Source organism: Suncus etruscus, chromosome 14, assembly GCF_024139225.1.
Source record: "Suncus etruscus isolate mSunEtr1 chromosome 14, mSunEtr1.pri.cur, whole genome shotgun sequence".
Taxonomy (NCBI): domain Eukaryota; kingdom Metazoa; phylum Chordata; class Mammalia; order Eulipotyphla; family Soricidae; genus Suncus; species Suncus etruscus.
In genome coordinates, this window is record NC_064861.1 from 67,616,192 (window position 1) to 67,678,170 (window position 61,979).

The 61,979-nt window shown below is 49.6% G+C and overlaps 2 protein-coding genes across 2 annotated transcripts; one reads left to right on the forward strand and one right to left on the reverse strand.

Moving 5' to 3' along the window:
• The first annotated feature begins 540 nt into the window (after positions 1–540).
• On the forward strand, positions 541–31,192 carry COG4 (component of oligomeric golgi complex 4). The gene is made up of 19 exons (XM_049786489.1): positions 541–729; positions 2,891–2,973; positions 5,564–5,678; positions 10,525–10,699; positions 13,877–14,070; positions 15,571–15,676; positions 17,225–17,382; positions 19,055–19,113; positions 20,476–20,609; positions 21,634–21,752; positions 23,285–23,451; positions 24,028–24,193; positions 26,067–26,129; positions 28,255–28,371; positions 28,888–28,980; positions 29,153–29,236; positions 29,346–29,447; positions 29,546–29,674; positions 29,842–31,192. The coding sequence occupies exons 1-19, from the start codon at positions 541–543 to the stop codon at positions 29,974–29,976; spliced, it is 2,388 nt and encodes a 795-aa protein (XP_049642446.1). The 3' UTR covers positions 29,977–31,192.
• On the reverse strand, positions 30,555–47,988 carry FCSK (fucose kinase). Its single transcript, XM_049786487.1, has 23 exons — positions 47,877–47,988; positions 47,393–47,544; positions 44,160–44,210; positions 41,934–42,059; positions 41,574–41,646; positions 41,153–41,250; positions 40,638–40,718; positions 39,043–39,162; positions 38,759–38,915; positions 38,358–38,470; positions 37,997–38,098; positions 37,694–37,864; positions 37,303–37,367; positions 36,649–37,019; positions 35,481–35,691; positions 35,208–35,374; positions 34,906–35,127; positions 34,339–34,482; positions 34,110–34,229; positions 32,284–32,471; positions 32,109–32,208; positions 31,518–31,741; positions 30,555–31,444 (listed from the first exon to the last, which is right to left on the reverse strand). Exons 1-23 carry the CDS (start codon positions 47,956–47,958, stop codon positions 31,358–31,360), a joined length of 3,225 nt encoding a protein of 1,074 aa, XP_049642444.1. The 5' UTR covers positions 47,959–47,988; the 3' UTR covers positions 30,555–31,357.
• Between the last annotated feature and the right edge of the window lie 13,991 nt (positions 47,989–61,979).

Consider the following 61,979-nt stretch of genomic DNA (forward strand, 5'->3'; position numbering starts at 1 on the left):
GCCGTTTCCGAGCCCCATGCGTTCACCCCGCACCACCTCTCCGTTCCTAATCAGGCCCAAACGGCCTAAATCCCCCCTTACCAAATGCTCGATCCCCCCACCTACAAGGTTACTCTCCGCCTCCCGACCCCGAGGAAGTCGGAGGAATGCGGTTTTACCCCGAAGCGGAGAGGATGGCGCCGATATCCGACGGATACTGAATCTTTCCCGAGGCCTAAGCCACAGGTAAGGCCGACCTACCGGCGTCCGCCATTAGCTCCGAGATAAGGACCCGCTGGTTGGCGCGTAGAAGAAAAAGGTCCCCTTATAGGTGCCTGAAGAATAGGTATATCCCAAAAAAAGTTTTGCTCGCGTTTATATAGCATTCCAAAGTTTAGAATAGACCCTCTCAATCATGTTTTTTGCAAGAAAACACACAATAAATAGGTTTTTGGAATTAGATTAGGAAAACAAAAACTCAGTTCATCAGGCATATCCTCGGGCAGCCCCGACGACGCGGCGCGCCAACGGGGAGGGAGCCTTGAGGAACCGGAAGTCGGAATGAGGACCAAGATGGCGGACCTCGAGACCCAGACGAAGCTGTCAGTGGCTCCTCCGCCGCCGGACGGTGGCGGAGGAGGAGGCGGAGGAGGAGGAAGCCGCTGCTCGGAAATATCCACCGAGCACATTCGCTCCCTGACGGAGCTGCAGGAGCTGGAGGCTGTGTACGAGCGACTGTGCGGAGAGGAGGTGGGGCGGGCTGAGCCTCTTTCTCCAAGAAGGATCTAGGGGCAGTGAAATGTACAAGTTGTCAGTTTGGGGGAAATGCGGGTTTTAGGAAAGTCTCTCCTGGCGAGGGACACCAAAGCGCTTACTCGATCCTCACAAGTGTCGACGGAGACCCGCCGTCTCCCTCCTCTCAGCCTGATGTTCTCCTCTGATGGGTGGCCCCACCCCCCCAGTTGACAGCTCTGATCCTGAACCCCACCCCCGGGTTTCTCCACTGGAAGAGATGATGGCCTATATACATCGGCTCACCTGGTTCTCAAAATAGGAATAAAGACGGCCTTGCGTTAGTTTAGCAATTTAAAAATTAGCAGAAGCTGTCTCCTTGTAGTCACACTTAAGCAAGATGTAATGGCAGCAAGCAGTGGGTTTTGTTTTCCTTGCACGCTACAGAACCGGGTTCTCTCCAGGCATCCCATATGATGATCCCCAGAGCCTGTCATGAGTTATTCCTGAGCATGTCAACTAAATTTGATGCATTTTAATGATTTATCCTGGGAAATGACTGGCGGCTATCTTTTTAGCCTGTTGATTTAAAACACAACTTCCTAGACACTGCCCCCCCCCCCCAGGTTTTACGACCTCAGGCACAATTTTCTAATCTTGGAGAAATCACCTAATCTCTTGTAGCCTGCAGGTTGTGTCCAGTGATGGATGTGGACTATGTTCTCCAAGATTCCTTTCATTTTTAATGTTCCTTTCTAACCCCTTTACTATTTTCTTGGCTCTCAATATAGTTTTTGAATATTAGTATCATTGATTCCAAGCCAATCAGAAGAAAGAGAGCTAAGCTCTGCTCTCAACATTTAGTGCTTGTTCTTTAAAGTCTTAAAGATTTAGACTGAGCACAAAAAGCAGTTTTAGCCGGCGTGGTGGCACTAGAGGTAAGGTGTCTGCCTTGCCAGCGCTAGCCTAGGACAGACCGTGGTTCAATCCCCCAGCGTCCCATATGGTCCCTCAAGCCAGGAGCGACTTGTGAGTGCATAGCCAGGAGTAACCCCTGAGTATTACCGGGTGTGCCCCCCCAAAAAAAAGCAGTTTTAGCTTGGGGGGTGCTGAATCACTGATAGCTTTGATTTGCACAAGTTAACTTATACCAACTCTAGCGATTAGATGGATTTGCCAGTGAAATATGTGTTATAAAATCTATTACCCACCCCAAGTCCATATAGATAGGATATGCCAGGGATCAACCTTGGTTGTCAGCTTGCAAAATAACCACCTTACCCACTGTACTATCTCACTGCCTCAAAGTATGGTACCTCGGGGTTAGCACAGTGATAGGGCGTTTGCCTTGCATGAAGCTGATTCAAACAGATGGTGTTCGAATCCTGGCATCCTATATGAAACAAAAAAAAAAAAGTACAGTACCTATGCTCAAATTTATAGATTAAATCAAATTTGGGAAAGACTGGAAATTAAGTGATTTTACTGTTGAAGCCAAGTTAATTCTGTATTTATAGTGTATAATTTTCATAAGGGAAGGATTCCTTCAGTTGTGCTGAATTATTTTAATAAAAATTTTACCAAAGACTACTATTAATTAGTTTAACCACATACTGTGTGTTAAGTACATTATGTTTATGATTCCATTTTGCTCACCCAACAGCCTTAGGGGTATATATTACCCTATTTTTAGAAATGATAAATTTATCTTGGTACTGACTTTTAAGAAAATTTGTTTTGAAAAGACTTTGTAATTGCTACTTAAGGAAGCTTCAGTTGCTTAGCTGTCCAGTATTAATCATTATGCTAATTACATTGAATAAAGGCTTACTTATCACAATTATAGTGTTCATCTGCTAACTAAAATATTTTTATAAATTCATAATCACTGCAGTATGATAAGTGCAAAAATGAAATTACTCAAATCCTAGAGGATCACAGTGAAAGAAGAGACTATTGAAATAGGAATTATTCTTTAGTTGGTTCAGATCAAATTTGGGTTTTATTTTAGGACCACACTCAGTGCTGTTCAGTGGATCAGATAGTGCCTGTGCCAGGGATAACCTGGGCTCCTACATGTAAAGCTCCAACCCTTTGATCCAGCATCCCCACCTGGGCTTATTCTTTCTTAGAGTTTACTCTGACCATTCTGATGACAGAATGTTTCTTTGTGTTCCAGAAAGTTGTTGAGAGAGAGCTGGATGCTCTTTTGGAACAGCAAAATACCATTGAAAGTAAGATGGTCGCTCTTCATCGAATGGGGTGAGTCTCTTCCTCTCAGCAACATCCACTATAAATTCTACACACTTTTTTTTGTGGGGGAGTGAGAGGAGGAAGGCCGACACCTAGCTCTATTCTCAAGAAACACTTCTGGGGGCCGAGCGGTGGCGCTGGAGGTAAGGTGCCTGCCTTGCCTGCGCTAGCCTAGGACGGACCGCGGTTCGATCCCCCGGCATCCCATATGGTCCCCCAAGCCAGGAGTGACTTCTGAGCGCATAGCCAGGAGTAACCCCTGAGCGTCACCAGGTGTGGCCCAAAAACCAAAAAAAAAAAAAAAGAAACACTTCTGGCAGGCTTGGGGGACCATGTGGGATGCCAGGGTTTGAACCAAGATCAGCTATGTACAAGGCAAGGGCTCTATTTACTATACTATCACTCCAGTCGAACTTTTATTTTTGGTTTTGGGCTACATCCTATGGCACTTATGAGTTACTCCTGGCTCTGCACTAAGAAATCAGTCCTGGCAGGCTCCAGGGACCATATGGGATGCCAGGGATCAAACCTGGGTCCGTCCTGGGTTGGCCACGTGCAAGACAAATGCCCTGCCACTGTGCAGTCTCTCCAGGCCTTTATTTATTTTTCCCCTCCCCTTCCCCCTTCCTATATATTTATTTTTAAAAAAGAATTTATTAACTTGGGTCACACCTGGCTGCACTCAGGGGTTACTCTGACTCTGTGCTCAGAAATCACTCCTGGCAGTCACAGAGGACCCTATGGGATACTGGGATTCAAACCACCATCCGTCCTGAATTGGCTGCATGCAAGGCAAAATCCTTACCATTAGCTACTATAAATTTTAACAGGTTCCATGGGATATGTTACTCTGCTTCCTTTCTTCTTTTTTGTGGGGGGGGCAGTTTGAGCCATAACTGATGGTGCTCAGGGTTCATTCCAGACCTATTTCTAGAATGGCTCCATGGATTTCTGGAATAGGTTCCAAGAATCAAACCCCAAGGAACAAGCCCGTAAGCCACATTCCTCACTCTACTTATTTTTTATACTTAATGTTCCTGCCATTGCTAGTGCTCACGTTTTTAGTTGTAGTACTTGCCAGGGGTTACACACTTGCTTGTGGTACACTAAAGATTGCATTTGTTATTGTTGTTGCTTTGGAATTGCACACTTTTTGATGGCACTGGTGACCCCAAACAGCAGAGCTTCTGACATCACTCAGTGGCTGTGGACAGAATTGGGAATTGGATTCTTGGCCTTACACTTGCCAGGTATATGCTTTGCAACTGAGCTGTCTATTCTCACTCGCCCAGACTGTTTAGTTTTATATGTGAAAGTGTGTTACTGAAAATAAACACCTGGGGCCGGCAAGGTGGCGCTAGAGGTAAGGTGTCTGCCTTGCAAGCGCTAGCCAAGGAAGGACCGTGGTTTGATTCCCCGGTGTCCCATATGGTCCCCCCAAGCCAGGGGCGATTTCTGAGTGCTTAACCAGGAGTAACCCCTGAGCATCAAATGGGTGTGGCTCAAAAAAACAAAAAAAGAAAGAAAAGAAACACCTAAGGGTATATAAACTCACCAACTCAGAAACTCTGTGGATCGAGCCTCAAAATCTGTATTTGGTTTTGTTTTGGTTGGTTTTTTTGGGTGCCACAGTTGGTGGCACTAAGGGGTTTCTCCTGGCTCTGTGCTCACAAGTTGCACTTGGTGTCTTGGGACCATATGGAATAGCACGGATTGAATCTAGGTTGGCCATGTGCAAGGCAAATACCTTACGCACTGTGCTATCACTCCTGCTCCCAAAATCTGTATTTTATTAACACAATGCAATTCAGATATATTTTGAGGACCAAGTTTAAGAGCCAGTATATTATATACTGCAGAGTTACAGAAGTTACTCTTTAATTTTATCTAGAAGTAAGCCCTAGGACCAGAGTGATAGCATAGCAGGGAGGGCATTTGCCTTGCACATGACTGACCCAGGTTTAATTTTGGTATCCCATATGGTCTCCTGAGCCTGCCAGAAGTAATTTCTGAGTGCAGAACCAAGAATAACCCCTGAGTGCTGCTCAGTATCCCCCCCCCCCAAAAAAAAAGAAGCCCTTTGCACCATCTGGTGTGACACAAAAACAGAAGAAACAAGAGGTCACCAGAGCAATAGCACAGCAGGTGGGACATTTGCCTTAGAAGTGGCCATCCTCGGGTTTGATTTCCCAATAACACATAATTACCATAAATCCTTGAGCATAACCAGGAGTGAACACTAATTGGAAGCCCATGATCACTGTGAGGTGTAAAAACAAAAGCAAAATTAAAAAAAAAAAAAAAAGACTCTCCATTTGGCAAAAATAAAATTATCTCTTTTTTTTTTTTCCCTTTAGGCAGCGGGGCATGGACTTCTGGGCCACACACAGCTATGTTCAGGGCTTACTCCTGGTTCTGTGTAGAGGGGTAATTCCTGGTAGTACTCAAAGGGCCATATGTAGTGATAGGGAATAAACCAGGGTTGCCACATGCAAGGCAAACTCCTTACCTGCTGTACTCTCTCTAGTCCAATAAAAGCATTTCATATTCTTTTTATCTGTCCTTATGGATAATGTGTCCTGACATTGTATATCTCCAGACCCAACCTGCAGTTAATTGAAGAAGACGCAAAGCAACTTGCTGGAATGATTACCTTTACCTGCAATTTAGCGGAGAATGTGTCCAGCAAAGTCCGCCAGCTTGACCTGGCTAAGGTAATCTCATGAGATTTTAATGTTTAAATTTCTAGAAGTCAGTGGAGAATGTGCCATGTTCAAGTTAGGAACAGCATCAATACAAATCTAACGAACATGCAAACCAAGCTACCTTAAATAAAAATTCCAAACCAGGGCCCAGAAATAGTACATCAGGGAGAGCACTTAACTTCCACATGGCTGATCTAGGTTAGTCCCCAAAGGTCAATAAGGAATGATTGATCCCTGAGTGCAGAGCTAGGATTAAGCCCTGAGTACTGCCAGGTATGGTTCAAAAACGAACAATAACAACAAAGAAATTCCAAATCAGTAACATTTATGGCTATAGATAATAAAAATCCTTGACAATACTAGCAAATCAATAATTTATTAAAAGAACCTAACTATGACCAAGTAGAATTTGTCCCAGAAATATAAGTTTCGTTTAACATCTGAAAAAATCAATCAGTATGTGTCATGTTGGAAGAAGAAAAGTACAAAATCACATGCCATATTTTTTGCTCTATATGACGCACATAGATTTTAGATGCTCTCCTTCCCTGCACTCAGGCTTCAGTTCCAGGCAGCATTTCCTCCATAAGACGCATCACTTTCTAGCACTGGTTTTTTGTTTGTTTGTTTGTTTTGTTTTTGTTTTGTTTTGTTTTTTTTTTGTGGTTTTGGGTCACACCCGGCAGTGCTCAGGGGTTATTCCTCGCTCCAGGCTCAGAAATTGCTCCTGGCAGGCACAGGGGACCATATGAGACTCCGGGATTCGAACCGATGACCTCCTGCATGAAAGGCAAACGCTTTACCCCCATGCTTTCTCTCCGGCCCCTCTAGCACTGGTTTATGTTGGAAGAGTCACTGGAAATTTTTTCTCCTTGGTTTCCTATTGATAGTATTGTATTCATAGAGTTTATATATGCATAATATCCATCTTGTATTGTGACTTGATACTGCCCTACAAAGCTCATTTCTAATCTTTTACTGCCTCAGTTCCAACCCTTATTTCCCCCCATCTACCTATGTAGATGCAGCTCATGACATGAAGCTCACCACATAGAGTGATGAGTGCAGTAAGAGAAATAACGACACTGAAAACTATGATAACAATGTGAATGAATGTCTCATATACAGATGTGGATGAAGTGGGGAGGAGGGAGATCTGGGAAATTGGTGGTGGAAATCTTGCACTGGTGAAGGGGAGTGTTCTTTACATGACTGTAATCATACAACTACAATCATATTTGTAATCACAGTGTTTAAAGATAATTTAAAACAATGAAAAAAAAAAGACACACCACTTTTTTTTTTAGGTCATACCTGGCAGCGTTCAGGGGTTACTCCTGGCTCTATGCTCAGAAATCGCTCCTGGCAGGCTCAGGGGACTATATGGGATGCTGGGATTCGAACCACCGTCCTTCTGCATGCAAGGCAAACTCCCTTCCTCCATGCTATCTCTCTGGCCTCAATATATACTTTTTTGGGGTGTAAAGTGCATCTTATGATACAAAAAATATGGTAATCATTTTATAGACTCAAAACATAACCTGGGGCCAGAGAGATAGCATGAGGTAAGGCATTTGCCTTTCATGCAGAAGGTCATCGGTTTGAATCCCGGCGTTCCATATGGTCCCCCGTGCCTGCCAGGAGTAATTTCTGAGCATGGAGCCAGGAGTAACCCTGAGCAGAGAGAGAGAGAGAGAGAGAGAGAGAGAGAGAGAGAGAGAGAGAGAGAGAGAGAGAGAGAGAGAGAGAGAGAGAGGGAGGGAGGGAGGGAGGGAGGGAGAGGGAGAGGGAGAGGGAGGGAGGGAAGGAGGGAAGGGAGGGAGGGAGGGAAGGAAGGAAGGAAGGAAGGAGGGAAGGGAGGGGAGGAGGAAGGAAGGAAGGAAGGAAGGAAGGAAGGAAGGAAGGAAGGAAGGAAGGAAGGAAGGAAGGAAGGAAGGAAGGAAGGAAGGAAGGAAGGAGGGGGAGGGAGGGAGGAAGGAAGGAGGGGGAGGGAGGGAGGAGGGAAGGAAGGAAGGAGGGGGAGGGAGGGAGGGAGGGAGGGAGGGAGGGAGGAAGGAAGGAAGGAAGGAAGGAAGGAAGGAAGGAAGGAAGGAAGGAAGGAAGGAAGGAAGGAAGGAAGGAAGGAAGGAAGGAAGGAAGGAAGGAAGGAAGGAAGGAAGATAAGGTGTCTGCCTTGCAAGCACTAGCATAGGATGGACCGGGGTTAGATCCCCGGCGTCCCATATGGTACCCCCAAGCCAGGAGCGATTTCTGAGCTCATAGCCAGGAGTAACCCCTGAGTGTCAAATGGGAGTGGCCCGAAAACCAATAATGAAATAAAATAACCAAAAACCCAAAAACTTTTAACCAAATTCAATGCCTCTTATGATAAAAAGCAAACAAATTTGGAAGGGAACTTCCTTTATCTCAGAAAGGGCATAATTTTAAATTTCACACAAATAACACTATATTTATTGGTGAAAAACTGACCAAGAACAATATATCAAATGTCAACACTTATGGTGCTTCTCTTCAATGTTGTACTTGAAGGTTCTAGCCAGGGCAATCAAGCAAAAAAATCCAGAAATGTCCAGATTTGAAAATATATCTATAATGCATACCATATTTTTACATTTTCTAAGTAGTCATTAAAAGTTTTTGTCTTATGAGCAACCAACCAGGCTGTGGAAATTCCCGAGACCAGGAAGTGACCCTCTGAAATAAGGATACAGACAGTTTTCTGTCATGCAAATGACAAATCTTTATTGGGAAGAAAGCTTCTCTTATACTACTCAGAATAAAGGCTATGCATGGCAGAGCAGGGAATGTGTTTATCCTTAGTTAAACATTACTTAGATTAAAGAAAGTACCTCTAACTAAACAGGCTCAGTAGAACAAATGGGGGACAATTGGTATAGTGTGTGTCGGTAAATCAGATAAATTTAATAAAACAAGGGTGGGGGTCGGAGAAATAGCATGGAGGTAGGGCGTTTGCCTTGCATGCGGAAGGTCGATGATTTGAATCCCGGCATTTCATATTGTCCCCCGAGCCTGCCAGGAGCGATTTCTGAGCATAGAGCCAGGAGTAACCCCTGAATGCTGCCAGGTATGACCTGAAAACCAAACAAAACAAAAAACAAGGGGCCAAAGCAATAGCACAGTGGTAGGGTGTTTGCCTTGCACACGGCTGACCTGGATCAGACCCAGGTTCGATTCCCAGCATCCCATGTGGACTCTTGAGCCTGCCAGAAGCGATTTCTGATTGCTTGCTTGCTTGCTTGCTTGCTTTCTTTCTTTCTTTCTTTCTTTCTTTCTTTCTTTCTTTCTTTCTTTCTTTCTTTCCTTCTTTCCTTCTTTCCTTCTTTCCTTCTTTCTTTCTTTCTTTCTTTCTTTTTCTTCTTTTTTTTGTTTTTGTTTTTTGTTTTTGGGTCACACCCAGCAGCACTCAGGGGTTACTCCTGGTTACTCCTGGCTCTATGCTCAGAAGTCACCCCTGGCAGGCACAGGGGACCATATGGGATGCCAGGATTTGAACCACCGTCCTTCTGCATGAAAGGCAAATGCCTTACCTCTATGCTATCTCTCTGGTCCTTCCTTCCTTCCTTCCTTCCTTCCTTCCTTCCTTCCTTCCTTCCTTCCTTCCTTCCTTCCTTCCTTCCTTCCTTCCTTTCTGTTGTTGTTCTTTTGGGCCACACCCAGCAGTGCTCTGGAGTTACTCCTGGCTCTTCTTTCAGAAATCCTCCTGGCAGGCTCAGAGGACCATATGGGATGCCAGGAATTTAACCCTGGTCCATCCCAGATCAACCGCATGCAAGACAAATGCCCTACTGCTGTGCTGTCACTTGGACTCCAAGAGCAATTTCTTAGTACAGAGCCAGGAGTAACCCCTGAGTGCTGCTGGGTATGGTCCAAAAACAAACAAACAAAAATAAACCCACCTAGGCTAGGGGGCTGCAATTATGCAGGCTCCAGAAGGAATACATTGACATAGCCTTCTACTACATCTCTTTTTTTTTTTTTTTGGTTTTTGGGCCACACCTGGCATTGCTCAGGGCTTACTCCTGGCTGTCTGCTCAGAAATAGCTCCTGGCAAGCACGGGGGACCATATGGGACACCAGGATTCGAACCAACCACCTTTGGTCCTGGATTGGCTGCTTGCAAGGCAAACGCCGCTGTGCTATCTCTCCGGGCCCCTCTACTCCATCTCTTATAGAATTTCCTTCTCCTTCCCGCTTTTGCTATCCCCCAACACCCTCCTCTTATGACTGTAATCACACACTGGGTTTGCTCGTGCACAGTGCTTATGGTATACTGAGCCCTCCCAGGGTGATCCCTTAGCTGAGCTGGTTGTAACTCTAAACATTAAAAGTAGGGGCGGGAGTTTGCCTTGCATGTGACCAACCTGGGTTCTATCCTCAGCATCTCTCATGGTCCCCCCGCCCACTAGGAGTGATTCCTGAGTGTAGAGCCAGGAGTAACCCCTGAGCATTGCCAGGTATGGCCCACAACTCCCCCCGCCCCCCAAAAAAAAAAACCCAACAACAATAAAAGTAAAACAGAGGGCCAGAAGATAGCTCAATGGATTGAGTACATGTTTTGCAAGTCTGAGGCCTGGGTTCAACCCCCAGCTCTACATAATTCCCTGCCACATGAGGCCAAAAAATAGAACAGAAATAGGGGGAAATAATTTTGGATCTCTTGGGGGTTTTTCAGTTGTTTGCAGATCTGGGGATTAAGCAAAGGACTTCATATATGACTAAGCTACCTTCCCAGCCATTAATGCATGATTTTGTCCTTAATATCAAAAATATTAAGACATTATCTCTTGAACATTAAGACTAAGACATTATCTCTAAGCATCAAGTCTTTCTGCAGAACCGTCTCTACCAAGCCATCCAGAGAGCAGATGACATCTTGGACCTGAAGTTCTGCATGGATGGAGTCCAGACTGCTCTAAGGAATGAAGATTATGAGCAGGCTGCCGCCCACATTCATCGGTACTTGTGCCTGGACAAGTCAGTCATTGAGCTTAGCCGCCAGGGCAAAGAAGGTAACTTCCAACTGTTGATACCAGCCTGAGGTCTAAGCATTTGTCCTTGAGAAGTTTCCTTTTCTGGTAGAAGACCTGACACAGGCCCTAGACCAGGACTTTGTAAACTTTCCACTCACAACTTCTTTTCACCTGAGAAATACAACATAGACAAGCCCTGCTAGAAATAACTCTTGATGGAGGCCAGAGTGATAGCAGTAGAGCATTTGCCTTGTACACTGCCGACCTGGGACAGACCCAGCTTTGATACCTGGCATCCATATGGTCCCCCAAGCCTACCAGGAGAGATTTCTGAGTGAAGAACCAGGAGTAACCCCTGAATGCTGCTGAGTGTGGCCCCAAAACCAAAGATAAAAAAAAAAGAAATACTGGGCCCGGAGAGATAGCACAGCGGTGTTTGCCTTGCAAGCAGCTGATCCAGGACCTAAGGTGGTTGGTTCGAATCCCGGTGTCCCATATGGTCCCCTGTGCCTGCCAGGAGCTATTTCTGAGCAGACAGCCAGGAGGCCAGGAGTAACCCCTGAGCACCGCCGGGCGTGGCCCAAAAACCAAAAAAAAGAAATACTTGGGGCAGGAAGATAGCATGGAGGTAAGGTGATTGCCTTTCATGCAGAAGGATGGTGGTTCAAATCCCGGCATCCCATATGGTCTCCCAAGCCTGCCAAGATCTATTTCTGAGCATAGAGCCAGGAGTAACCCCTGAGCACTGCTGAGTATGACCCAAAAATAACAACAAAAAGGAAATACTTCTAATTCATTAAGTATAATTTGAAATTTACTTGTTATGTATTTCATAACCAAATTTTTTGCTATTGCCAAATTTTTTGGGTTTTTTTTTTTTTTTTTTTTTTTTTTTGTGGTTTTTGGGTCACACCCAGCAGTGCTCAGGGGTTACTCCTGGCTCTATGCTCAGAAATTGCTCCTGGCAGGCACAGGGGACCATATGGGACACTGGGATTCAAACCGATGACCTCTTGCATGAAAGGCAAACGCCTTACCTCCATGCTATCTCTCCAGCCCCGGGTTTTTTATTTTTTTTACTTTTATTGTTTTGTTTGTTTTTGAACCACACTTGGTGGTGCTCAGGGGTTACTCCTGGATATGCACTCAGAAATCACTCCTAGCTTGAGGGACCATATGGGACATCAGAGGATTGAACTGCGATCAGTTCCTAGGTCAGCCACATACAAGGCAAATGCCCTACCACTGCACCACTGCTGTGGCCCCTATTGCCAAATTTTTCACAACTCCCACCTTCAGTTGCATGATACCTAGCTGGTGGTGGTAGTCAGAACCAGAGAAAAAGAGAGAGCTCAGTGGATGAGTGCATAAAAGAAACCTGGGTTCTGTCGCTGGTTCCCTTAACACAACACCAGGAATGGCCCTTGAGTAACAGCCAAAACTAGCCAAAGTGCAGCCCTAAAACAAACAAACCATAAAAAGCAGCATTTAGGTCATCTCAGGAGAGCAATAAAGAAAAGGCAACTAACTCCAGAGCTACTGTTGCCTCTTAAAGTATGAACTTCTGCCACTCTTTCTTTTCTCTCTGGCCTTCTCTGATGCTGTTTAAACACATACATACATATTTATTGTGCATATATTTATTGAGTTCCTCCCCTGTGAATCATAGTACTAATACTTATCATATCAAGGTAACTTGTCAGTATTGATCAGTATTAATAATTAGTATTGAAAGAAGCAATAACTACTTATCAGTATTATTACAGTATCACAGCAATACTGTGAGGTAAATTTTCTTTTTCTCTATTATTGTTATTTGCCTTCATTTACTCCCTTTCTCTAGACTACATGTTCCTTCTTTTTAGGTTTCAAAATTCTGTCCATATCTCAAAAAGGAAATGTGGCCTTCTCTAACAAACTTTTTCTGGAGCCTGAGCAATAATACAGTGGATAGGCTGCTTGCCTTGCACATAACCAATCTGGATTCAATTCCCAGCATTCCAAGTGGACCCCAGAGTGATCCCTGATTGCAGAGTCAGGAGTCAGCCTGATCACTGCCAGGCATGATGCAAAAACAAGGCAAACAAACAGAACCCAATATATTTTAATGAAATAAATTACCTTTTCTAGTTTTTCAGAAATCTTGATTCTTTTTTTGTTTGTTTGTTTTTTGGGTCACCCTCAGCAGTGCTCAGGGGTTACTTCTGGCTCTATGCTCAGAAATCACTCCCTGGCAGCTTGGGAGACCATATGGGATGCCGGGATTCGAACCACTGTCCTTCTGCATGAAAGGCAAATGCTCTATCTCCATGCCATCTCACCAACCCGAGAAATCTTGATTCTTTTTTTTGTTTTTGGTTTTTGGTTTTTGAGTCACACCCGGCAGCGCTCAGGGATTACTTCTGGCTCTATGCTCAGAAATCGCCCCTGCCAGGCACAGGGGACCATATGGGATGCTGGGATTCGAACCACCATGCTTCTGCATGAAAGGCAAATGCCTTACCTCCATGCTATCTTTCCAGCCCCGAAATCTTGATTCTTAAAGGCACATTTCTTTTTCCTTTTTGGTCATACCCTGCTGCTCTGGGGGACCCATATGGGATAATGCATATCAAACCCAGATCAGCTGAGTGCCAGCCTTATAGGGCACATTTCTTGCCCAAAAGTGATCTTTTTCATTTGATTCTCTGCTGTGAGATTATAGATGGTTTGTATTTTAATCATGGATATTGCTATATTGCTAATTCTGTGTCTCACGGAGCTTATTACATATACATACAATGTATATTCCTATGGGCTGGGGTGGATAAGCCACACCTAATACTCCGCAGGAACTGCTCCTATCTCACTGATCTAGAGTTCCTTCTGAAGCTACTTCTGGCAGTGCTGGAGAGACCATGTGAGGTGCCAAGCATCCAATCCAGGCCTGCAGGATGCGCACAGGCATGCATCTCTCTAGCCCTTTTTTTAATGAATAGTAGTAAACAGATGTGTTCTGTGTATACACTTTATAAGAAGCCTTTCTCTTTTTTTGAGTTTGGTTTAGTTTAGGGGCCACACCCTTACTCCTGAATCTGCTCTAAGGGAATAGCTCCTGGGACTTCTATAGCTGGTGCCAGGGATCAAACCTGGTTAGGTTGCATGCCAGGCAAGTATACTACCCATTGTACCATATATCTGGCCCCACATTATTCTCATTGTATCCCCATTGTTCAGGGAGCATGATTGATGCCAACCTGAAACTGCTGCAGGAAGCGGAGCAGCGTCTCCGAGCCATCGTGACAGAGAAGTTTGCAGCTGCCACTGAGGCAGGCGACCTCCCGCAGGTGGAACGCTTCTTCAAGATCTTCCCGCTGCTCGGTCTGCATGAGGATGGTTTGAGCAAGTTCTCGGAATACCTTTGCAAGCAGGTACGACCCCGGTTGTTTGGTGGGACCGTGCTTCCTCACTGCACACAGAATGCTCCAATTTTTGTGGATGCCTCTAGCCTTTGTATTGGACGACCTTTTTCATACCATACCTGATGGCAGAACGAGGTGCATGCATACAGCACTTGTCCACTCTCGCCTGGTGACTGTGTGCCTACTCACCTGCCGATGCACAATGACTTCCAGCAGACCCAGTGAAGTCCAGGGAAATTAAAATGCAAACTATCTGAGAAGCCAAATAACACTTTTCTATTTTTTTTTTCGAATCACACTTTTTTTGGGGTGGGTGGGTCACACCCGGCGGTGCTCAGGGGTTACTCCTGGCTGTCTTCTCAGAAATAGCTTCTGGCAGGCACAGGGGACCATATGGGACACCCGGATTCGAACCAACCACCTTTGGTCCTGGATTGGCTGCTTGCAAGGCAAACGCTGCTGTGCTATCTCTCCGGGCCCATACTGTTTTTAAGCCATCTGAAGCTGGCTTCTTTTTTTTTTTTAATTTTTTTTTTTAACTTTTGTTTTTTGTTTTGTTTTGTTTTGGTTTGGTTTTGGTTTTTGGGCCACACCCGGAGTTGCTCAGGGGTTACTCCTGGCTGTCTGCTCAGAAATAGCTCCTGGCAGGCACGGGGGACCATATGGGACACTGGAATTCGAACCAACCGCCTTTGGTCCTAGATCGGCTGCTTGCAAGGCAAATGCCGCTGTGCTATCTCTCCGGGCCCTGGAGCTGGCTTCTTTGAAGATCATTCGAAGTTGTTTTAAGTGGTTTGGCTAAACATAAATTTTAAATTAAGCCACACTGATGTAAAGGAGATGAAGTCACTTACAAGTTAAATTCTGCGGTTGGAGCAATAATACAGCAGGCAGGATGCTTACCTTCCATGCAGCTGACCCAGATTCTTTCTGGAGCACCTTATATGGAGCCCCCACCCCACCAAGCCCTGCGGGGAGTAAGCCCTGAGCACTGGCAGTTGTGGCTCCCTGCAACAAAAACAAAGTTAATTCTGACAAAGAAACGGTATTCTTTTTTTGGTGGGGGGCGGTTTAGGTTTTGGGTCACATCTGGCAGCACTAAGGTGTTACTCCTGGCTCTATGTTCAGAAATCGCCCCTGGCAGGCACAAGGGACCATATGGGATGCCGGGATTTGAACCAGTGACCTTCTGCATGAAAGGCAAACGCTTACCTCCATGCCCCAAGAAACAGTCTTGACTTCAGTTAGTCTCATCCTCCAGCCCCAGTTCACCAATATGTATCCATTATTAGGTAACCATTATTCTTTGCCTTTTACTGTCCAGGTTTTTCTCTGGTCTGACACCCTGGCTTCTCTGGACACTTCCCTCCCCCAAATGTCCCTCTGTGCTTCCCAAGCTTTCAGGCTTCGAGAGAAACTTGGGGAGAAGAACACCTGCAGGAAGCCAGGAATGAAAAGCAGGGCTGCCTCCTGGTCTGAGAAACTTATCTGGCTCTTCCCATCTTCCAGGTGGCCAGTAAAGCCGAGGAGAATCTGCTACTGGTGCTCGGGACAGATGGGAGTGACCGAAGAGCAGCCGTCATCTTCGCAGACACACTGACCCTCCTGTTTGAAGGCAGGTCTCCAGACTCCAGTTTCCCTTCCAGCCACCTCTGTCCCCTCCAGCACAGTGCCTTTAACTCAGTCCTAGAGTTTCTACTATTTACTTATGGAGAATTACTTTCCCAGTTCAAGATTAGTAGTCACGATTAATCTTTCATAGGGACCAGAGTAAAGAGTATAGTGGATAAGGTGTTTGCCTTGCATGCAGCCAACCAAGGTTCAAACTTTGACACCCCATATGGCCCCCTAAGCCTAAGTAAATCCTGAGTGCAGAGCCTGGAGTAACCCCTGAGAACCACCAGGTGTGGCCAAAAAAGAACTAGTCTCTCAGGGTTTTCTTTTTTTTCTGTTTTTGCTTTTGGGCCACACCTAACAGCGCTCAGGGGTTACTCCTGGCCCTGCACTCAGAAATCACTCCTGGTCTTGGGGACCATATGGGATGGTGGGGATTAAACCCGGGTTGGCCACATGCAAGGCAAACACCCCCACCTCTACCACTTTGATATCACTCCAGCGTCTTTCGGGTTTTTTTGATCCTCACCTTCAAGACCTAAATTCCTCTTTTTTTTTTTATTTTGGTTTTTGGTTCATACCCAGCAGCAATCGGGTTACTCCTGGCTCTGCTCTCAGAAATCGCCCCTGGAAGGATCGGGGACCATATGGGATCCTGGGAATTGAACTGGGATCTGTCCGGGGTTGGCCTTGTGCAAAGCAAACACCCTACCACTGTGCTATTGCTTGGGCCCAAAGACCCAACCTGTTAAGAGTAAGTTTAGGGGCCAAAGTGCTAGGACAGTTGGGAGGGCACTCGCCTTGCATGTAGCCAACCTGAGTCCGACCCACAAAATTATCAGAATAAGCCCTGAGAGGAGCCAGGAAAAAGTGTTGAGCACATTGAATGTGATCTAAAAATTTAAAAAAAAAAAAAAAAAAAAAAAAAGAACGCAAAAACAAACAAAAAACAATAAATTTAGCCCAAAAACCATTGGATAGAGAGTGATGTTGATTGCCAAAAGCATTCCTGTAAAGCCTAACCATATAATTTCTTCAATACCTGCTGATATATGAAGCCTTGTTAACAAGGTTAACAGATTAGGATCTGATAAGATCCAGCACTGATAAGAACCACTTTTCTTCAGGGCCGAAGCAATAGAGAGGGTTAGTAGGGCACTTGCCTTCTTGCATATGGCTAGGCCCAGTTCAATCCCAGCAACTCATATGGTCCCTGAGCCTGTCAGGAATGTCTCCTGAGTGCAGAGCCAGGAGTAACCCCTGAGCATTGCCAGGTGTGGCCCAAAAACCAAAAGAAGGTGGGAAGAGTTTTTGGGATCCCACCCTCTCTTCCTTCTTTTTTTTTTTTTTTTTTTTTTGTTTTGTTTTTGTTTTTGGGTCACACCCGGCAGCGCTCAGGGGTTACTCCTGGCTCCACGCTCAGAAATCATTCCTGGCAAGCTCGGGGAACCATATGGGATGCTGGGATTCGAACCACCGTCCTTCTGCATAGAAGGCAAACACCTTACCTTCATGCTATCTCTCCGACCCCTCTCTTCCTTTTTTCTAGGGATTGCCCGCATTGTGGAGACCCACCAGCCCATAGTGGAGACATACTATGGGCCAGGGAAGCTTTATACCATGATCAAATACCTGCAGGTTGAGTGTGACCGACAGGTGGAGAAGGTGGTCGACAAGTTCGTCAAACAGAGAGACTATCACCAGCAGGTGAGCACAGGGACAGGGTGAGTGGGAAGCAGCCACAGGGCACTGAAGAGAATGACTTGGGGGTGGGAAATGATGCAGATGGGAGAGAATTAGACTCTGAAGACAGATAGACCAACCTGTACCCTACCTGTCACAGCTTCCTTGGGACTTGTAATTATGTCAGGATGATGCCGGGCTCAGTTGCAGACTAAGGCGGACCTAGAGAGGGGCTTTCACGGCACATCACACAGGACATTGCTCCACAGCTCCACAGCAATGCCTTCCCATGCTGTGATGAGAGCTCTGTCTTTTTTTGTTTTTTTGTTTTGGGGCCTCACCTGGCAATGCTCAGGAGTTACTCCTGGCTCTGCACTCAGGAATCACACCTGGCAGGGCTCAGGGGGCCCATATGGGATGTTAGAGATTGAACTGGGTTAGCAGTGTACAAGGCAAGAGCCTTATCTCCTCTACTTTGTCTACAGCCCCAAGTTCTGTCTTCTTTTTTATTTATTTATTTATTTTTTTGGTTTTTGGTCCACACCCGGTGACGCTCAGGGGTTACTCCTGGCTATGTGCTCATAAATCGCTCTTGGCTTGGGGGGACCATATGGGACGCCAGGGGATCCATCCTAGGCTAGCGCTGGCAAGGCAGACACCTTACCTCTAGCGCCACCGCGCCAGCCCCAAGTTCTGTCTTCTTTTTTTTTTTTTTTTTTTTTTTTTTTAGTTTTTGGGTCACACCCGGCAGTGCTCAGGGGTTACTCCTGGCTGTCTGCTCAGAAATAGCTCCTGGCAGGCACGGGGGACCATATGGGACACCGGGATTCGAACCAACCACCTTTGGTCCTGGATCGGCTGCTTGCAAGGCAAACGCCACTGTGCCATCTCTCCGGGCCCAAGTTCTGTCTTCTTAAAGTTCTACTTCATAGCAAGTCATTTGTATCAAAATGCCTCCATAGTGTTGTTTTTTTGTTGTTGTTGTTGTTTTTTGGTTTTTGGGTCACACCCAGCAGTGCTCAGGGGTTACTCCTGGCTCTATGCTCAGAAATCACCCCTGGCAGGCACAGGGGACTATATGGGATGCCGGGATTCGAACCACCATCCTTCTGCATGCAAGGCAAATGCCTTACCTCCATGCTATCTCTCCGATCCCCTCCTCCATATTTTTTAAGTGCCAAGATAGTACCTGCTTTTTCAGAATGTTTTTCAGAATGCTGCTCTTTTTTTTTTCTCCCCTGAGCCACACCCAGCAGCACTGAAGGATTACTTTTGACTCTTCGCTCAGAAATTATTCCTGGCAGGCTTAGGGGACCATATGGGATGCCAGGGTCAAACCCAGGTCAGCTGTGTGGAAGCAAACTCCCCATCTTCTGTGCTATTGTTTCAGCCCCTCCTTTATTTTTTTTTTTTTTGAACAGAATAAAAGACTTCAAAATGGGGTGGCCTAGGAAATTTCCTTTGTAGAATTCTAGATGGGGTGCTCTAGACAGTGGGCTAGAGAATGCCACTGTGTCACTTCTAAACACAGTAACAGAGGGGAGCATTAGCCGGAAAATCTCCAGCTTCTCACCTAAAATCCTACCCAGTTGCCTGGATAGGATCAGCCAGTCCAAATACCACTATGTGCCAGGGGCAGGTGGGAGAATTGGTGGAAAAGGAGTAAACTCATTTCTCCCGTGTGTGCACTCTGCAGTTCCGGCAAGTCCAGAACAACTTGATGAGAAATTCTGCAGCAGAAAAAATTGAACCAAGGTAAAATGATCCTTTCTTGATCCTGTAGGAACATGAATTAGTAGTTTTATGTCACTCAGAAATTGCTCTGTGGGGCCAGAGTGGTAGCACAGTGGTAGGGTGTTTTGCCTTGCGTACAGCCGACCCAGGATGGACAGTAGTTCAAATCCCTCCCATATGGTCCCCCGAGCCTGCCAGAAGCGATTTCTGAGCGAAGAGCCAGGAGTAACCCCTGAGTTGCCAGGTGTGACCCAAAAACAAAAAACAAAAAAGAAAAGAAAAGGTCTCACCTCTGACTTGTTTTTGATGGAATGAATCAATGTCATATAAATAAGAGTGTATTTATGAAGTACAGTGCTATAAAGAATGTTTGGAAAAAATAGATCATTACCAGAGTGAGAGAAAGATTACAGGTATGCGCTTACCTTGCACAATGTCAACCCGGATTCAATCCCCAGCATCCTACATGGTCCCCAGAGCCCCACCAGGAGTAACCCCTGAGTAAGCCAGGTGTGCCCCACCAAAACAATCATTTCTAGTGGTTTTTAAGTACTGAAGTTATTCTCTTCCTCTCCCTCAATGCCATAGATTGCTTTGTATTAGGTTTTTGGGTTTTTTTTTTGGTTTTTGGGCCACACCTGGCATTGCTCAGGGGTCACTCCTGGCTGTCTGCTCAGAAATAGCTCCTGGCAGGCACGGGGGACCATATGGGACACCGGGATTCGAACCAACCACCTTTGGTCCTGGATTGGCTGCTTGCAAGCAAACACCGCTGTGCTATCTCTCCGGGCCCTTTGTATTAGTTTTTAAGACAGGAAGTATGAGTTACCCAATTGTGTTAATTTTGGGTCAGATCCAGGGTGCACAGGGCTGCTCCCTGAGCTCAGGGATCACTCTTGGCAGGTCATGGAGAACCATTTGGGATGCCAGGATGAATCCAGGTCCGTCGTGTGCAAGGCAGTAACCCTATCCAATATACTTTTTCTCCAGCCCCAAGGGTTTCTTTGCCAATGAAGCAATAATCATTCTTACTCAGACTACTAATCCGGGCCCGGAGAGATAGTACAGCGGCGTTTGCCTTGCAAGCAGCCGATCCAGGACCAAAGGTGGTTGGTTCGAATCCTGGTTGGTTCGAATTCCGGTGTCCCATCAGACTACTAATCCAAACACACTTCCTCTCCAAACAAGTTTGTTGGAACATGCATACAAAACACACACCCGGTGGCCATCTGATATTTTCAGTCACTGTTGGGATGACTGACCAGCAGAACTGCCTGCCAGGGCACTGTGAGAAGAAAGTTGGGTCCTGTGTTTGCTCCTGGCTCTTGTATCTGAGGGAATCCGTTTGCTTCCCACTGACTACTTCTACTCTCTGTATCTCAGGGAACTGGATCCTCTTCTGACTGAGGTCACGCTGATGAATGCCCGAAGTGAGCTGTACCTACGCTTCATCAGGAAGAGAATCAGCTCCGACTTTGAGGTGGGGGACTCCATGGCCTCAGAGGAAGTAAAGCTTGGTAAGAGACGCCCTATTTAGCCCTGGAGTGCCAGGGCAGAGTTGGCAGTTAAACTGCAGCTCACGTACAAGGAAATAAATGAAAATAATTAGCCTCTGGGAGTCTGTGGGTGTGACCCAAATTCAAAATTTTAAAAAAAAAAATTCAGGATCCCTTGAAGACTTGAAATGTAGTGACATTTGTGGATTTCTGTCACAGAGTTCATAATGGTAGGAGACAGGCCTATACAACCCAGGTGGTACTGCCTTGATTTTGTTGGGGGGGTGAGGTTAAGGAGGGAAGGGAGGGCTGGGCCATACCCAGTGGCACCACTACTAAATGTGGCACTTGGAGGATCATCCTAGAGGTGCTCAGGGGTGGGGACTACAGTGCTAGGGAGCATACCTGAGTGCCTACATGCATTTTAGTCCCCAAAGCTCTCTCCCCAGCCCCAGTATTTTTTTTTGTTTTTTTTTTGTTTGTTTGTTTGTTTTGGTATTTTTTTTTTTTGGTTTTTGGGTCACACCCTGCAGCGCTCAGGGGTTACTCCTGGCTCTACGCTCAGAAATCGCTCCTGGAAGGTTCGGGGAGCCATATGAGATGCCAGGATTCAAACCACCATCCTTCTGCATGTAGGCAAATGCTCTACCTCCATGCTATCTCTCTGGCTCCCAATTTTAAAACAATACAAAATTATACTTTTTTTTTTTTTTTTTTTTTTTTTGGTTTTTGGGCCACACCCGGTAACGCTCAGGGGTTACTCCTGGCTATGCGCTCAGAAGTCGCTCCTGGCTTGGGGGGCCATATGGGACGCCGGGGGATCGAACCGCGGTCCGTCTCCTAGGCTAGCGCAGGTAAGGCAGGCACCTTACCTCCAGCGCCACCGCCCGGCCCACAAAATTATACTTGTACTCTGACTGTAGCCATTTAAATGCTGCACAGATTTAGAACAAAGCTTAGAAAAGGGAACTGGGAAGTCATGAAGTGCCTGCTGGTCTTGCTGTGGGGTGAAAAGTGAGTGGTGTCCTCTCCTTTCTGTTCGCAGAGCACCAGAAGTGTCTAGATAAGCTCCTCAATAACTGCCTGTTGAGCTGTACCATGCAGGAACTGATCGGCTTCTACATCACCATGGAGGAGTACTTCATGAGGGAAACGGTCAACAAGGTCAGCCACCTCCCCGGGAGCAGGCTAGCAGGACCGATGTTAGGACCTGTTTATTGGCCCTGGCAGGCAGGCTGAGAGCCCACCCTTGTCACTGGGACAGAGGGCATCTTTGAAGATGACCTGCTCTTTATAGCCCTGGCAGGGGTCTCCTTACCCCAGGATCACACAAAGCCACCCCTGCGTGGGCCCCCTCTTCATGCCCTGGCCTCACTCCAAGTCCCTCTGGAAAGTCCCTCAGAAACAATGGGCTTCTGCTGTTTTACACGTCAAGAAATAAGTGTCTTGGGGCTGGAGAGATAGCATGGAGGTAAGGCATTTGCCTTGCATGTAGAAGGATGGTGGTTCAAATCCTAGCATCCCATATGGTCCCCCAAGCCTGCCAGGAGCAATTTCTGACCCTAGAGCCAGGAGTAACCCTTAAGCCAGGGGTCTAAAACTCACGGCCCGTGGGCCACAAACGGCCCTCCGTACAACATTTTGTGGCCCTGCCTTAGAGGAATCTTTTTTTGGTTTGTTTTATTTTAGTTGTTTGGGTCACACCCCCCAATGTTCAAGGCTTACTACTGACTTTGCACTCAAGGATCACCCCGACTTTGCCTCCTGTGGCCCGCAGGTAAATTGAGTTTGAGACCCCTGCTTAAGTGCTGCCAGATGTGACCCAAAAACAAACAAAAAAAAAAAAAAGGAAGAAATAGGTGTCTTAGGCCGGGCGGTGGCGCTCGAGGTAAGGTGCCTGCCTTACCTGCGCTACCCTAGGACGGACCACGGTTCGATCCCCCGGCGTCCCATATGGTCCCCCAAGCCAGGAGCGACTTCTGAGCGCATAGCCAGGAGTAACCCCTGAGCGTCACCGGGTGTGGCCCAAAAAAAAAAAAAAAAAAAAAAAAGAAATAGGTGTCTTAAAGGCAAAGGCCTCTGCTCTTGAATTGCCTGCCCAGCTGAAAGTCAGGAGGAGCTTCATCGAGTAGTGACCAGAATAAGCCGTTTTAGGAACAGTACAGAAAAAGTTTAAAATTAGGAACCCAAAGCAATAGCACAGCGGAAGGGTATTTGCCTTGCACACAACCGACCCGGGACAGACAGTGATTTAAATCCCAGCATCTCATATGGTCTCCCAAGCCTGTCAGGAACAACTTTTGAGCACACAGCCAAGTATAACCCCTGAATGCTGGTGGGCGTGACCCAAAAACAAAAAAAAATTTTAAATTAGAGAGGAGGGCCAGGAGAGATAACACAGTGGTAGGGCGTTTGCCTTGCAAGTAGCCGACGCAGGACCAACGGTGGTCCGAATCCCAGCATCTCAGATGGTCTCCCGGCCTGCCAGGAGCGATTTCTGAGCAGAGAGCCAGGAGTAACCACTGAGTTCCGCCAGGTGTAGCCCAAAAGCAAAATAAAATAAAATTAGAGAGGAGCCAGAGTGTTTTGGAACTGTCTGGAGCAGAGATCCACAGGAGCTGATCAGCTTCCAACTTGCTGCCCAGACAGTGGCTTGCCAGACAGGGACCCTTACCAAGCTCTTCGCCTTCCTGCAGGCTGTGGCCCTGGATACCTGTGAGAAGGGCCAGCTGACCTCTAGTATGGTGGACGATGTCTTCTACATCGTCAAGAAGTGCATTGGACGGGCCCTGTCTAGTTCCAGCATCGACTGTCTGTGTGCCATGATCAACCTCGCCACCACGGAGCTAGAATCAGACTTCAGGTTGGCCTGCCCTACTTCCCCCTGACCCATCCCTCAAGCACGTTGACTTCTCTTCCCTGCTGAGTCTCCTGCAGATCTGTGCAGGAGAGAAGTTACTCACGCTGGTTCCAGGGTATACAGCAGCCACATAGCTATGGAACAAATGTGTTCTCTGGACTGCAGAAAGTGACGCTTGGCCCCAGACCCAGGAAAGAGAACAGGCAGCTAGATGAAGGCAGGAGTTGAATAATCACAATCAGTTGTCACCATGTATGGGGCAGGTACTGACTGTGTGATAGAGAATACAGCGTAGGAAGAAATTACAGCCTCCTGAGCTGTGAACAGAGCCAATAAACTCTGGCCTCTCCTCTCTGCTCTTCCCCTCCCTGGGTTGGTGGGAGCTCAGCATGGACGGCAGGAGTCTCATAGGAAGTAAAGGACCATCTAGTCTCCTGCGCATTCATTTATGTCCCACCACTGCCCATTTGTCACTCCTGTGCTGGGTCTCCTGCGGTCTCCAGGACTGAACTGTTTGTAGCCTGTGCTGCCAGCTTGGGCTAGGGGACTGTCAGTACCCACATGCCTTTCTGTTCTCAGGGATGTCCTGTGTAACAAGCTTCGGATGGGCTTCCCTGCCACCACCTTCCAGGACATCCAGCGCGGGGTGACCAGTGCCGTGAACATCATGCACAGCAGCCTCCAGCAGGGCAAGTTCGACACAAAGGGCATCGAGAGCACTGATGAGGCAAAGCTGTCCTTCCTGGTGAGTAGCTCAGGGTGGTGCAATGGGGGGCAGGAACCCACAGACCTCCACCATGTATGTAGACCAGAAAACTCCCTGAGGTGTTTTGGTTTTTGGTTTGGTTTGATTTAGGGATTTTGTTTTGTTTGGTTTGAGTTTTTTGGGAGGCCACACCCAACAGTACTCAGGAGTTACTCCTGGCTCAGCACTCAGAAATCACTCCTGGCCAGCTCAGAGGACCATATAGGATGTCAGGGATCAAACCCAGGTCAGCTGTATACAAGGCAAACACCCTACCCTTTGTGCTATCACTTTGGCCCCTGATTTGGGAGTTTTTGAGGGTTTGGTTACTAGAATTTGGGGGGGGGGGGCATATCCAATGATATTTCAGGGCTTACTTCTGGCTCTGCACTCAGGGATCACTCCTAGCTGGGTTCTGGGGATTATATCGGGTAAAAGGGATTAAAGCCAGATCAGCCATGTGCAAAGAAGCATGCTGTACCAGCTCTGACCCTGGGGTATTTGATTATTTTTTTCTTTTCAGGGTAGTTTTGGGACCATACTTCTTGTATCAGAGTCACTTTCTCTTTTTTTTTTTTTTTTTTTGGGAGGGGGGTCATACCCAACAGTGCTCAGGGTTACCCAGGCTCTGCACTCAGGAATTATTCCCAACTATGTTCATGAGATGCCGAGGATTGAACCTGAGTCTGCCACATCCAAGGCAAATGCCCTCCTCACTGTACTGTCACTTCAGCCCTCAGGAGCCACTTTTTTCAGTGCTCAGAGAAACATGAAATGTTAAGATAAAACTCAGAGCTTCTGCATTCAAGGATGTGCTCCCACCTTTTGTTGTTTCCAGCCTTGGAAAATTTCTTTAGGAAACACTCCTCTTGAGGTTGGAGAGATAGTACAGCAAGTGGGGAACTTGTGGGCCAGAGAGATAGCATGGAAGTAGGGCATTTGCCTTGCATGCAGAAGGACGGTGGTTCAAATCCCGGCATCCCATATGGTCCCCCGAGCCTGCCAGGAGCAATTTCTGAGCCTAGAGCCAGGTGTAACCCCTGAGTGCTGTTGGGTGTGACCCAAAAACAAACAAACAAAAAAAAAGTGGGGAACTTGTACTGCATGCAGCCAACTGAGTTCAATCCTCAGCATCCCATATGGTTCTCTGAGTTCTTTTAGAAGTAACCCCTGAGCATTGCTGGGTGTGGCCCCCAAACTAGAAGAAAATAAAAAGAAGAAACATTCTTAGAAGGTTCTAATTTTTTTTTTTTTTGGTGGTTTTTGGGTTACACCGGCAGTGCTCAAGGGGTTATTCCTGGTTCCAGGCTCAGAAATTGCTCCTGACAGGCACAGGGGACCATATGGGATGCCGGGATTCGAACCGATGACCTTCTGCATGAAAGGCAAATGCCTTACCTCCATGCTATCTCTCCGGCCCCTCTAAAAATTTTTTTGTTTTTAAATTATTCAGTGCTCAAAGCTAACTCCTGACTCTATGCTCAAGGATCATTCCTAGCAGTACTCAGAGTACTTATATGTGGTGCCAAGGATCAAACCCAGGTTGGCCACATGCAACATACTTGTTTTGTTCCTCTGACCCTGGAATCATTTTTTCTGCCCCCCCCCCAGCCCTGTTTGGGCAGCTCAAGATGATCCCTCGTCAAAGGCCCACTCTGAGTCACTACTTCAGTGGGGCCTGAAGCCCCAGGACTTCTCCTAGGCCCACATGTCTAAATATGGAACAGAGAGCTCTGAAACTCATGGTCACCACCTGTGAAGACCACAGCCTTGGGGAAAGGGATGGAGGCTATCTGCCTGCAAAGTTCAGGGCGTTGCTGGGAGCCAGTCTTTCAGGGGCAGGAAGTCACCCTCTTGTGTCCTCATCTCCCAGGTGACGCTCAACAATGTGGAAGTGTGCAGTGAGAACATCTCCACTCTGAAGAAGACACTCGAGGTACAGACTTGCTTGCATGCCCTCAACCCTCACTGTGTGCCTGTTTACCCCAGGGCACTCAGGGGCATTCACTAGTCATGGGCTCGTGGCCAGGCAATTGCAGCCACTAGGAAGTGCTCTAGAATCCAGACGATCTCTTCCTGCACCTAGCTGGCAAATGGCCTGGTCCATTCTCTGACCCTCAGGCATCAGCTTCATCTGAGAAGAGACACAGAAATCCCCATAGTGTCCTACTCTGGGTATCCTGAGCAGCCAGGCAGGAACAGCATTGAACATGCTTGAAAACGATAGAGCCCTCTTTGGATCGTAGGGGAATAACATGAGGTGGGGTTCCTCAAGTCCGTATTATGGAATCTATTTTGACCTAGCAGCCCAGAACCTGAGTTCAACTCTCTCACTTGATGGCTGACCAGTGTGTGGCCTGAGACAAGTTTTGACATCTCCTGAGTCTGGGCCTCCCTCAACAAAACAGGGAGAGTGATCTGTGCCCAAAGGGAGGCTGTAAGACATGAGGACAGCACCTGGTCTAGGAGACCTGCACGCTGGCCACCCAATGTCTGCCACCTTGTTCTGCATGGTGGTGATACCACAGCACCTTCAACTGTTCCTGACTTCCTCCTTCAGGGTTTTGAATTAAAACTTTGGGAAATGGGGGCCGGCAAGGTGGCGCTAGAGGTAAGGTGTCTGCCTTGCAAGTGCTAGCCAAGGAAGGACCGAGGTTCTATCCCCTGGCGTCCCATATGGTCCCCTTAAGCCAGGGGCAATTTCTGAGCGCTTAGCCAGGAGTAACCCCTGAGCATCAAACAGGTGTGGCCCGGAAAAAAAAAAAAAAAAACTTTGGGAATATTAGAAACCAAACCTTGGCCAGTAGAACCAAGCAAGTACAGGAAGAGGCTGGCAATAGGCTAAAGGAACCAACTACCATCAGTCCTTTCCCTTTAGAGATGCATCTCAAGTATCCTTATGTGGGGTAGGCCACGAAAGTGGTGTTAGGGCCTCTGCCCAGCGCTATGCTCACCTGTGCAGTGCTCAGAGGACACTGCAGTGTGCAGGATGACTTGGGGATGGGCCTCAAATAAGGCAGAATCCTCCCTCCAGTACTGTCCCCCGGGCCCCAGCAGCAGCAGAGGTGGGTCTTGCGCTGTCCATGTTCCAGGTGAGCTTGAAGGCACAATTGCAGTTGCCGTGTTGAAGGCATGTTAGAGAGAAAGGAGCAGAGCAGCTTCTGGATCATTCTTTTTGCAGCACCCTGTTCCTGCTCCCTAATACAGCAGAGACTATGGAGACTACAGGAGATGCAGGCACTATCTGTGCATTTACAGCAGAGGGGAGTTGAGGACTCCTCGAGCCCTGAAGCTTAGATTCTCAGCTGCTCCTTCTGTGTGGCCTTACGCTAGTTATTCATGTTTCTGTGCCTCTGTTTCCATTCTACCCTGGTCCTTCCTGAGACAAGGACAGCTAGCGGTTGGATCAGGGCATGCAGGAGCAGCTAGATCAGGCACCCCCTGACAGAAACCCAGCTCACGTTCCTTCTGGGGCAACCCTTCAATAGCTATGGGTTGAGCACTTGCTGCCACTCACTCTTCCAGCTTGCACCTTTCACACACTGGAATACAAAAACTCAAATTTGCTGAGCCTCGATCTGAATGTCTAAAACTGGAAACACCTTAGGGCCGTGATGGCGAACCATGGCACTCGTGCCAGTGGTGGCACGCGAAGGCCTTGCAGCTGGCATGCAGGAAGGTCTGCAATTAAGATATGTGGCGTGGCAGGAGGCAAGTGTGATACTAACATCTTGTTATTAAGTTTAATTGATGTGCTGACACTTTGAGAAAATTCTTTTGGTTTTGTGCGGCAGTTTGGGCACTCGGGCTCAAAAAGGTTCGCCATCACTGCCATATGGAATGTGTTTTCCTCATATTCCTGTCCCCCCACACACACACTCACACATACACCAGCCTGTGTATAATATATAGCACAGAGGCAGCAGGTGCATTCAGAGCTCTGCTGAGGATGGGCCCCAGCTGCCCTAGGAGAAAGCTGGCCAGCTGGGCTTCCCCTGCCTTTCCTGCTGCCTTTTGGGGCCCAGGCAGGCAGGAAGCCTGAGTGCTGGTGTCTCCCCTAGAGAGACTGCACCAAGCTGTTCAGCCAGGGCATCGGCGGGGAGCAGGCGCAGGCTAAGTTCGACAGCTGCCTTTCTGACCTGGTGGCTGTGTCCAACAAATTCCGAGACCTCTTGCAGGTAAGCCCCTGTGGGTCTGTGTCTGTGTGTGGCTATGAGCTGACTGTAGTCATGGGGATTAGAGGGGACCCACAGGAAGGGGCACACATCACCGAAGTGTGGGAGCTAGAAGATCTCCCTAGCCACAATTGCAGTTGCCATGTTGACAAGCTAGCTTTTTAATCCAGTCCCCTGAGCTCTCCCTGGGCCTGCATGGTGCCTCCAGAAAGCGCTTTGAGAACTTGGAAGCACATGCCTCCTCATACTGCTGCCTCGACTGAGCCCCAAGGCGGCCCTATGCAGGGTGTGCAGACACCTTACAAGAGATTTCTGCTTACTAAGCCCCAGCTCAGGGCCATGCCTCTGATTGGGTCCTGGTCAGACACAGATCTGGGAAAGAATAAATGGTTCCTGGCTGCTTATTCACAGCATCTCCTTATTCTGCCCTTGGGGCCTGCAGAAGCACCTCCAAGCTGAAGGAGACACCAGGGGTGGGGTCCCAGTTGCCTGATACATGCCTCATCCATGTTTCTATAGGAGGGGCTGGCAGAGCTGAACAGCACAGCTATCAAGCCACAGGTGCAGCCTTGGATCAACACCTTCCTCTCTGTCTCCCACAACATCGAAGAGGTCAGCCCACCTGCAGCATATGAGAGGGTCCCCCGGGAAAACGTGACCAAAGCCTCCCACCTGTCTGGATGAGTCAGAAGTTGCCCAGGCCCCAGGGAGGCTGTGGTTGGGGTGGGGGAGTGGTGCCCCCTAAAGGAGCCCTAAGGGGTGACCACCTGCTCCCCAACAACAGGAAGAATTCAACGATTATGAGGCCAATGACCCTTGGGTCCAGCAGTTCATCCTTAACCTGGAGCAGCAGATGGCTGAGTTCAAGGTGAGCTGGGCCTTACCTTGGCATCTTTTAGGGCCTGTCCAAGTACCCCTGTAGCCTTTGGTATGGCTGCCCCCGGGTCCACAAATGCTGACATTTGGTCTGTGTGTAGGCCAGCCTGTCCCCGGTTATCTACGACAGTCTGACTGGGCTCATGACTAATCTCGTTGCTGTGGAGTTGGAGAAGGTGGTGCTGAAATCCTCTTTCAACCGGGTAAAGTCAGGGCACACGGTGGGCCCAGCCTGCCCTCTGCTGTGGGCACAGGGTGCAGAGCAGGGAGCACCCGCAGTGATGGCTGGTGTTCCCTGCAGCTGGGTGGCCTGCAGTTTGACAAGGAGCTACGGTCACTCGTTGCCTACCTTACCACAGTGACTACCTGGACCATCCGGGACAAGTTCGCACGCCTCTCGCAGATGGCCACCATCCTCAACCTTGAGCGAGTATGTGGGGATCCCTTGAGCTAGCAGGGAGTGATGGGCAGAGACAAGACTCAGGGCTCTTCACTCTGGAAAGCGGCTATGCCCCAGCCTCCTCCCTGTGGGCCACCACAGGCCTGCCTGAGGACAACCCTCTCTCTTGACTGACTTGTCTCTATCCTTCCCTACAGGTGACTGAGATCCTTGATTACTGGGGGGCCAACTCAGGCCCCCTGACATGGCGCCTCACCCCTGCTGAAGTCCGACAGGTGCTGGCTCTGCGCACGGACTTCCGCAGTGAGGACATCAAGAGGCTACGCCTGTAGGCACTCCCTATAATCCCCCAGTCCAGGGGGGCAAGCCAAGGTGTGGGTGAGAGGCCTTCGGGCATCCCCAGTGTGGGAAACACGACTGTACCCTACTCCCACACATACCAGCTTTGCTGCTGGAGGGGCGGCCTCTCCCACAAGAGCTGGTTCCCCAGAAGCATAAGCAAGTGGAAAGTCAATGGATGACATCTGTGGTGGCCGTCCTTCACCCTGGACCCTGCAGCCAATGGTTTTCCTGCCTGCCACACTTGAAGGACCCAAGGACAGCAGGGGCCCAGAAAATGAGGTCTGACTCTGGAGGCCATGATGCATCTGAGCCCCTGAATAAAGCTCCTCATCAGAGAGGCCAGACTGCTGTTACCAGGGCATGTGGTCCAACTCCTGAAAGGTGAAGACAAGACCCTGTTGCTCACATCCCAAGTGGCCCATCAGGACCCTCGTAAGACCAAGCACCTCCTTCAATCTAAACCCTTGCCTGACCCTCAGCACTAGAAGCTGGGCATCTAGAGGCAGTTCCCAGTTACAGAGATGTGGATACTGCTCCTACCAAGAACAGAACAAGCCTAATGAGGATATCCCTGAAGGATGGAGTGAATTTATTTCAAGGTCACAGGTCTCCTGGGGCTGGAATGATAATAATAAAGCAGAGAGGGGCACTTGCAGCCTCACATGCTTGATCCTCAGCATCCTATATCCTAAGCCCTACCAGGAGTGATTCCTGAGCTCAGGGCCAGGAGTAAGCCCTTAGCATCTCCAGGTGTGACATGGGAAAAGTATCACAGTCCCAAGAAGCCACTGCCCACAGACAGGGGTCACCTGGCTGCATAGCTGGTCAGGTCTAGGATGGCAGCAACACATCTGAGAATGGTTCCAGATCACTGTACTCTCCCCTGCCTTCAGACAAGTCTGGATTCGGGGCAGAGGAAGTGTCACCATGGGCCTGTGTGGGATCACATCAGAGGGACCCCGACCACCGAACACCCTATCTTCTGGCCCTTCGTGGAAGCTGAGGTCTGGGCCTACACTGTAAAGGTACGTGTTACCTTTACATGCCAAGACCTGCCTGCACTTGAGTCCAGAGAGCACAACGGGAGGGCATTTGCCTCTTAGGTGGCCAACCCTGGTTCACTCCCAAACTCCATGTAGGATTACCCCCGAGCACGGCCAAAAGTGGTCCCCAAATCCAAGCATTAAAGAAATCTTCCACATTCAATCCGTTGTCAAGGCCAGGTTGTGGTCACTACCAGTCACTGTTGCAGTCTTGTCCCCAGCACTTCCCACAGGGACATGTCACACTCAGGTGGGCTTCCCAAGGAAGCAAGGGGCAGTGTAGCTCTGGCAGCTCCCAGGCAGGTCACTAGCCCAGCAGAAAGGTGTGTCAGGGTGACTCCTCACTCCCTAGCAGCTGCAGGCTCAGTCCCTGAGTGTCCACCTCCACCAGGTGGATGCTGTAGTTCCCCAGACCCTAGGAGCAGAGAACACATGGTGTATGAAGGCTCTACAGCTGGGTTTACCAACTCCCATACCCCAAAACCAACCTCGGTTGCGGCCAGCACAGCCTCCAAAGCCTCCTTCTGCCGAGGCTCCTTGGTCAGCAGGTAAAGGAAGCCACCACCACCGGCCCCCGCCAGGCTCTGGCCATGCACATGAGGAGCCAGGACGTCCATGAGTCGCCGTACAGCCAGGGGCTCACAGCCGGGAGCCATTATCTTCTTCTGTTCCCAATATGAGGTCAGGCACTGGCCCAGCAGCTGCAGACTTCCTGGAGCAGGCAGAGTACAAGGGGGGTAGGGGGTGGCCTAAGCTGGATGCATGGGTGCCCATTCGCGGGTGGTGTGGTTGGAGCCCCAAGTCAGGGAGGATCCTCCCCTGGGGCCCCAGGAGGGTTCAAGGGCAGCCAGCAGCATGGAGCCTTGACCACAAGGCTCAATGACCACAGAACTTGGACACCCTTCAACTCTCCCAGGAATCTGGTTTCCAGTCTGAGTAGGTGCTTCCTGGGAGACAGGACTTGAGCTGCTCAATATGTGAAAAAATGAGTCAGGGAAAGGGTAAAGATTTGGGGAGGGAGGAGAGTTCACCTTGGGCTTATGCTCACTACCCTGCACACTCAGGAGGATGCACATCACCTTGGTGGAAGGCTTCAGCACACTGCTGTGTCTGCTGCACTAAGCTATGGGCGTTCTGGACAATGGTGGGCAGCCGGGCGTACCATCTCCTCAGCACATCCTGCAGATAGGTGAGGGCTACATGTGGCCAGGATCCAGCTTTCTTTCCTGCTCCCCATCTGGGGCCCAGACTCACCTGCAGCAGGTTCCGTGCCAGGCGGGTCTTGCCCGTGTACACCAGGAGCAGGTGGTCATTGAGTGTCTGGATGAAGCCCGCGGGCACCATGAGCTCTTCCACCTCCACCTTCAATGGCAGCTGGGCCTGGGAGCGGCCCACCTTGATGCCAGGCATCAGGCCGCCCACTTGGTCTTGCCAGCCACCTCCTGCCAATCCATGGCTGTGTTACCATGCAAAACTGCCCTGTCACACCTTCCCTCCTTGCCCAGGTGCCAGGCCTGACAGCCCTGGCCCAGCATAAAAGCAGTGTTTCTCCAAATCAGCAGGGCCAAGTGAGTCTCTACTTCCACCATCAGCCCTGGGAGCAGAGGCCTAAGGAGAGGGGTTCACTCCAGAGTCAAGTTGGGCATGTTGTAATCTGGACTGGGTCCTGACCTATCCCCTAAGGAGAGGGCACACCATATGGCACTCACTCTCTACAGCTCTGCACCCTTGCACCCACAAAACCTCTTCCTGGGCGCACAGGAGTGTGTCCTGTCTCCCAGGAATTTGGTCTGAGTCTTTTCCTTCTAGAAGGCAGGTTGGAGCTGCCCAAGATGTGAGAGGTGGAAGTAAGGCTAGGAGGGGCCTTGTCCTGTCCTCAGGTGTCTATATACACAGCTGGAGACAGTGTTGAGTCGGGCCCTGGTGGTCTGGGTCAGCAATGTTTCATACAAAGGGAAATGGTAGGAATCCTGTGGTTGCTGATGGCAGCAAAGTAGTGGTCAATGGAGGGCTCAGAGGCCAAGCAGGCCCTGGCTGTGCCCTTCACGTCCAGGGCACAGAGTTCACCCACCAAACTCTTAACAGCCACAGGCCAATGGCACATAGACTCAGGATGTCAGTTAACCCAATGAAGGCTCTGGACGCTAACCTCAAAAAAATAAAATTCCAGGAGCTGGAGAGATAGCGCTGCAGTAGGGCATTTGCCTTGCATGCAGCTGACCCAGGACATCCACCAGCGTTCCCAGTGGTCCCGCAAGCCAGGAGTGATTTCTGAGCACATAGCTAGGAGTAACCCTTGAGCGTCACCAGGTGTGGTCCAAAAATAAGAAAAAAAAATCGGAAAAAATAAAAATAAAAAAATTGGAATGGGACTGGAGAGATAGGAGAGTGGTAGGGTGTTTGACTTGCATGCGGCCTACCCATGGGACAGACCAGGGACAGACCCTGGTTCAATCCCGGTATCCCATATGGTCCCCTGAGCCTGCCAGGCATGTTTTTCTGAGCACAGAGATAGGAGTAACTCCTGAGCACTGCCAGGCGTGACCCCCCCTTCAACCAAAAAAAATCGGGGCCACAGCAATAATACAGTAGGGAGGGCACTTGCCTGGTGAATCCAGGTTTGATCCCTGGTATCCCATATGGTCCCCTGAGCATTGCTAGTATATTCCTTAGTGTAGAGTGAGGAGTAACTCATGAACACAGACAAAAACAAAAAGAAGGGAAAAAAAAAAAAAAAACAGCCCAGGCCAATGATAGAAAGCAGGTGGAACGTTTGCTTGCATGCGCCATCTGGTATTCAATCCCCAGCATCCTATATGGTCCCCTGAGCACCACCAGGAATGACCCCCAAGTTCAGAATCAGGAGTAACCTCTGACAATCATCAGATGGGGCCCAAAGAAAACAGACAGTAAGAGAGGGGCCAGGGGTGGACAGAGGGCATGGTGCCCAGGAGCAGCACATGGTAGAAAAGGAAGGTAGAAAAGGATAGCTCAGCTTCTAGAAACCTGGTACCTCTTGGGGAGGGGCGTTTCAAGCTGGGAGCCTTTGAGTGTTTTGCAGAGCCCTGGGGACCCCGTACCTGTGGTGAGCACCTGCTCCAGGTGCAGCACTGCGTGGATCAGGGACACAGTGTCCACAGCCCGGCCTGCTGTTCGCTGCAGGGCAGCCAGGGCTGCACCTGCCAGAATGCTGCTGGTGCCTGCATCAAGCAAGGGGGCATTGAAATGGCTCTATTCCAACTCACCTATTCCCCTCTTTCTCCTGGCCAATGGGGGGCAGGGCAGGGGATGAGGCGGGGCTCAGCTCACCAAGGCCAGAGCCATGAGGCAGCTCGGACCAGGTGTGCAGCTCGAAGCCACCCCTGAAGTCTTGCAACAGCTGGTCCCTCAGTGGGAGTGAGGCAGATAGGTTCACGATACCAGCACACACGAAGGCCGCCTTCAGCAGGGCCCCTGTGGGGGTAACAGTGCTGGTCACTTGGTTTCCAGGGACAGAAACAGATGTGCCAGCTCCTGCCCTGCTTCCCTGTCCAGCCATGTGTGGTGTCTGAATGCTCCACATACTACCATGAGCTCAGCCACAGAAGGAACCCTGGGTCCTGCTACCCCAGACCAGGGTACCCACTCCACCCCCAACTGCAGGGTGGCTCTGGGAATGTCCAGTAGGTGGCCTCCCCCTTAGGCATCCCCACTAGCTGTGAATGGATGTGTGCCTATGTGCATGGGTGTGAGTACTGCATGTGTGTACATGTGTGTGTATATGTGTGTACCTTTTTGTGCATGCATATGCCATGTGTGATGTGAGTGCGTGTATATTGCATACATGCACACACAAGCCCACCCTTCCTTCCCACAGGCTTTTATCAAGAACCTGACCTGGGGCGTGGGGCTGGCAGTGATCCCGCAGGTCCTCCAAGCTCTGGCATACGATCTGCAGGGTCATCTCTTCCTTCCGAGGCTCCACTGCCAGCCGCAGTTCAGGTTCTGCGATGCGCCGGGCTCGGGCACCCATGGGTCGGCGACCGTCTACACGCACTGCTAGACCCAGCACTGCACCCCCCAGCTCATAGGCCAGGGGTGGCGTATCGCTCCAACCCCCTGGACAGTGGGACACAACTGTGCTGGTCAGAGGGCTGCCTACTCTGCCTGGGGAGACTTCTCCTTGACCCCCAACTCACCAGAGAAATCCACACGGGCTGGGCACTCAGCCACCACCCACTGTCCAAAGGCTGGCATCTCTACTGGCTCCGTGGTGATGAAGTGCTGGGCCGACATCACTGCCTGGCGGATCAGAACCTGCCCGGCCCCCTCATAGTGGCGGGCGGCTCGCACGAGCAGGGCTGGCCTGCAAGAGGAAAGAGAAGGCACAGAATGGAGCTCAGGGGCCAGTATCAAGGCATCCAGGGTTTCCACCCCTAAGGACATTGGGAGGGATACCCACTAGCACCCACCTGCTCAGCCACTTGTCCCGCTCCCGGGCCAGAGCTGCCACGCCTTGTGCCCGGTCTCCACTCTCCAGGATCTTGAAGGCCCGAAGCCACTCCGGGTTGGCAGCCGGCCCACTTCGTAAGCCCCCTCGGCCCTCAGCCATGCAGCCCAGCACATCAGCCACACAGGCCAGAGCCCGGGCTGCCACACCAGGATCCCCCACATCGGCTGCAACTGAGGGGCCCCAAGGAGTCAGGGGTGGCTGGAGAGGGACCTGTTTGCACCGCCTCGGCCCCCCTGACTACTCATTAGATTCCCCAGGGTTCCAGATGATCTATCTGCCTAGGCCCTGTCTAGGTGCCCACCCACCCTGTACTACACTGCCAGTAGTAATGCCAGCCTTGATGCCAGCCCTACACAGCTGCTTCTTTACCCTGGGAGCCCAAGAGACCCATTGTGGTCAGAGACCCATTGAGAGCTCAGAGCCAGAATCAAACCACTTGGCTCAGGGCCGGAGAGATAGCATAGAGGTAAGGCGTTTGCCTTTCATGCAGAAGGTCATAGGTTTGAATCCTGGCACCCCATATGGTCCCCCGAGCTTGCCAGGAGCAATTTCTGAGCATGGAGCCAGGAGTAACCCTGAGCACTGCCGGGTGTGACCCAAAACCAAAAAAAAAAAAAAAAAACCACTTGGCTCACATTTTGCTCCACCAGTTGTGAATGTCTTAGAGATGTTTCTGGAGCTGGAGAGATAGCACAGCGATAGGGCATTTTGCCTTGCGTGCAGCCGACCCAGGACAGACATTGGATCAAACTCCGGCATTCTATAGGGTTCCCCATGCCTGCCAGGAGCGATTTCTGAGTGCAGAGCCAGATCTAACTCCTGAGCACCGCTGGAAACACCGCCCCCCCCCCCAAATGGGATGTTTCCACAGGTGCTGGCATATGCACAAGGTCCTGCCTATTCTCAAGACTGACCTTCTGGGACTCCCCATCTCCTAGCCTCCATGACAGAAGGTACAGAGTTTGGCTAATGTTCAGAGAGGCCTGGCCCAGTTTCTTACTAGATTTCTGGAACAGGAACCCAGAAACTCCCAGCCGTCCCCCCACTACCCTTTCCAGGTACACTCATGGCTCAGGAAGCCAGAGATGCCTGTCCATTGCCCAGCCTCCCCGGCCCAGCACACTCACCCTGGTCCAGCATGGCCAGCAGGGACCCAGGGCAGCCCTCACCAACAGCGGCCCGGATTAGCGGGCACAAGCTGCGGTCCTGCCTCATCTCCAGCATGAGCCGGGCCTTCTGCAGGGCCTGGCGGAAGAATAGGGCCCGGCGGGAGGCAAGGGTGGCCTTGCGGTCCAGGCACAGCTGCAGCTTCTCCCAGGACAGGCGCTGAGCGGCCCGCCAGGTCTGCAGGGCCTTGCCACCATCCTCCTGGGGTTTCAGCATCCACAACATAGCACAGGGTCCCAGGGCCTGGGAGGGGTGGTGCACTGGGAAGAGGTGGGCATTGAGGAGGAAACGCTCTGTGGGGGGCGTGCTGGGGTCCCACAGGTCCTGCTCCCTGATGCAAAAAAAGCAGATTAGTGGTGGGGACACAGCGACTCCCTTTAGATCCCTAAACCCCAGAGCATGTGACTAATTTGGGGGACTAAAAGAAATGGACACATTCCCCCACAGATGCTTTGGCAGATGGCTCGGGAGGGAGATCAAGACTCCCAAACCAAACCCCCAGGTGAAGTTAAAGACTGGGTTTGGGGTGCTCAGTAGGTAGGGGCCAGGGAAGGTCAAGATATTCTGGAAGAAGTGGAAAAGGCCCGGTCCCCGAGGGCAGCCCTGAACCTCACCGCACACCAGTCCTGCTGAAGAACTCACTCCAGGGCATATTAAGGTAGGTGCCTGTACTATTTCTCTGGGGGAAGAGAAGGGAGAAGTTAGGGTACAGGGGCCCCAGGAAGGATTGAGGCACCCTAAGGCTTGAGGAAAAGGTAGGCACAGAGGTGAAAGCCCAAATCAAAACTTTCCAAATAACTACCTAAGGCCCAAGTCTGGGTGCCACCCTCCACCTCACCCTGAACCTGTCGCTGGCCCCCCAAATTGAGTGATGAGGATATGCCCAGGGTAGGGAGACGTCCACCAAGACTTGCCTGCTGCTGATTCACCCTCCTCTTGGGGCCTACAGGGCCTAGCAGTGAGGTGGGGGCACCCCAAAACCTGAAGACAGGGATGGGAACCTACCTCCCAGCTGTCCAGACAGCCCACGAGGGTGAAGACCTGGCTAGGCGTGTCCTGCAGCTTCACGTGGTGGCCCCGCAGGACCAGATCCTGAAGCTCCCAACCTTGCAGAGCCTCAGACTGGGCCACATCCAGGCCACTGGCTAAGCAGCCTGCACCTATGTGAATGGGGCCCTGGTAGGGAGCAGGGAAGCGGCCTAGGTAAGCAACACAAGATGCTCCCCCCACACCATGGCCCCTCTGCCCTATGACACCCTCAGGACTACCCACACACACACCCTCCCCGTGCCAGCCTTATGGCCTCACCCTCAGGTGGCACTGCTGCAGGACGCTCCCAGGACCCAAGTGGACAGGGCCTTCCAGCAGGCAGCTAAGCACGGAGCTCCCCGGTGCCAGGAGCTGCGGCTCCTATGAATCAGAGAGTAGAGAGGGTCCAGTGTCCAGGAACCCCAATCAACTCTGGGCCCTCGTCCATGTTGTCCTCCCAGAGGTGTGGGCCCCTGCTTTCTTCCAGAGTTTAGGTGACTATGCTTCCTTGGACACCGTTCCTGGCCTTGCCACCCTGAAGGCTCCAGTAACACAGAATGACTACACCCCATACACACTGTAGACCAGTGTGTGGTCTCAACTTCCCCCGACAGTCCTGGTAACCTCTGGCAGACCTTACCTCCACCTGCGAGTGCACCACCTGTGCAGTGGGTGCCCCCGGGTACGTGAGCGCAAGCAGGAAGTCACTGGCTGAATTTGTCAGGTAGCGGTAGGAACCGGCTGGGATATAGACTGTAAAAGCACAGAGAGTGACCCCCATCCATGCCTGCCATCACTTGGCGAACTCACCCTGCCTGGAGGGCCTGGAGGACTGAGGGAGCCTACTATGATGAAGAGGAAGTTGAGATCCAGAGAGGTTCAGCAACCAACCCAAGGTCACATAGCTTACAACAGGCTGGGAGCTAGGGAAAGCGTGTGTCTTGTGGGGTGGTGGTGGAGGGTAAGGGCCCAGATACCCAGCAGGGGGCAACCTCAGTCCCAAGTCTCACTGCACTGGGGGAGCCTGGAGGTAGGACCCACCCATGGTGAGGGGCTGATCTCGGAGCTCCCTCCACAGCAAGGTCCGGGCAGCCCGCAGAGAGCTCTCACTCCCTGTGTCCTTGGAATGCCTTGACAAGAAGTCCTGCAGACTCACATCTCGGGCCATGCAGAGCAGGATGTCGAAGAAGAGACACAGCTGGGCGAGGGTGGTAGGAAACAGTTATTGGGGGGATCCAAAGAGGAGTCGGGATAGAGTCACCCAGCCAGGTGGCCTGTGTCTAGGGAGCCCCACAAGCTGGAACCCACACCCCCGCCCCCATTACCTGGATCGGCTGGGCTCCTGAGTCCAAGCCCATGTAGGTGCAACCATCCAGGGGTGGGCTCACATGGGTGGCCAGGAGGTGCTCAGCTGTCTCCACCGAGAAGAAGACGATGCCTGAGACCTGGGGGCAAGGAGACACAAATGAGCCCCTGGACCAGTTATCCTATGTCCCAGGGGGCCCTTTATCCAGTGTCCCATAAAGTCATTTAACCCTGTTGTCCCGGGGCCTGGAGAGATAGCACAGCGGCATTTGCCTTGCAAGCAGCTGATCCAGGACCAAAGGTGGTTGGTTCGAATCCCGGTGTCCCATATGGTCCCCCGTGCCTGCCAGGAGCTATTTCTGAGCAGACAGCTAGGAGTAACCCCTGAGCACCGCCGGGTGTGGCCCAAAAACAAAAACAAAAACAAAACAAAACAAAAAAAAAAACCAAAAACCTGTTGTCCCATGGGGGTGTCTTACCCCATGTTCCAAGAGGGGGTCCTTATTCTTGGCCTTTCAGATCAGACTCGGCCTGACCTGGGACAATGATTCCCCTCAATTACCAGTTTTCCACTCCCCCCAAAGCCCAATCTCAGATCCTTCCCCACACCTCCTAATCTTGTCCTTTATTCCAGAATCGTTTTTCTCAAACTGGGCAACACTGCCCCTCGGCGGGGGATTTAACAGCCCAGGGGGCCTTCAGATGCAGCTGGGGGGCACTTTGTTTGTTCTCTTAAAGAAGATAGACGTCTTGGAGGACACTGATTATGCTTTTCTGAAAATGGAGCACTTGATCAAATAAATCCAGAAACTTCTGATCTAAAAGAATCCCTGATGATTCCTTGATCTAGACCTCCTTCCTCCCCCAAGTTACCTACATTCTGATTCCAGCCTTTGGGGTTTGGAACAACACAAGGTTAAGAATCTCTCTGATTCTGCAAGTCTCCACGGACTTGGCTCCCCACACTCAGACTCTCCTCACATCCCAGGTCTAACCTGCCTCCAGGAAGTTGGTGTCTAGGGCTGGAGTGATAGTACAACATGTAAGACGATGGCCTTGGATGCAGCTGACCCAGGCTCAAACCCTATACCTCAGGTTGTCCCCTGAGACACACCAGGATTGACCGTTGAGCACAGAGTCAAGAATAAGTCCTGAGATCTGCCAGGTATGCCCCCCCAAAAAATGAAGTTGAGGGTCCAGAATGATAGTAAAGCACTTGCATTGCACACAACCAACCCAGGTTCAAACCCAAGCACACCATATGTTCCCCAGGGCACCACCAGGAGTGATTCTTGAGTGCAGAACCAGGTATAACCCCTGAATACTGCAGAGTGTAGTAAAAAAAAAAAAAGGGGGGGGGGGCCGGAAAGGTGGCACTAGAGGTAAGGTGTCTGCCTTGCAAGCGCTAGCCTAGGACAAACCGCGGTTCGATCCCCTGGCGTCCCATATGGTTCCCCCAAGCCAGGAGCGACTTCTGAGCGCATAGCCAGGAGTAACCCCTGAACATCAAACGGGTGTGGCCCAAAAAAAAAAAAAGAAGAAGAAGAAGCCAGTGCCTGCCCCAAGTGAGAAGGTAACTCCTTATCCCCCTTCCCAGCTGCTTTCACAGACATACCAGTGGCACCTGCCCGTCGGACTGGGCACAGCTTTGTATCTCTACCTCGGAGCCTTGATAGTAAATGTTCAAAACAAAGCCCTGTGGGAGGGAGATGACCAAGTTAGGAAGAAAGAAAGGGAAAGAGGGCGGGTGAAGATGCTTTCCTAGCATATGGCCAAACCCAAGCTGATCTGTGACACCACAAGATTCCTGAGAATGACCAAGAATGACTCCCAAGCACTGTCAGTGTAGGTCAAAGCTACACCCTCCCAAACACAGAGTGAAGGGAGGGTGGGCAGGGCAGGGCCGTGCCAGTTCAGGACAAAGCACCAACCTCCAGGACACACGAGCCCCCACAATGCCCCCTAGAGGGAAGTCTTTGAACTATCTTCACCCAGGCCTAAGAGAAGAAAATGACAGAAGACTATGAGCCCCCAGTATCACTATGGGGGATACTAAACTGTAGAAAGAAGAGAGGAGTAGAGACAGCCCAGAGCGTGAGAACAGGAGGGGCGTGGGGTCAGGGGCGCTACCTGGGTGTCGGTGAGGTAGACCCCGTGGTTCCGGGCATAGGCTGGGATCCCAGGAAGGGCGATCACTCGTGCTCCTTGGAAGCCATCCCAGCTAATGCCTGTGAAAGCACAGTCAGGGCCTTCCTTGGGTACTGCCAGCTGCTTAGGGGCTTTCCAGGGGGCAAGCCAGGGTGGGCAGAAACAGCAGGAGGCAAGAGATCAAGGCTGGGGTCAGTGGATACCTCTCCAAGGAAAATGGTGTTTCAAAGCCAAGACAACCCTGTGGGGAAAGGACACCCCCTCCAAGATTCCTCCCCAGACATTAGAAGCAGCAGTACAGGTCTGGCTATGTGATTCTACAGATAGTGCACACTGATGCCCAGGCAACGAGGCCACGGCAGGACGGGACTGGGGAAGCTGGTCCCCTCCCACCCCAACTCACCTGGGTTTGGAGGTATCATCAGCAGCATGTCAGTACTGCAGACCCACACACCTGGCGGGGAGCCTGGACCCAGCTGTAGGGGAGGAAGGACTGAGTTGGTGCCTGGACCTTCTTCTTAGTGCATCCCACATACTGCCCAGTTTCAGCCCATCACCTCATCCAGGTGTCTTCAGCTGCCCATAGCAAGGGTGACCCCAGACAGGGCCTAGAGCTACCTCCACTAGGGCTTCATGTCTCCCAACTTTGACCCCTACATGGCCTAGACTAATTCTCTCAGAACACCACCAAGCCATTCTTCCTAAAGCCTTCTTCCAGGTTGGCACCCTCTGCTCCCAGAGGCTCCCAGGCTAGGCCCCTGACCCGGTGGCTCATGATGTCTAGCAGGCAATCCAGGTTGCAGATCACAGCTTCCACAGGCGCCTGAGGTTCCTCCAAGGGGAGGCAGGTGAAGGCCCGGCCACAGTCATCGAAGAGGAAGTCTCGGCCCTGAGGGGACAGCATGGACAATCTCACCCAGGTAGCAGAGTCTGGGAACCCCCATCAACTATGTAAGCAGCAAAGCCAGTTAGCTAGAGGATATTTTTTTGGGGGAGGGACACGTCCGGCGGTACTCTGGGCTTCCTTCTGGCTTTGGGATCACTCCTGGTGGGCTTAGGAGACCATATGGGATGCTGGGGATCAAACCTTGGCTTGAGCAAGACAAGCAAGACAACCATGTCCTATGTTTCTGGATACCAGGATTTTTTCAAAAAATGTTTTGTCGAGGGACCGGAGAGATAACATGAAGGTAAGGCGTTTGCCTTTCATGCAGAAGGTCATTGGTTTGAATCCCGGCATCCCATATGGTCCCCCGAGCCTGCCAGGAGTGATTTCTGAGTGTGGAGCCAGGAGTAACCCCTGAGTGCTGCTGGGTGTGACCCAAAAACCCAAAACCCAAAAAAAAGAAAAAAAAAGAAAAAGTCTAGGGGCCGGAGAGATAGCACAGCAGTAAGGCATTTGCCTTACATGCAGAAGGTCTCGGATTCAAATCCCAGCATCCCATATGGTCCCCCAAGCCTGCCGGGGGTGATTTCTGAGCGTAGAGCCAGGAATAACCCCTGAGCACTGCTGGGTGTGACCCAAAACCAAAAAAAAAGAAAGAAAGAAAAAGAAAAAGTCTAGGTTTGATTCTTGGCACTACATAGCACCCCAGCACCCCCAGGACTGCTTCCTATTAAAAATCAGCAAAGTGGGGCCGGCGAGGTGGTGCTAGAGGTAAGGTGTCTGCCTTGCAAGCGCTAGCCAAGGAAGGACCGAGGTTTGATACCCCGGCGTCCCATATGGTCCCCCCAAGCCAGGGGCAATTTCTGAGCTATTAGCCAGGAGTAACCCTGAGCATCAAATGCGTGTGGTCTGGGAGAAAAAAAAAAGAAAATCAGCGGCCAGAGAGATAGCACAGTTGCGTTTGCCTTGCAAGCAGTTGATCCAGGACCAAAGGTGCTTGATTCAAATCCCAGTGTCCCATATGGTCCCCTGTGCCTGCCAGGAGCTATTTCTGAGCAGACAGCCAGGAGTAACCCCTGAGAACCGCCGGGTGTGGCCCCAAAACAAACAAAAAAAAATCAGCAAAGTGGGGGGGTTAAAAAATCAGCAAACTGGGAGGGGTCATAGCAGTAGTACACAAATGTACAATAGGGGGGCCAGAGAGATAGCACAGCAGTAGGGTGTTTGCCTTGCATGCAGCCAATTCAGCATGGATAGTGATTCAAATCCCGGCATCCGAGTGATTTCTGAGCACAGAGCCAGGAGTAACCTCTGAGCACTGCTGGGTGTGACTCAAAACAAACAAACAAACAAAAAAAGTTCAGTAGGGGGAAAATTTTCCTTGCACTCAGCTGACCTGATCTACGTGGCAGTGAACATGTCTCTGGCATCCCATAGAATCCCCAGAGGCTACTTACGAGTGATTTTTGAATACAGGGCCAGGAATAACCCCAAGGCACAGGTGGGTGTGTCCCACTCCCAGAAATATTTTGTTTAATAATGAAATATTAAAAAATACAAAAACTGGGCCCGGAGAGATAGCACAGCGGTAGGGTGTTTGCCTTGCACACAGCGGATACAGGACAGATGGTAGTTCAAATCCCGCATCCCATATGGCCCCTCAAACCTGCCAAAGTAACCAGAGCCAGGAGTAACCCCTGAGCACTGCCAGATGTGGACCCAAAATAATAAAATAAAATAAAATAAAATGCAAAATCCAAAAAACAGATAAGTCCATACAGCTTGTATAACCAGTCAGTGAAATATACTCCCTGACATAGATGAGGAAACTAAGGCCCAATAAGAAATGCTCACACCATTTCCCTAGTCAGGACAGCTCCAGAATCTTGGACACCTTTCATCCCAGCTCTCCCACCCACTGCACCATACCCCCAGCTGTCTCAGAATAGAGTCCTCATCTGCAAATGAATGTCCTCATCTGGACACTCAGATCAGTTCTAACTCAATTGGTCTGGATTTGCACAACCAACACTTTAAACACACTCAGATGTAAAACACCCCTAACATCCTGACTCACTCAAGGATGGATCCCCTTCTCCTCACCGTGTGCAGGATGAGGATTCGGGCAGTGTGCAGGACATCCGAGGTGACCACCTGGAGAAGGAGAGGGTCCTGTTAACAGAGGTCTGGACAGAAGGCACCCCAGAACTGTCTTATCCAGGAAGGGACCCATTAGGAACCCGCTCAGATCTCAAAAAGCAAGGGTGAGGGCCTGGAGAAAAAACAAAGGGGTAGGATGTTTGCCTTGCATGCAGAAGGACTGTGGTTAGAATCCTGGCATCCCATATGGTCCCCTGAGCCTGCCAGGAACGATTTCTGAGTGCAGAGCCAGGAGTAACCCCTGAGAGCTGCCAGGTGTGACCCAAAAACCAAAAAAAAAAGCAAGGGTGAGACTGGGAAGTAACTCAAGGGGAGGAGTATAAGATCTACATGTGGGCCGGAGAGATAGCATGGAGGTAAGGCATTTACCTTTCATGCAGAAGGTCATCGGTTCGAATCCCGGCGTCCCATATGGTCCCCCGTGCATGCCAGGAGCAATTTCTGAGCACAGAGCCAGGAAAAACCCCTGAGCACTGCCGGGTGTGACCCAAATACCAAAAAAAAAAAAAAAAGATCTACATGTGTATCTATCCCCTGTACCACATGGTCCCTAAGCAGAGTTGTGAGTCATCTTGAGCACTTCCGGGTTCCTCTCCTAAAAAAGGCTGCCCTCCACCAGAAGCTGCCTCTCCCAGTATCCTTTATTTGGTTTCTTTTTCCAGGGTCACCACCAGCAATGCTCAGGGATCACTCTTGGAAGGATTAGGGGATTATATGCTGTCCATATATGCTATATCCATATCCATATCAAGAGTGAGTCAGCCATGTGCAAAGCAAATGCTCTCCTCTGGCCTCTTTTATCTTGTCTCTGTGGTGTTCATCGATGGCTTCTTTTTTTTTTTTGGTTTTTAGGTCACACCCAACACAGTGCTCAGGGGTTACTTCTGGCTCTGTGCTCAGAAATCGCTCCTGGCAGGCTCGGGGAACCATATGGGATGCTGGGATTTGAACCACCAACCTTCTGCATCCAAGGCAAACACACTACCTCCATGCTATCTCTCCGGCTCCAAGCCATGGCTTGTTTTGTTTTTGGGTCACACCGGCAGCATTCAGAGGTTACTCCTGGCTCAGAAATCGCTCCTGGCAGGCTCGGGGGACCATAAGGGATGCCAGGATTCGAATCACTGACCTTCTGCACACAAGGCTATCTCTCCAGCCCCCAACTGATGGCTTCTTAAAGCACAGGAATGCAAACTTCAAAATCTGAGGTCCATGTCTAGTACAACAGAATTCCCTAAACACCAGGATAGCATCCCCCAAAGAGAGGTGGAAGAATCCCTAAGCACTGCTGTGTGGGAACCAAGAGAAGCAAAATAAAATAAACCAGATCAGGGGCCCGCATTGGTGGCACTAGAGGTAAGGTGTCTGCCTTGCCAGCACTAGCCTAGGACGAACCTTGGTTCTATCCTCCCCCAAGCCAGGAGCGACTTCTGAGCGCATAGCCAGGAGTAACCCCTGAGGATTACTGGGTGTGGGCCCAAAAAACAAAAAACAAACAAATAAATAAATCAGATCCAGGAAGCGACCAGGGCATCAGATACTCCACCACCTTGCCAGGCTGGGGCTGATGGACACAGAGTCTGGAGAACTGAACACCAGGCTGGTGCTCTGCGTTACCCTGAGGTGTCTACGCAACAATGAATACTGTTTTCTGCTATGGCATGCATCGGGGCCCCAAAGCCTTAGTTCTGTGGGTATTTACAACACTGCTTAAAAGAAGAGCAGAACACCACATAGTGAGGACATGCTAAACCATTTGAGTTATTTGGGAGATGAGGAATCTGGGTCACTCCCAGTAGTGCTCAAAGCTACTCTGGCCTCTGTCCTAGGGAGACCAGGTGGGATTGAAGCAGGCTGTGTGCAAACCAGTGCCATAACCCTTGTATCAGATCTAGCTGCTCTAATTAAAGAAGTTACAGGAGGGGGTTTGAGAGAGGGGGCATCAGAGAGAGCTGGCTTTGCACTCGACAGACCCGGGTTCAATCTCTGGCATCCCATATGGTCCCTTAAGCACCAGCAGGTGTAATTACTGAGTTCAGAGTCAGGAGACAGTCCTGATCATCTCCAGGTGTGACCCAAAAAAAAAAAAAAACCCAAACAATAAAAAACAACAACAAAACCAGCAGGGCTGGAGAGAACTCAAGGAACTCCCAAGAGGGGCCGGAGAGATAGCATGGAGGTAAGGCGTTTGCCTTTCATGCAGGAGGTCATCGGTTCAAATCCCGGCACCCCATATGGTCCCCTGTGCCTGCCAGGAGCAATTTCTGAGCCTGGAGCCAGGAATAACCCCTGAGCACTGCCGGGTGTGACCCAAAAAACACACACACACACACACACAAAAAAAAAAAAAAAAAAAGGAACTCCCAAGAATGCAAACTTCAAAGACCTGGGGTCCATGTCCAGTACAACAAAGTCCCCTAAATATCAAGAGAGCATCCCCCAGAAGTGGGAGGATCCCTAAACACTGCTGGGTGTGAGAAGCAAGAGAAGCAAAACAAAACAAACCAGGGGCTGGATCAATAGCATAGCGGAAGGGGCTGGAGAGATAGCATGGAGGTAAGATGTTTACTTTGAATGCAGAAGGACGGTGGTTCAAATCCCAGCATCCCATATGCCCCCCCCCCAACCTGCCAGGAGGGATTTCTGAGTGTAGAGCCAGGAGTAACCCCTGAGCACTGCTGAGTGTGACACCCCCCCCCAAAAAAAATAGCATAGCAGTAGGGCATTTGCCTTGCACACATCAGATCCAGAACAGATGGTGGTTTGAATCCCACATCCCATATGGTCCCCCGAGGCCTACCAGAAGTAATTTCTGAGCACAGAGCCAGAAGTAACCCCTGAGCGCCGCAGGTGTGACCCAAAAACCAACAAACCAAACAAACAAACCAGATCCAGGGATAGAGATGGAGCAAGATGGGCATCAGTGCAGTCAGGGAAACTGGGGTCACACCTGGCACTAGGAAAGGAACAAAAAAGTAGTAGTTGGGGCACCTCCCACTTTAAATTTGAACAAGGCACTGCCCATCTGTCTGGATCCACTTTCTCAGAGTTTGGACCCTCTGTTTTCAGGGTCAACCTAGACAAAGCTGGGGTTCCTGGATGAGGTGGGTCATTCTACAGAGGTGAAGTCAGAGCCAAGCTGGCTCTGACATAAAGCTAAGACCCATCGCACTCACCGTGAAGCCAGCTCGGGCACTCAGGTGCTCGGCTGCCACCAGTAAAGCATTGAGGGTGGCACCTCCGCTGCCCACAGGAGTTTCCGGGTCCTCCACGGCCAGCACCAGTGTAGCAGCAGGGATCTGCTCCCGTTTCTGTCGCACTTCCAGCTCTGGGTTGAGAATATGGGCTGGGAGCGATGCACTAGCCCAGCATACATACACACTTTGCCACCCCCCTGGGCCCTTGAAGGGAGTCCTGGCACTTCTCTCCTTCAACTCAGGGCCTTCCATGTGGGGACCCCTTTCAGCCACACCAACTCTGGACGGAAGGTTAGTGCAGGCAGGGCTTCCCTTTACAGCCCAACAAAATGGGGTCTCTAGGCAGGCATGGCTATGCCCACGGCTATGAGGGAGTAGAATCCAGGTGTGAATCCAGGTCTGGGGCTCCCCAAAGAGACCTGGGAGGAGTCAGAGGTCCTCAGTTAGAGGACAGGTCGCCTACCTCTCTGGAAGAGCTGGACGCTGTCCTTGTACTGGCATGTGAGGATGACAACGGTCCAACTAACTCCCGAGTGTGGGTCCATCCTGGCAGGAGTGGAGTGGCTTCCTGAGGCAGACAGGGGCCAGGGAGAACTTGTTTGGTGCTGACTTACTCATCCCCTAGAGCGGATTCTTTTTGGTGACCAGATCCATAAATGCAAACCTGCACATGGAAGTTGGATGCATGCCTCTCCCACCCCCACAGTGAAGGTCTTGGGCTTTTATTTTTGTTTGGTTGTTTTGTTTTTGGTGTTCAGGGCCTCCTCCTGACTCTGCACTCTAGAATCACTCCTGGTGCCAGAGATCAAAGACAGGCAAGCCGGGGCCAGAGCAATAGCACAGCAGAGGATTTGCCTTACACATGGCTGACCCAGGTTTGACCTCCAGCATCCCATAGGGTCCTCAGAGTCTGTCAGGAGTAATTCTTGAGTGCAGAGCCAGGAATAACCCTGAGCGCCTCCAGGTATAGCCCAAAACCAAAACCAAACCAAACAAAGGCAGGTAAGCACCTTACCCACTGTACTATCTTTCTGGCTCCTTGAGTTATTCCTTAGGCACCATCTCTACCCTCTTACCACCTCTATCCCCAAGGGCTGAAGATCTGGGGCCTGAGCAATAACACGGCAGGTAAAGAATTTGCCTTGCACGTGGCCAACTCACATTCAATCCCTGGATTCGCATAGGGTCCTCCAAGCCAGCCAGGAGTGATTTCTGAGCACAGAGCCAGGAATAACCCCTGAGCACTGCCAGATGTGGCCCAAAAATCAAAACAATAAAATTAAACTAATAAAAGAGCTGCAGACCTGTCTGCACAGCCCAGCTGGGACACAATCTGGAGGCCAGCAAACTTCACACTGCATAGCACCTCCACAGGCCTTATACACCAAGGTTCTTCCTTCTTTTAGCCAAATGGAACAAAATTGATCAGCGATCGATCGGACTCCCCTTCTGCCCCATTCTCCCTTCTGAAGCCTTTTGGCTCTTTCCCAGGTCCTGGCAATCCTTCAGCCAGCTGCTCCATATTTGCAGCAAATTTTGCATGGATGGGTCCATTTTGCAAAAGAAGCCAGGGTGGACTAGCCAGAAGGGAAGTGAAGAAGTGTTCCCCTGGACCTGCCCAGTCTGGGGGCTTGATGGGGAACAGAGATTGACAGAGAGTCCCTGAGCATCAGGGCAGTGCCTCATTATTCCATCCTGGACCTGGGAGCTGGGGAGTGGGGGATGGCTCTAATGTCTGCCCCAGGCTCCTGAGACTAAGGGCAGTTGGCTGGAGGTGGAGGTTGCTATTCAACAGAGGCTGCACTCTGACCTGTCGGTTGAATAATTCCAGGGCACACCAAGCATGAGGGAATAAGAAAAAGGTTTAACACTCCCTATCTTACACCCAGCACACCTCTCCCACCATCTGGAAGGAGCTGTGATTTGAGGAACCCTGGTCTCCTCAGGGGTGAGGGACTGAGGGGTACTGCCTGCCTCCCCCCTGAAACAACCCCATTTGAGCTCACAGAAAACCTAACTTCAGCCAGTTTCTTCCCAGCTACATGCTCTGCTACCTGGCCTAGAGTTAGGGCTGACAGTACAGCCCTGAGCCTTGAGGGACAGCCTCTGCCAGGTGCCTAAAACCCACTCAGCAGGGAAGGGAAGGTGTTCAAGTGGGTGAGCCCCTTGAGATATTGGCTGTATACCTAAAGATAAAGGGTGTATGGAGGTGCCTACATCTCAGACCTCTTGCAGCAGGGGTCAGAATATCATTTGCAGAGGCTCTCGCTAGCTCATGGGGAGGCCACGCTTCCTACCACCACTCCCCACCAATGACTCAGCACTGCAGGGACATGCACATATGCCTGCTCCTGGGATAAGGGGACCTGCTGACAGGCCACCTTGGCTCCAGGTCCACACTGAGCCAGGCACTGTCAGAGGGCAGAGAGCTGCAGTCTCAGGCTTCCTGCCTCTTCCTCCCCTCCTCTCCTTCTCTCTATCTCTCTTTTTTGTTTTTTGGGTCATACCCAACATTGCTCAGTAGCCACTCCTGGCCCTACGCTTAGAAATCACTCCTGGCAGGTTTGGGGAGCTATATGGGATGCCGGGATTCAAATCACTGTCCTTCTGCATGCAAGACAAGGGCCTTGCCTCCATGCTATCTCTCCGGCCCCCATCTCTCCTTCTCTCTTTCCCTTTTTTCTCTTTTCCCTCCCTCCCTCTCCTCTTCCTTGCAGAGCCCCCTCCCTGAAAACAATCCTGGGTGACCACAGCCCTCCAGGCCTCTCAGCTCCCTCACTTTCTTCCCTCCCTAAATCTCTTGCCAGTCCCATGTCAGTTTCTGCTTCTTCAAGGATGTGAATCAGGCCCAGGGATCTAGCTCAAGAGAACAAGTACGGGCCTGGAGAGATAGCACGGCGGTGTTTGCCTTGCAAGCAGCCAATCCAGGACCAAAGGTAGTTGGTTCGAATCCCGGTGTCCCATATGGTCCCCTGTGCCTGCCAGGAGCTATTTCTGAGCAGACAGCCAGGAGTAACCTCTGAGCACCGCTGGGTGTGGCCCAAAAACCAAAAAAAAAAAAAAAAAGGCCAAATACTTGACTTTTATGTATGAGGCTCTGGGGTGGATGTCCAGCACCACATGGCCCCTAAGTACCTTCAGGATGGCCCCAGTCCCCCCTCACAAATCAATTGATTGGCCCAGCTTCCACCCCCACCAGCACTACCAGGTATGGCCCAAATAAAAGGACCTGAACCAGTATGGGGAGGGGAGTATTGTTTCATCTGCTCTCAGTCTAAAGGTTACTGCAGACCGCTAATGTAATGTCTGGACAGCTGCTCTTTGTCTCCAGTGAAAGATGAATAGACTGGAAACAGAAAGGTTAAGCAGGGGCCAGAGCAATAGCACAGCCGCCTTAGAGTGCTTGCTTTGCACGTAGTAGCCAACCCAGGATGGTTGGCCCCCCAAAAAATAAAGAAAGAAAAAGAGAATAAAGAAAGGTAAAGAATGGGGACAGAGTGGTGGCGCAAGCAATAAGGCATCTGCCTTGCACGCGCTAACCTAGGACAGACTGCGGTTTGATCCCTGGGCATCCCATATGGTCTCCCAAGCCAGGAGCGATTTCTGAGCGTGTAGCCAGGAGTAACCCCTGAGTGTCACAGGGTGTGGCCCGAAAAAGCAAAAAAACAAAAAGAAAGGTAAAGAAAGGTTAAGTGGTTTGGGGCCGGAGAGATAGCATGGACCTTTCATGCAGAAGGTCATCAGTTCAAATCCCAGCGTCCCATATGGTCCCCCGTGCCTGCCAGGAGCAATTTCTGAGCATGGAGCCAGGAATAACCCCTGAGCACTGCCGGGTGTGACCCAAAAACCACAAAAAAAAAAAAAAAAAAAAAAAAGAAAGGTTAAGTTGTTAAGCAACTGGTCCAAAGTCCCACAGCAAGCAAACGACTGCTTCCTTTTATTTTTTTGGTTTTTGGGTCACACCCAGCAGCACTCAGGGGTTACTCCTGGTCTATGGACAGAAATCGCTCCCGGCAGGTTCGGGGGACCATATGGGATGCTGGGATTCGAACCACTGTCCTGCATGCAAGGCAAACGCCCTATCTCCATGCTATCTCTCCGGCCCCTCCAACTACTCCTTTTTACCCAGATTCCAATCTCTTTGGAATACACAGATTGATTTGGCATACTTAACAATGTTCAGAGGGGACCCATGCAGAAATGGGTATCCCCATATGCAAAGTATGCACTCAGTTTGTGGAGCAGTCTCTGGTTCCACGTTCTATATCCTTTACCACTGGTAGTGAACATGCTTCATAAGAAAGAGCAAAAGGAATAAACAGCCACTATTATAATTCTGACAAAGCCTAAGCAAAATAGACAATAAAATGGAAATAATATTTATGAAAACTGCCACTAGGACTGAACTTATCCACCATGGCCCAGAATGAAGATGTGACATTGATATGTGGATTGTTTTGGTTTGGGGTGGTATTTTTTAGGGGTTTGGTTTTTTGTTTTGTCTTTTCTTTTTTTTTTTTTTTTTGGCAACACTGAGGGACTATTTCTGGCTGTGCTCAAGGGACTATATATGGTGCCAGGGTCAGCAGAATAAAGGGAAGTGGCTTACTCGCTGTACTACTTATTTCTCTATTTCTGTGGTCACTTGAACTGTTTACTTAACTTAACCTCTCTGAGCCTATTTCTTCTGAGCACAAGATCCAAGGCCCCAACCTCATACAAATGCCACCCACAATGAATTAAATACCAAGTCAGGGCGCACACCGGGCTCAATGATCCATAACTCCCCCCTTGGCGGGAAAGGGAGCAGGAGTCTAATGTGGCACTAAAGCCACTGGGAATGAAAGCTCTGAAATACTCTCCGAGCCAACCATGCTCCTAAATCGGGAAAACATACACAACAGGAAAAGACAGGCGAGGCCATAGGAAAGGTGGAGGAGGTGGGGAGGATTTTTCAGGCACTCAGCCAGAGACTCTGCGGTGTGGTATTAACTCTCACGCCAAAGCCCTGGGAGACGGATAAGAAATCGGGAATCTGTGCTCAACTGCCACTTCCGAGAGAGAAGAGGGATGAGGGTCTCCTCCAAAGTGCATGCTCCTAATCACTCCTTCCTAGTCAGTCCTCTCCCCTGAGTTCGTCTACCCTTTACCCTACAGGACAAGTTCAAAAATCTTAAGAAAGAACAAAGCCTCTGTCTGTGTCAATGAGTTGCCCGTGATCACTGGAGGCCAAGTACAACTATTTTCAGCCATCCGCAGAAAGGGAACCAGTACTCCTTAGATTTCTGGGCGCTGCAGGGTCCTTGGTGCTCCCTAGAAAGACCGATCCTAGTTCCCCAAAACTCTTCCCGACAACAAACCGGACGGCTAGAGGCCCAGTTCAGCTCAAATTACCGAACAGAGTGGGCCGGGGCACCGGGTTCACGTTGGGGCACCCTGCGCCCCACGTACCTACCTCGGCCGACAGCTCGATGGAGCGGGCCCTTTAATGCTAGTTGCACGCCCCTGCAGTGCATCCTGGGGAATGTAGTTCCCAGCCCATCCTTCCACCCTGGTAATTCCCCTTATAAAAATCATCCTGGAGCTACGGCTCTTCCCAGCGAAAGTCTTCTCGGCAGTGGTTTTCTAAAGGGCAGTGATTTCTTAGATCCAGAAACTGGCGAGGCAAGAAGACGACTCCATTACACAACAAAACTACAACTCCCAGCGGGCACGACGCTTCTTAAAGACGCAAACGCGTTTTCAGGACTCGGATCCAAATTTGGCGGGTGGTGTTGGATAGTTTGTTTACTGCCTTCCTTCTTTTCTTTTTTACACCCTCACCTCGGGCCAGCAAGGGTTTGGGACTGCTGCTCTTCTCAAGGAAAAGGAAATCCTTTCTTGAAAAAGAAACCCATTACGGGGGATGGGGCGGGTGGAAATCAGAGTGTGAACCAACGACTACTGTTGCTTTGGCCTTTTGGGCTGGGCTTCTGCGCAGTCGTGTGAGTCCTTGGAAGAAACTTTCCAACTCTGCAGTGGGAGTGGGATTTGCGGAGCATCAGGGCAAGTTGTGAAAGGAAGCTTTGGAAATGTGGAGAATTAACTTTCTCCAAGGTATTAGAAAAATCAACTAGGCTCCTGCATGCACTGGAATACTATACAGCAGTTGGAAATATCAGGGCTTGGCGGATAGAGAGATAGGACGTGGGATAAGGTGCTTGCCTGGCATGCAAAAGGCATCCTGGTGTGCATCCAAGGTCCAGCACTTTTAGGTCTCACTCCTGAGCATAGATCCAGGAATAGCCTCAGAGCACGACTGCATGAGATCCAAACCCTCCTCACACCCTCCCCCCCACACACACACACAAAAAGAAGGAACGTGGTACATCTATGAGAGAGAGCAATAGAGTAAAACCAGAAAGGAGGTTTGAAGGCCATTTGTTGGGGAAGAGAAGCAGGGTTTACAATACTTCTATTTTTTTCCAAGTGATATGTCTGAGCAGAAACAGGTCTGTCCCTCCAAGAGAGACTGCTGCCTGCCATGGGAATAGGCAAAGACATTCAGCCTTTACCTGTGTCTTTTGAATTTTTCTTTTACAATAATGTATTTATTTTATTTATGGTTTTTGGGCCACATCTGGCGGCGTTCAGGGGGTACTCCTGACTCTAAGCTCAAAAATAGCTCCTGGCAGGCTCAGGGGACCATATGGGATGCTGGGAATCAAACCCAGGTCTGCCGGTGTGGGTTGCGTGCTAGGCAAACGCCCAACTGCTATGCTATCTCTCTGGTCCCCACAATTTTTGGGGGGTCACACCTGGCAGTGCTCAGGAGGTATTCCTGGCTCCATGCTCAGAAATTGCCCCTGGCAGGCTCAGGGGACCATGCCGGGATTCGAACCACCGACCTTCTGCATGAGAGGCAAATGCCTTACCTCCATGCTACCTCTCCGGCCCCATGAAGTAGTTCTACCAAATTTTTTGGGTTTTTTTGTTTGTTTTGGTTTGGGTTTTTGGTTTTTGGGCCACAGCCCAATTCTCAGGGGTTACTCCTGGCTATCTGCCCAGAAATAACTCCTGGCAGGCACGGGAGACATTATGGGACGCCGCATTCGAACCAGCCACCTTACGTCCTGGGTCGGCTGCTTTCAAGGCAAACACCGCTGTGCTATCTCTCCAGCCCAAATCTTTTTTTTTTTTTTTTTTTTTTTTTGGTTTTTTGGGCTACACTCGTTTGATGCTCAGGGGTTACTCCTGGCTAAGAGCTCAGAAATATCTCCTGGCTTGGGGGGACCATATGGGATGCCAGGGGATCGAACCATGGTCCTTCCTTGGCTAGCACTTGCAAGGCAGACATCTTACCTCTAGCGCCACCTCATTGGTCCCTGGTCCCTACAATTTTAATTTTAGTTTGGGACTCTACCTTGGAGTAATCAGGAGGTTTCTTTGGCTCTGTTATTTGGGGGGTTGCTACTGGTGGTAGCAGGGGGGCTGGTAGTTCTGGAGGCAGAAACCTGGGTTTAATCCTAGCATTTTATGGCCAGAACTCCCAAAACAAATGATAATAAATATTTAAGTATATCCTCTCACATTTAATAGGGATCCTGAAAGGCCCCACAGTCAGTCTCAAAGAAGATAGGGGTGCGACCCTAATTCTGTGAGACCTTGATCAGTTTTTTGGCGACTCCTCCTTCCCTGTATTGGTGTAAGGGTTTCATCATTATATTACTGCCTGTGCTATTTGGGAGGTTAAGATCAGTGCTGACTTCAGAGCAAAAGCCATTTATATTAACTCTTGGTAGAATTTGCTGCAGTCATTGCTTTTTGTGTGAGTGTGTTTGTTTTGAGGCCAGACCAGCTAATATATATTCAGGCGACCTTGAAGTGTGGGGATAAAAGAAATCCAGGACCTTGCTATGGAAGGCCACTGAGCCACATCCCTGATTCATGTGTCCTTGTCCCTGTGGAGCCCCCTTGCATCAGGATCTTTAGTCTGATAACATATCAAAGGGCTAGGGGAAAAGGAAAGAGGACATTGGGGAAATGCCTTTGTTTTGGGTTAATAGCTGGGTGTCATCTTACAATTCCATCCTTTCTGTTCAAAACAAAAAAAAAAATTAGAAAAGCAACGAAAGTTTTGTTCTCTGTCAGAGGCAGGAACTCCCTAAGAACTTATAAAAGTGGTTGCTATTTTGCATAGGTACTGTAAAAGTGGACTGTAAAAGCATCAAAGATCAGATTGTGCATACATATTCTCAAAACAATTAGCCTTTTCCAAATCTGTCTTATACAAACACAAAATTTTTCATAGACATCTCTGAATATAAACATCAGAACCTTTCTGCAGATACACTGATAACTACTGTGTCCTCGTGAGTTTAAAATGAGCAAGGTCAGGGACTGGAGCGATAGCACAGCAGTAAGGCATTTGCCTTGCAAGTAGCCGACACAGAATGGACCCCGGTTCGAATTGAGGCATCCCATATGATCCCCTGAGCCTGCCAGGAGTAACTTCTGAGTGCAGAACCAGGAGTAACCCCTGAGCACTATGTGTGAGCCCAGAAACAAACAAACAAAAATGAGCAAGGTCAGGGGTACTGGGTATGGTAAGGAATTTGTTGAGGGAGCTGCTGGGAGTGGTTCTCTGATCAGTGCCCACTGGTCTGCTTTGCCTGCTTTGTTGATCAGATCTCTCTCTCTCTCTTTTTCTCTTTCTTTCTCGATTTCCCCCTCTTCACAGGTAGGTCTGCTTTTCCTTCCCCCTCTGTATGCAGCACGTGCTCTTTCTTTCTTTCTTTCTTTCTTTCTTTCTTTCTTTCTTTCTTTCTTTCTTTCTTTCTTTCTTTCTTTCTTTCTTTCTTTCTTTCTTTCTTTCTTTCTTTCTTTCTTTCTTTCTTTCTTTTTTTCTTTCTTTCTTTCTCTTTCTTTTCTTTTCTTTTCTTTTCTTTTCTTTCTTCTTTCTTTCTTCTTACCACATCCAGCTGTGCTTAGGTGAGTGCTCAGGTGCTCACTCCTGGCTCTATGCTCAAAAATCGCTCTTGGGAGCCGGAGAGATAGCATGGAGGTAAGGCAAGGAGGTAAGGTAAGGAGGTAAGGTAAGGAGGTAATGCATGCAGAAGGTTGGTGATTCGAATCCCGGCATCCCATGTGGTCGATTTCTAAGCCTGGAGCCAGGAGTGACCCCTGAGCGTTGCTGGTGTGACCCAAAAACAAAAACAAAAACAAAAATCCGCTCTTGGCAGGCTCAGGGGACCATATGGGATGCCGGGGATTGAATTTGAGTTCGTCCTGGGTCAACTGCATGCAAGGCAAATGCCCTACTGCTGTGCTATCGCTCTGACCCCAGCACCTGCTCTTTGTCTATGACTCAGGAGACCACCCACATGATGCTCTGCACCAACCCGCTCTGTGGGAGGCAGGGATGTCTAATACCTAAATTGCAGCTTGGCTGATGTCCAAGAAAGCCTTGTGCTCCAGGGCATGGCTTATGCTCAAAAACAATGAGTTTCACTCCACCCTTTGAAGCAGGCATCCTGAGGGTTTGGTGGGGTGCTATTCCAAGACCACTCTAGACTTGATCAGACAGAGTGGCAGAGGTTCTCAAGAAATTCCTTCTCCTTGCCCATACCCCTACCCTGCACTGCCAGGCATCAGAGCCTCACACTCTGGAACTGAGCTACATCTACATTCCCAGCCCAAGGAATTGGGGTCCAAGGGGTGAAAGAGAGTAATTATATTCTGGACTATTCCAGGCCATATTCAAGGCCAATATCTTACACTGTGCTATTTCTCCTGCCCAATAAGGAAAAATATTTAAGGGTCAGGAAGATGGCTCAGAGGACTTAAGACTTGCAGGAGGGACTCTCAGGTTCAATCCTGGTACCAAGCACTGCCAGGCATAAGTCCAAACACTATGCAGGGAGTAGCTTTTGAGCTTTGCTCATATATATTTTGCCAAAATATATATGTTCTTACCTGTTTGAGTCCCTGGATTTCATCATTTCACAGTGCGCACACAAGGCACACACAAAACATGCACAATTCTGTCACAGAGTCTAGAGGATTAAATAAAAGGACTTAAAATAAGACAAACCAAACTTTACCTAGTCCCCTGTCCTTTTCTTTTCTTTTCTTTTCTTTTCTTTTCTTTTCTTTTCTTTTCTTTTCTTTTCTTTTCTCCTGTCCTTTTCACCTGGGGAGCCAACTGCCTGGCTTTTCTGAGCCATGCTTTCTTTTCTTTCTTTCTTTCTTTCTTTCTTTTTTTTCTTTAATATTTTGGCCACACCTGGTGATGCTCTGGATTAATCCTAGCTATGCACTCAGAAATCGCTCCTGGCTTGGGGGACCATATGGGACGCTGGGGGATAGAACCGCAGTTTGTCCTAGGTTAGTGCATAGCAAGGCAATGGCCATGTGTTCGTCCTTCCTTCCTTCCTTCCTTCCTTCCTTCCTTCCTTCCTTCCTTCCTTCCTTCCTTCCTTCTTTCTTTCTTTCTTTCGTTTTTTGTTTGTTTGTTTGTTTGTTTTTTGGATCACACCCGGCGCACAGGGGTTACTCCTGGCTCTATGCTCAGAAATCGCTCCTGACAGGCTCTGGGGACCATATGGGATGCTGGGATTCAAACCACCTTGCAAACACCTTGCCTCCATACTATCTCTCTGGCCCAGCCAGGCTTTCTTAATCTTTAAGAATGCCAAGGTATGGAGCCATAGCATGGTGGGGGAGAGTGTTTCCCTGGCATGCAGCAGACCAGGATTCAAATCCCTCCTCATAAAGTCCTGAGCTAGCCAGAAATAATTTGTGAACTCAGAACCAGGATTAACCCCTGAGCTCTACCAGGTGTGCCCCCCAAAATTTACCTAGTCAACTTGCTGTAATGAGTCAATAGCTAATGACCATCAAGGGCTTAGCATAGGGCAGCCTTCCAGCATCCCATTAAATGAACAAATACACTGCTTGGTGTGGAAATCTAGGTCTGGAAAAACTTCTTGGAAGATTGTCATCTCCAGGACACTATGTGGGAGGTGCGCAGCTGCTGTAGGCGGCAGGACGTCTCTCTCAGAGCTGGGAAAAACACACAGACAATTGAGGAACAGTACAGGGAGATAGTACAGTGAGTAAGGTCTATGCCTTTACACAACCAACGTACATATGTTGGCACTATATATGGTTCCCCAAGACCCCAGGAATGATCCATGAGCAAAGAACCAGAAAGAAGCACTGAGCACCAATAAGTGTGGCCCCAAACAAAAATGATATTAATGGGAGCTGGAGCAATAGCACAGTGGGTAGGGCATTTGCTTTGTATGTGACCGACCCAGGTTCAATTCCAGGCATCCTATATGGTCCCCCGAGCCTGCCAGAATTAATTTCAGAGCGCAGGACCAGTACTAATCCCTGAGTACCACCACTGAGTATGACCCCCAAACAAAATATTAATGGCCCCTTGGCTTCAAAACCTAACCAAGGCTCTTGACCAAGGCCATTGCCAATATCTCTCGTAGGCTTTTCCAGGGAGCACCAGGATGTTAACAAGTGTTTCTGTAGGTGGTTGTGAGTCTAGTACACAAAGCTGTTCTTTCCTCCTCCGCCCAAAGCTAGGGTCCAACCTACAGCCTCCACCGCACAAGGCAAGTCCCTGCCACTGAAATACATCCTGTCCCACCATTTCCTCTTTCATCTTTGATTTTGCATCATCTATATTTAAATCCCTTTTCATCTTCCCTTTTTGCAATGCTGTAACAAATGTCCCTTCCTCTAAGTCACTTGAAACACTTGCAAATGGGATGCAGTTCATAAAAGAAAAGAAAATCTGCCAGGCCACATGCTGTATTCATGTGTCACTTGAAGTTCTTTTTGCTTGTTTGTTTGTTTTTGGGTCACACCCAGCAGCACTCAGGGGTTACTCCTGGTTCTATGCTCAGAAATTGCTCCTGGCAGGCTCAGGAACCATATGGGATGCCGGGATTCGAACCACCATCCTTCAGTGTCTAAGGCAAACGCCCTACCGCTTCACTATCTCGCCAGCCCTCACTTGAAGTTCTTAACAAGTAGCTTTTCATAGAAACTCCACAGATTCCAAGTTACACTGGCAACATACTAGAAATCTCAGTGGCCACTTTCTTGCCAACATAGTAATCAGATCTTTACCTCTTTGCCAATCTGATAAGAGAAAAATGATATCTGCATTTGATTATAATTTGCATTGGTTTTGAGTGAAGTTCTGAGGGCCTGGCGTGGCTCAGGGGTAGAGTCCAGGCTTTGTATATACAAGGTCTTTGGTTGGATCCCTGGTACCACAAAGAGAAAGAAATGTATGGACTCAGAGAAACAGCAAAGAGGGACCAGAGTGATAGTACAGATAGGAGGGCCCTTGCCTTGCACACAGCCCACCAGAGTTTGATCTCAGCATCCCATTTGGTCTCCTAAACACCACCTGGAGTAATTGCTGAGTGCAGAGCTAGGAGTAATCTCTGAGTACCACCAAATGTGTCTCAAAAAACAAAGGGTAAAAAAAAACAAAAAAGACAAAAAAACTAATAACAAGCAATGAGGAAAGCAAATAGTTCAATAGAATGCGTTGCCTGCATAAAGCTGAGTTCTTTTTTTTTTTTTTTTTTTTTGGTTTTTGGGCCACACCCGTTTGACGCTCAGGGGTTACTCCTGGCTATGAGCTCAGAAATCGCCTCTGGCTTGGGGGGACCATATGGGACGCCGGGGGATCGAACCGCGGTCCGTCCTACGTTAGCGCTTGCAAGGCAGGCACCTTACCTCTAGCGCCACCTTCCCGGCCCCAAAGCTGAGTTCTGTCCCCAGCAATGCAAGGTCCTCCAAGCAGTGCTGCAGGTGTGGCCCAAATCAAAACAAGCAAATAACAAGTGTTGGGGACAGACATAGTAAAAAGGGTAGAGAGCTTGCCTTGCACACGGCCAACCTGGATTCAATACCTGATATCCCATATGGTTCCCAAAGCCCATCAGAAGTGATCCTTAAGTGCAGAGTCAGAAATTAGCCCCAAACATAGCTGGGTGTTGCTCCAAACTATTAATAATAAGCGGAAAAAAAAAAAGTACTGTTGAAAATTTTGGAAGATGCTGAAACTGTTGAAGAAATTGAAATCTTTGGGTGCACTGCTGGGAATGAGAACTTGTCTGACCACTATAGGAAAGAATAGGGTAGCTGCTCAAAAACAAAACAAGTGGACCCAAGAGATTGTGGGAGGTGTTAAGGCACTTGCCTTGTTTTTGTTTGGTTTGGTTTGGTTTTTGGGTCACACCCGGCAGCACTCAGGGGTTACTCCTGGCTCCTGCTCAGAAATCGCTCCTGGCAGGCTCGTGGAATCATATAGGATTCCGGGATTCAAACCAATGACCTTCTGCATGCAAGGCAAATGCCTTACCTCCGGGCCGGAGAGATAGCATAGAGGTAAGGCGTTTGCCTTTCATGCAGGAGGTCAGCGGTTCGAATCCTGGCGCCCCATAAGGTCCCCTGTGCCTGCCAGGAGCAATTTCTGAGCCTGGAGCCAGGAATAACCCCTGAGCACTGCCGGGTGTGACCCAAAAACCAAAAAAAAAAAAAAAAAAAGCCTTACCTCCATGCTATCTCTCCGGCCTGGCACTTGCCTTGTATATGGATGACCCAGTACTACCTATGGTCTTCTTAGCATTGTTAAGAGTAAGCCCATGGGGCCAGAGAGATAGCATGAGATAAGGCATTTGCCTTGCATGCAGAAGGTCCATGGTTCAAATCCCGGCATCTCATATGGTCCCCTGAGCCTGCCAGGAGTGATTTCTGAGCATAGAGCCAGAAGTAACCCCTGAGCACTGTCGGGTATGACCCAAAAACCAAAAATAAGTAAATAAATAAAAAGAGTAAGCCCTGAGCACCATCTAGCAATTCTACTTCTGTTAGACACCCCAAAGTACTGAAAGCAGGAACTCAAAATAAATTATTACTCACACATGCCCAGCAGCATTATTTCTTGAAAGCAAGCCAAGGGCCAGCCAGGAAAGAATGGGAAGAATGGAAAGAATGGAGGAAATGTGCCTTGTGCTCACAGTGGAATATTATTCGGCCTCCAAAAGGAAGGAAATGCGGACACATGCTGCAACATGGGTGGACACTGCTGACATTATGCCTGTGCAATAAGCTGAACAAAGAGGACAACGCTGTCCTCAGAGGACCTGACAATCGAGTCATAGACACAGGGCTCAGGCTGGCTGCCAGGACTGTGAGTTCGTGTTGAGCCCACACGGGTTCAGTTTTGCAGGAGGAGGAAGAGTGTGGGCAGAGATGGAGGGAAGAGCAGCAAACAATAAGCAAGCTCTATTGTCACACAGGATATGGACACAAGATGGAGGCTATACCCTGGGGGTGCTCAGGGGCTACTCCAAGCTCTGTGCTCAGGAGTGAACCCTAAACCCTAAAGGTATTTGGAGGTCCATATTTGGTGCCAGGAATCAAGCTGGGGTCAACTCTATGCAAGGCAAACGTGTTTTTGGGGGGAAGTCACACCTAGTGATATGGGGGGTTACTCCCAGTTCTGTACTTAGGGAATCACTCTAAGTAGTACTTGGAGAAACAAATG

What these genes read in the sequence shown, in the direction of transcription:
- COG4 (XM_049786489.1), top strand. Translation starts at nt 541, where the DNA reads ATGAGGACCAAGATGGCGGACCTCGAGACCCAGACGAAGCTGTCAGTG. An exon ending in GTCGCTCTTCATCGAATGGG is followed by an intron (nt 2,974 to 5,563) that starts GTGAGTCTCTTC and finishes GTATATCTCCAG; the next exon opens with ACCCAACCTGCAGTTAATTG. An exon ending in CTCTGAAGAAGACACTCGAG is followed by an intron (nt 26,130 to 28,254) that starts GTACAGACTTGC and finishes TGTCTCCCCTAG; the next exon opens with AGAGACTGCACCAAGCTGTT.
- FCSK (XM_049786487.1), bottom strand. Translation starts at nt 47,958, where the DNA reads ATGGACCCACACTCGGGAGTTAGTTGGACCGTTGTCATCCTCACATGC. An exon ending in TGGTGCACTCGCAGGTGGAG is followed by an intron (nt 38,099 to 38,357) that starts GTAAGGTCTGCC and finishes TCTGATTCATAG; the next exon opens with GAGCCGCAGCTCCTGGCACC. An exon ending in AGCCCGTGTGGATTTCTCTG is followed by an intron (nt 35,128 to 35,207) that starts GTGAGTTGGGGG and finishes CCCACTGTCCAG; the next exon opens with GGGGTTGGAGCGATACGCCA.